The 66,390-nt window shown below is 37.2% G+C and overlaps 5 protein-coding genes across 10 annotated transcripts; 4 read left to right on the forward strand and 1 right to left on the reverse strand.

The window, feature by feature from the left end:
- Positions 1-9,143: 9,143 nt before the first annotated feature.
- Positions 9,144-11,029, forward strand: LOC130710403 (transcription factor MYB114-like). Its single transcript, XM_057559658.1, has 3 exons — positions 9,144-9,412; positions 9,552-9,681; positions 10,436-11,029. Exons 1-3 carry the CDS (start codon positions 9,274-9,276, stop codon positions 10,758-10,760), a joined length of 594 nt encoding a protein of 197 aa, XP_057415641.1. The 5' UTR covers positions 9,144-9,273; the 3' UTR covers positions 10,761-11,029.
- Positions 11,030-11,206: 177 nt separating this feature from the next.
- LOC130710402 (probable glycosyltransferase At5g03795) lies at positions 11,207-23,985 on the reverse strand. 3 transcript variants are annotated; one of them, XM_057559655.1, is made up of 5 exons: positions 23,810-23,985; positions 23,027-23,681; positions 22,812-22,942; positions 13,089-13,437; positions 11,207-12,283 (listed from the first exon to the last, which is right to left on the reverse strand). In XM_057559655.1, the coding sequence occupies exons 2-5, from the start codon at positions 23,489-23,491 to the stop codon at positions 11,582-11,584; spliced, it is 1,647 nt and encodes a 548-aa protein (XP_057415638.1). In that variant the 5' UTR covers positions 23,492-23,681; positions 23,810-23,985; the 3' UTR covers positions 11,207-11,581. The 3 variants fall into 3 exon arrangements, with proteins under 3 accessions (XP_057415638.1, XP_057415639.1, XP_057415640.1); XM_057559656.1 differs by having other exon boundaries at positions 23,035-23,681; positions 23,810-23,984; XM_057559657.1 differs by lacking the exon at positions 23,810-23,985 and having other exon boundaries at positions 23,035-23,175; positions 23,240-23,374.
- A 10,738-nt stretch (positions 23,986-34,723) lies between these two features.
- Positions 34,724-40,745, forward strand: LOC130715343 (uncharacterized). The gene is made up of 11 exons (XM_057565429.1): positions 34,724-34,872; positions 35,964-36,056; positions 36,689-36,748; positions 36,856-36,895; positions 37,676-37,854; positions 38,004-38,042; positions 38,175-38,261; positions 38,846-38,906; positions 39,097-39,221; positions 39,971-40,062; positions 40,416-40,745. The coding sequence occupies exons 1-11, from the start codon at positions 34,819-34,821 to the stop codon at positions 40,528-40,530; spliced, it is 945 nt and encodes a 314-aa protein (XP_057421412.1). The 5' UTR covers positions 34,724-34,818; the 3' UTR covers positions 40,531-40,745.
- Positions 40,746-43,297: 2,552 nt separating this feature from the next.
- Positions 43,298-44,002, forward strand: LOC130712830 (uncharacterized). The gene has a single exon (XM_057562649.1). It carries the CDS (start codon positions 43,298-43,300, stop codon positions 44,000-44,002), a length of 705 nt encoding a protein of 234 aa, XP_057418632.1.
- Positions 44,003-47,174: 3,172 nt separating this feature from the next.
- Positions 47,175-55,091, forward strand: LOC130710238 (E3 ubiquitin ligase PQT3-like). 4 transcript variants are annotated; one of them, XM_057559437.1, is made up of 15 exons: positions 47,175-48,118; positions 48,508-48,604; positions 48,816-48,897; positions 48,989-49,158; positions 49,659-49,732; positions 49,838-49,894; positions 49,997-50,153; positions 50,231-50,379; positions 50,552-50,716; positions 50,821-51,129; positions 51,305-51,346; positions 51,468-51,717; positions 51,938-52,063; positions 52,472-52,547; positions 54,272-55,091. In XM_057559437.1, the coding sequence occupies exons 1-15, from the start codon at positions 47,953-47,955 to the stop codon at positions 54,866-54,868; spliced, it is 2,517 nt and encodes an 838-aa protein (XP_057415420.1). In that variant the 5' UTR covers positions 47,175-47,952; the 3' UTR covers positions 54,869-55,091. The 4 variants fall into 4 exon arrangements, with proteins under 4 accessions (XP_057415420.1, XP_057415422.1, XP_057415423.1 ...); XM_057559439.1 differs by having other exon boundaries at positions 54,275-55,091; XM_057559440.1 differs by having other exon boundaries at positions 50,821-51,120.
- The last annotated feature ends 11,299 nt before the right edge of the window (positions 55,092-66,390 follow it).

The raw sequence follows: 66,390 nt of genomic DNA on the forward strand, positions 1-66,390 counted from the left end.
TTTTCTCTATGTCTTTCTGTGCTCAAAGTTTTGAGCTTTTGTAAAACTGTCCAAATAACTTGATTTCAGTGTCTAAACTTATTGCCTACATGCCCAAGAGCATGAATATCCGGTTGTTTTCTGCTGAATCTCGTCGAATCGTCGCAGAGATCCAATTTTCTGAAGAAAAAAAACCCATTTTTGGGTAAAAGCTTCGCTTTTTGAATCAAAAAACTCATGACTGAGCTTAGCGTCAGTATGATTAGTTGTTATAAATATCGTTAGGAACACGCTCATCAAATTTATTTCTCAAAATTCCGACTTTGAGTTTTCGGGCTAAAAACACTGACCAAAATACCCGTGTTAGTTTTCGACCCGATAATTTTTCTGAGAGTTTCCCTGGCCTGGATATCGCCTAAGAATACCTAGGAATTAAATTAGATCGAAGAAAAAGTTCGGGAAACCCTATTTTGATAGTGGCCGAAACTTATTTGGTATAGTACCGTGTCCAAAAATAATTTTTGGGTTTGTATGACCTGAGTTATAGCGTAGCTCTTTCCGTTGTCGAAATTTTGGCTTTGGTTTCGTGTCATTCTGAGTTCTGTAGCTCGAGTTATGGACGTTTTAGCGAATAAAGTGTTTTTGTACAAAACTTGAATCGAGTCAAAACTCATCCATTTGAGGAAAGCCCTTCCATTCGTGCCTAGATGTTGTACTCTGAAGCTTCTTGAGCTTTGACTAACGTTAGTTAGTATTGTTTCGATTGTACCGACTTATTTTTATTGATTTTTGCTTTGTTTGCTCTAAGGTTCGTTTGTGGAAACCTTGGACTTGACTGAGCAAGCTTGTGAGTGTGACTTACACTGTGATTCTGGAGGAACTAGAGGTGAGGGCAACTTACCTTGCTAGCTAATGTTTTAGGCGTCGACCAATTCGACTTGATTTATTGTTTATGCACTTGATTGTGATTGACTGGGAAATGTTTTTCTAGAGGCTTCGACCGAGTGAACTAATTGAGACGTGTGTCTTCGTTTTCTGAGGCTTCGGCCAACATTGGTGATTGGGATTTATTTATCGCTTTGATTTGCCAGTGATTGATTCATATGCTGTACTTGTGCACATGATTTGCTGGATTATATTGATTATACTGTGCAATTATACGAATATTTGTGGAACGTCAGAGTGTGGGGAAACAGGTAGTTATGCCATACTCAAGATGATAATTTGGGAAAAAGTTTGATGGGACGAACCGAGGATCGGACCCTTATTATTTTAGTGGATCGAGACCTTCTCTGGGAGTTACTTGGGATGATGGGATCTTTTAAACTTATAAGATTAGAGATAAACCTAAATGGAAACTATTTTACAAGGAAAATTCATAATACACTAAACAACCTCTGAACCCTTTAAATAATGATAACAATGTCAGATGAAAGCTTAGGGCTTGGATGTTAGTTTTGGAAAATGAGAAGTGTCGCCGAATCAAAGTTTTGGGGAAACTAATAAGTTTCTGAGTATGTTGGTACTTTTCGCTCGATGAGCAGTTTGTTGTTGGCTATCTACAGGATAAGTCGGGGAACTATAAATTTCCAAGTACATTGGTACTTCTTCGCTCTTTGAGCAGTTTATTTAGCCATCCAAAGGATGAGCCGGGAAGCTTCACTGAGGCGTGAGACTTCGTGAAAGCATGGAACTTCACTGAAGAGTGAGACTTCGTGAAAGTGTGCAAATTCACTGAAGCGTGAGACTTCGTGAAAGTGTGCAAATTCACTGAAGCGTGAGACTTCGTGAAAGTGTGCAAATTCACTGAAGCGTGAGACTTCGTGAAACCATAAACTTCACTGAGGCGGGAGACCTCGTGGAGACGGGAGCCTTCGCTGAAGCGGGAGACTTTGCTGAGGCGTGAAACTTCACTGAAGCATGAGACTTCGTGAAGGTGTGAAACTTCATTGAAGCGGGAGACTTTATGAAGGCGCGAAACTTCACTGAAGCGTGAGACTTCGTGGATGCGTGAAACTTCACTGAAGCGTGAGACTTCGTGAATGTGTGAGATTTCACTGAAGCGTGAGACTTCGTGAAAGCGTAAGACTCCATTGAAGCGTGAGACTTCATGGAAGCGTGAGATTTCATCGTCGTTTACCCTAGGGCAAATGACAAGGAACATTTGTTTAGTTAGACACTTGTGCGTTGGGAGGACGATACATTGTTTGACTAACCTTATCACCTAACTTCATATGTTGAGATTTTGATGATTTGATATTGGTGAACATCGTTATGTTATTTGTTGAATTGTTAAGATATTGAATATTGTGTTGTTACTAGAGATTCGATAACATGCTATGTATATACCTTAGGGTAGGCAATGCAGAACTTATATGTATATATACAACATATATATATACCCCCTTATTCTTCACATGTTGCTTGTATTATTTATCATATTCTGTGAGTTGACCCTCGCGCCTTGGCTTTGTGTTCATGTTTGTGTTTGGGCGGTCGGCCTGCTGCCAGACGTTCAACAGCTGATTCGTGATGGTTCAACGTTCGGGGAGGACCCGGAGCGAAATGACTACTACTAAGCCTTCGACGTGGACCCGGACTTCATGCAGGATCGGATGAGGGTCGATGTTAGGGGTGTAGTATATCGGGTGTCGTTGTCATAGCTCGGATTGTCATTTCTTATTTTGGGGCAGGATAGGTCCCGACTATTAGCTTGTTGTGTGGTTCTCTTCCATGAGAATCACAGGGAGTTTGTCAGACGTAGGAGGTCTTTTGGAGGCTGTTCTGGGCAAACTTACTTTCTTGGAGGACTGTATTTATAAAGGTTATGACTCTGTCTATGGGTCGCACTTATTTGCTTGCGGGCACCACTTTCAGTTACTTTCCGTCGCTTGAGGACACTTGTGACGATGTTTTTTTTTTGCAGCGAGGGCTGTACTTATATTGTATGTTAGTCGCTGTTAATCGCGATTGGGTTGAGTCTTTATTTCGACAATTCTTTTTATTTAAACAAAACGGGAAAAAAAAATATACCTGCTTTTCCGCTTTATTTGATTTTTGGTTACTAAAGTGACGCCACCGAAATCGGGGTGTTACACATCATTAGTTTTCTCCCCTCGTAATTGATGGGGTTCAGGCTTATGCTCTGAAAATCATGATACCTAGTACCTACACAATTTTCTTACCATAATCTTTAAAAGGCTCGTGGGTCAAGGAAAATTTGGAGGTAGAGAAATGGAACTAAGAAGTGGTTGTAGAGGTAGAGGAAGGGAGCAGAAGAGAAGGGGGAGGTGGGGGATGGGTGGTGGGTGGTGGTTGTGAAGGTTGGATGGGGTAGTGGAGGTAGGGCTAGTTGGAGGAAGAAGAGAAGAATGTTAGATCTAACCATGAATGATCAAGATTAAAATAATTTAATAGTCATTAATTTGATAGTCGTCACATGACCACTTAAAAAATGTCATGTAACTTTTTTAAGAATTCACATGACTTAATATTTTAATATTAATCATATTCATGATTTGATTTAAAGATCATGATTTATCTTCATATTCTCATAAGATACATCCATTTAGCTCCATAATATTATCATATTCAATCATTGTGCAGTCAACACTTCAAAGTTCAACCAGATTATATTTTATAAACAAAATGAAATTAATGGAAGCACAATGATGTCCCAACCAAGTAGTAATACTCTATAGGAAAATGATGGATGGTGCCCATCCCATCAACAACTAAAAAAGTATAAGAGCATCTACATCCATCATACTCACTAAAATATTTACACATCATTTTTTCAATTTCCCATAATGCCACATCATCTACCCCATTTTACTAACTTTTTACTCCAACCCAACAACTCTTAAAAGTTTCTATAGTGGATCCCACCATCAACATCACATTTGTATATTTTATTATTTATCTACATTTTAATTAATTGTAAGTGCTTGTAATAAATACAAGCTCACCTTTTAAGTCTAGTGTGGAGTATCTATTCTCACATACTCATATTTGTCATGTTGGAATTGAATATGTACTCCAATGGTAATAGATACTCATATGAGTATGTATTTAATATTAAATACTACCATTGGAGATGCTTTAAGAAAGGTTTTATTTCTTCAATTTATTACCACCGTGGCCCATTATGATTGTTACAAGCAATTGATTTGATTGGCTAAAACCTTATTCTTACGTTTCTAAATATTTGTGTTCCTACTATATCTACTCGCTAATTTATTATCAAGTGTGCATTAAATATTTTGATAAGATAAAATCTACCTACCCTTCATCATATCACATTTTTATTTGACTTCTACATTGAAAGTGCAGCGTCACGCATAGGAGCTGCAATTCTTGCATGAACAAATCACTTATGTATAAACACGTATAAACACAATTAATATAAAAATAACTAAGTCATTAAAATAATGAAGAAAATAGACATTTATTTCCATTCCGCTCTATTATTTGATGCTCAATTTTTTATTCAATTCAAACAAGCTATTAATATCTCATCATGACTTTTTGATCGGTTATTTTGTAGCTACGCTTCTCCAGTTTTCGTACACCGATTCCTCACATGGAATGGAACAGGTGAATTGAGTTGTCTTAGGCGTGTTTGAAAAATCTGGTAGGAAACTCAAATAGATTTGCCAATAACTCAAATCTGGACGAATATTGCAATAATGTTTTAAACATGAATCTGCAAGGAATCTGACAAGACACACATTGACACTGCAAAACAGCCTAAAAATAGATGTCAAATTGATTCCCTCAAATTTATTTAAGAAAGTAATTTTATCTTTAAATGCATATAAAATAAACAAATCAATAAATTAACAAAATAAGAAGCTTATTGGCAGCTAGAGATGGAAGTTGATAAGACAAAGTAGATATGCTTATATGGTCAGACTAATAAACTAATGAATAGACAATGTCTAGGTTTATTTGAAAGTCTATTTACTTAAAAGACTACATTTGAATCATTTAAAAAGTATTTTAAGTTTAATAGACTAACCAATTTTTTTCATATAAGTTTTTTTTTATAGACAAATGTTAGTGGTTAGTTGTTAGTAAGTTAGAAAATCCCTTCACTTTTATAATTCGAGATCAACTCTCACATAATTAAGGTTCTTTTAGTGGAATCTTTTCTGTTGTATTAAATTGTAATTTTCACTTTTCCTCTTGCAAAAAAAAATTGTTATTTTCAATTTAGTGAAAATATTCAACTTTACAATGCATTGTCACGTTAACACAAATTTTTCTTTGAAATAATTGCGATTAATGCATTTAAAATTTCATATAGTACTTGGTATATTCTATTTTATGTTCTTATTATAAAATATTCTATTTTATTTGAGAAAAAATTCTCTTAATATTGTGAAGAACAATTAAAATATATATTCAAATTTTAATAATAATATATTAAATTTATGTGTATAATGTTGCCTAGACAGCATAAAATTCCTAAATCTATCATTGCTCCCACCTATGTATACCAAATAAACGTTGAACTGCCCTCTCAACTCTAATTCTCTTCACTCTACTGTTCTCCTCATAAAATCACTTCTACCAAACAAAACATTAGCGTTAGTGTTGCAAGTATAAAAAAATATAAAAAATTCTTTCAAAAAAGTATAAAAAATAATAGGCTTAATTGCACTTTTAGTCCCCCAACTATTGCCTTCCTGCGAAAATCTTTCCCAAACTTCAAAATTAGCAAAAAAAACGTCCTCCAACTATACATGTTGTTGCACTTTTTGTCTGCCGTTTGTCTTCCGTGAGAAAACTAACGTGAGAAGCTGATGTGGCTCCCTCATGCGTGTCTCACGTGACTTTCTTTAGAGAGCTTGATGAATGGACAAGTCACATGCTTCTCACGTGACCCTTAAAAGGCTTCAACGGTCATCTCCCTCCTCCATCGTCTTCTTCACCATGGAACCCTTAAAAGAGTAACGTGAGAAACATGTGACTTGTCCAGTCATCAAGCTCTCTGAAGAAAGTCACGTGAGACACGCGTGAGGGAGCTACATCAGCTTCTCACGTTAGTTTTCTCACGGAAGGCAAACGACAGACCAAAAGTGCAACGACATGTATAGTTGGAGGATGTTTTTTACTAATTTTGAAAGTTTGGGGACGATTTTCACAGAAAAGCAATAGTTGGAGGGCCAAAAGTGCAATTAAGCCAAAATAATAATATAGTAAGTCTAAAAATAAGAGTTTTTATTTGCAAGCAAAATTGATGGAAATAAATTTAAAAAGGACATGCATGCAATAATCCAATAGATAAAACACGTAAAAGCTATTGGCTAAATAGACTTTGTAATTTGTATTACCATAGAAAAAGGATCATAAAGTCGAAAGGGGACCCCAGATGTTGCAAGGAAGGAAAGAATTAATATCAAATTTAACACATGTTAGTAGGAACAAGTTAATCACACGTACCTTCAGATTATATCGTCACGGGGAGAATTTATATACTTCTATATCGTATATCCTGGTGACTTTTTCAAATATAGGGTCCATCGCCGCCTTTTGAAAGGGCTAGTTTCGTCCCTGCTCGGAAGGATTAAATTGACATTTTAGTGATACTTAACGTGCCACATCAACATCAACGTTAACGTTAGTTAATGTTAGTTAGTATGACGGACAGTGACGGAGCTTGAAGAAAAAATTTGAGGGGCTAAATTATTGTTTTATTTTTTAAACGATTCTTGATTTATTATTTAAGTGAGAGCATTTTTAACTCTTATTTTTCTATAAAAAAAAGATATTACTAAAATTCGTTTTAAGCTTGTGGGGTGAATGTACTAATAGTTTAAAAATTACCTTCACAAATAATTCATGATAAGTAAAAAGATGTACTGCTATAAAAGTAAAAAGATGCATAAAGTGTTAAATAAATATTTAACATTATTTAACACTTTAACGAATAGTTGAAGAAAGAAGTTTTATAATAGATTTAATTTCCCATGATTTATTTTGCATTCATTTTCATCTCTATGTGTGAATATACAAAGAAACTAAATAGCATGGGATGGTCAAGAAAAATTCTGTAAATGGTCTAAGACAGATTTGAGCCCTGACTTCAAATGGGGGATGTCATTGTTCTAACCACCGTGCCAAATCCCGTTTGACAACAACATTGCATTTGCACCGTTGTATATTTCTACTTAATAAAAAAATTATCATACTTCTTAGCATAAATTTTTGTAAAGAATTTGGGTAGCCACCCTATGTTTTAAAGAAGCTCCCCCACTAACCACAGACTAACATGACAACACCAAGAATTACTAGAGATATTTTCTAAATTAAGAGACTAATTTAACCGGCATTCACTTTTTTTTACATTAAAAAGATAAATTGCACCCGTCAGGAATCGATTCCTGAACCTCCCCTATCCAACTCATATGTCTTTAGCTCCTACTACTTGAACTATCATACGAGGACGACATTCACATTTATGCATTTATAAAGTTTTACACAAACATTCAATCAAATTTCACTATCTTACCACATCATAATTAAATTAAGAGTAAAATACACTCACCCCCCTCAAGGTTTGTAAGAATGACACGCCACCCCATTGTTTTTAAAAATCTACACTCCACCCCATTTTTTATAAAGGCAAAATTTAGTGACGAAAACAAATTCGTCACTAATAAAAAATAATTACTAATTAGTTAAAATTTAAATAAATTAAATGCATATACACTATCATACATCAATTTATGAAAATAATTTTACTGAATTAAATTTAAAAAAACCATCCACTCTGCCTGTTAAGTCCACGTCTCATCTATCTCCAAATCGTATCTCTCACCACAAACGGTCACCACCAAACCTTTGCTCCCTTTAACACGACGACAACCATCCCAGAATGTGAAACCCCATGGCACCACCATGCCTCAAAGTTTTGTTGCGACCTGAACCCCAGAACGTGAATCGCACATCCCCAAAGCCACTTGTTCAACTACTTGTTGTGAACTTCACCCCTTTAAGTTGTGAGCGAACACTTTGTTGGTTTAAGATGTTGTGGATTTTGTTAAAAACGGTGCTCCACCGCATCGTTGGGTTCTAATGACCTCCGATCCACTTCATATTTCTTAATTTTGTTTCTCTATTTTCTTCACCACCCATTTGTGTTGCTTTTTGGAACGGGAGGCAGCAGTGGGGAATTTTCCGCAATGGGCGAAAGCCTGACGGAACAATGCCGCGTGGAGGTAGAGGGCCTACGGGTCGTGAACTTCTTTTCCAGGAGAAGAAGCAATGATGGTATCCGGGGAATAAGCATCGGCTAACTCTGTGCCAGCAGCCGCGGTAAGACAGAGGATGCAAGCGTTATTCGGATACAATCCAATTTTAAAAATTGGACGTATAAATAGATTATTTTGATTAAAATTGAATTATTACCAAATATGAAAAAACAAGCATGTTTCACTATGTTCGAGATATGGTTTGTCAACCGGTCATGTGTGCTATTGCAGAATTTGCATTGTGAATTTACGGAGGAAGAACGCGATTGAGAGAATGAGGAGGACTGTGATGTTTTCATTTTTATATTTATTGGATTATATTGAAAATATTTTTTGAAATTATTGATTAACAATTTAAATAATAACTAATTATTAATGAAGAATATTTTTCGTCACTAAATTTGCCTCTATATAAAATGGGGTGGGGTGTAGATTTTAGATAAGAATGGGGTGGAGTGTTATTCTAACAAAACTTGAGGGGGGTGAGTGTACTTTACTCTTAAATTAAATAAGAAAATATACTATCTCAGTTTCTATTTAATTGTCCGGAGATAGAAGAAACATACATATTAAGGATTGGAATTAATTTTGTTAACTTATAGAAAAGTATTCTTGTTTCCCTATTTTACCCTTTAGAATGTGTTTTATCTTTCATATTATTTGCTTTTACAAGAATTCTATTAGGAAAAATATCATTTAATGTTATCTTGAAATGCTAAGAGGACAAATATAAAAAAAAAAAAAAAAAATTCTTCATGGACAGTTTATATGTAACAACAAGTAAAAAATAAGTTGATAAAATATGATCAGATATCTGTGAAAATTATTTACAGTGTCTGTCAAGTAATATCACTATCAATCGAGAACTAGAACAGAAATTCGACAAGCCACTGAGTGCATAACTGGTGGTTGGCACTGCCCATTTTGTCGAACCTTCCTTATGAATGGTAGATGCGTGGACTCACCGATACTCTCATATATAATGCCACCTATCCCCAGGTAAGGGACACAGCCACACACTATAAGCCTCACTCTCATGGCACCCAAAAATGCCAGTGGACCAGCTAAGAAAGCAATGAACAGAGGAGTCTGGACCCAAGAGGAAGATCAAAAGCTAGCCCAATGCATTGAAGCTCATGGTGCAAAGAAGTGGAAAACTATTGCAGTGAAATCAGGTTAGAGACAAGTTCTTTTAACCCCAAATATTAAAGTAGTACTTATAGGTAAAAATTAAAAGGGATTAGTAAAAATTGTAACTTGAAACCAATGCAAGTATAGCCATTCTCTTAACATGTTTTGTATGTGTTGGGGCAGGTCTAAATAGGTGTGGGAAGAGTTGCAGATTGAGATGGTTGAACTACCTGAGACCCAATATCAAGAGAGGGAACATATCAGATGAAGAAGAGGATTTGATTCTTAGGCTTCACAAACTTCTGGGAAACAGGTTTGTGTGATGCATAATGTTGACAGAGGTGTCACATTATCCAAAAATATATCTAAATAAGACAATGTTTGCATTGAGGTTGGCTCAACCTAATGCCAACGGAAGTTTGGAGCTTGTTTCACCATTTGCACTATAGGAATGTGCAATCATGAGTTTCAATGCATGTGAATGTGCTTTTGAGGATAAACTCAAACTCACACTAACTCTTTATAAATGTTAGAGCAAGCCTTAATCTTGAGACACTTTGTTAGATAGATTCCTTAACCTTAACCCAATTTTTAAGGGTTTGCTTGTGAGTTAAATTTTGAAGGCGAGGCTTTTGCGAAGGTATCCTCTTATTTCCCCTCATTTTGGAGTTCTTTGAAAAGAGGGGAAGTGTTTTGGGAGTTTCTAAAACTCTTGATCATTCAGTTATTTTTATGAGTTTCCCCAAATTATGTGTTTTTGTGGGATTTTAAACTATCAATCAAGGGGAGTATTCACCCTCTGTTCCCCTTCCCCTCAAAGTTTCCCTTCCTCTAAATCTCAAACAAAGCCTAAGATGTTATCAATTAGTATTAGAGTCTGGTCTCATATTGATGATATGGTTAAATAATTTTTAATAAAAGGTAGAGCAATTGTAAATACAAGAGCAACTCTCACCCATGAACTAGTTTATTTTTTATAATTAGATCTAGCCCGAATTGATATAAGACACAGCATTAACACAATTCTTGTTGAAGCAAATTAGTGAATGGTTTTTTGTGGTGTGCAGGTGGTCTTTAATAGCTGGGAGGCTTCCAGGGCGAACAGACAATGAAATTAAGAACTATTGGAATTCTCATTTGTGCAAAAAACTCAATCAAGAAGCAGAAAAACCAGAAACTTCCACGGCGCAAGAAACCATCGTCCAGAACCAGTTTACTGAGGACAGTGCCATGTTACAGAACAAGGATGTGGTTAATGGAAGTGGTAGCTCAGATGATAGCTTTGACCTGGACGAATTCTTTAACTTTTCATCTGGAGAAACCTTCGAGTTTGACTGGATTAATAAGTACTTAGAACTTGATCAGGTTTCTGAAAGCACACAAAGGATCTGAATCAGCATTATTCTAGAGAAAAAGATCGCAATGAAGTGGAATATTTTGTAAGATAGAAAACAAACAAAGGTTGCTATAAGTTACATGATCTCAATGTCTAAGGAGTTTTTTCTCAGTTCTGTTCTAACTAGTCATTTGATTTGTGATTTGAAAATGATGGTTGTTGTTGAAATAAATATGTAATTAATTGGAGTGCCAAATTACCAAATTATATATAGTGGGCCATAAGTGTGATTATTTTGGAGAGTAATGGCACCATTTTCTTCTCACTTAGTTCCCTTTAGGTCAGGTAAAAGGAACTACTGAAAACGACTGAGTCAATTATCATTGTGTACCTTCTACCTTGATACCTTTTAGCTCACCGTCAGAGTTCAAGCTCTCTCTTTCCTACTCTAAGAAGATTGCAGATAATAATAACTGTATAAACAGATACCTCAAAAATAGGCTTTGTAATGATAGATAAGTAACAAAATTGTATTTCTCATAATACATAAGATTCTCACTTTTGTGATGATACACGTGGAAATGTTTTGGTAGGAATCCTAGTTACAAAAAAAAAACCAATTCATAAGAACTATGAATGTTTTTTAAAACACATTCATACCAAATGTATCCATTTAAATTCTCAATTTGAAGATTCTTAGGAACTTCGTAAGATTTCCCTTACCAAACCACCTCTAAATGAAATAAATTTCTGATGTATGAAGGCAACAATAAAAGACTTCTGGAGTCCTGCATTGATTCCCAACAATGGTACTTTTGACTCTTCACATTACGTCAGCGAAACAAGATCAGATTCAAATTAATATGCTCAATGTATACTAAAACGATTTTTGTATTTGCAGTGTTTGAATCTGGTTCAGCCTGTTGAACCATATTGAATGCAGAATCATGTGAAACAGATCATATCTTATTGGTCTTGAGTTCCATAGGAAATGCTTCTGTACCATCTTCACATTACTTTGCATTGTGAGATATTTTCTCATTGGGATGGACATTAGAATGTCCTTCAGCCGCGGAATATCCTTCTCAGGCACCACCACAGAAAAGGCACTCCAGTCCAGAACTTCACTAAAAGGAAGGACAAAATTGTCTGCAATGATCACAGGAACACACTCATAGTATATAGCTTCAACAATCCTAGGGCTATTAACTTCAAACCCCATTGGACATACACAATATTTACTTGATTTCATGTGTTGGATGTAAGTCATCTTTTGTGAAACTCTAAGAGGTAAACGCTTGTAGATTTTCATGTCTTCATCTTTTTCACCGCCCCAATACTTTAGAAGAGTGGGACGCACTCTACCATGCATGCTTCCAGCAAAGAAGGCCAGAATTGGACGTAGCGATACTCTATTACCACCGAGATTTCTAAGAGGTCTTCTCGGTACCCTTATGGTAGTTTCTGGCAGGGAAACATCTCTTCCTGCAATAAAGATTCTTTCAGACAAATCAGCATTACATAGAGCTTTGATGGTGTTTCTGGCTAGTTCATCATGCCCAGTCACGGTGTAAGGACCCTGAAAATGAGTTTGAACAAGGAGGCATTAAAAATGGCAATGATTTCAATTCAGTAATGCTCATAAATGCAATTGATCAGGTTCCAATGTGGATAACTGATTACACTGAATAGGCTGTATCATGAAAAGGAATCTAAGATCCTCAATTTCTCCACCAATACAGTCAGTATGAACTCAAACCACACACTATCTGCAGATTAGGCATGCTGCATTATCAGTACTTTTTTTTAAGTCACCAAAAAAATTGACATGTGTTCGAAAATTTCAAGGAAATTAAATGTTCACCTAAGTGTTGTACTTGTTCATGGTTCAATCATTATAAGGAAAAAAAGGCAATGGCTAATTAGTGCCACATGGAAACAAGTAAAAATGCAGACATTCATACTGAACATGACAGGGACATGCATTATATCATATTTCAAGGTAATAGAGGACTATAGGCCCCTTTAGGGAAAATGGAATTTACACAAGGGAAATTGACCCATTGGAGGAGCAATGTGAACCATAAAGGGATATTAGGCAGTAATATTTTTCTTCATTATTTTCAAAAGGGGAAAAAAGGGAAGAAGTGTAGATCAATTTTTTAAAATATCATGTGTGTGTGCGCCCATATATGGGCGCATCTTTATGGGTCAAAGACAATTCAAAGTTATATTTGCTAAAGAAATGCACTTTCCTCTTTTCCATGCAATCAATGTAAAGCATGCAATCATAGAAACATAAGAATTAAAGATTCTGATACTCATAACAATAATCAATCTTAGCAAAATCGAATCATTAACCAATTTTCAATGCATACACATACCCAGTCATGACAAGCAACAAGGAAATGGTCAGACCCATGTGTGCGATTCCAGAAGGGATATTTTGCAGCAATCTTATTCACATAATCCCGAAGAAAGATTGATAACGGTTTCAAATCATGTGACCCACGAACATAGAGAGACAACTCCATTTGCCGTGCACTATATGGAAGATAAAATAAGTGAGCCTTCTCAGGATCCTTTGTGACAAATTGTTTATTTTCTTCCAGTAACTTCATAAACCATCCTTCAGAAGCATAGATTCCCTTAAGGGGAGGTTTGTGAAAAATGGGCCTTGCGCCATCAGGATATATATATATTTTTAGTATCTTTTCCATCAATTCATAGCTCCTGAAATTGATGTACAAAGTTGTTTCAAGATGGTTTTGAATACAATAGATGATACTAACCGAATAATAAAGGTGCAGTACAATCTAAAGACATAATCAGCATTCAGCAACAGTTACCAGATTTCTGTCATATTCATACAGGTAAATGTTCTAAATTAGTAATCATGAACTGAAAAGTTGTTAAGAGCATATGATGGAATGCTTATTTAACTGGGTACAAGGATTTTTTTTCCTGTTTTGAAGAGAGGGAGGGGTTGAAAACTTGAAATGAGGACGGGATACTGTGCACGCTCATGATGCCATTAGAAAATTAATCAAACACAGCATACAGCCAAGTTACAGCTACAAAATTTACACCTCGAGTTACAATCTTCACTTCCTTAACAGCTAAAAGGTTAATGGAGAAGATTATAGAAAAACAATGAAGTAACTGGACCCCAACAGTTTATAGCTTCTTTAAAAGGTAATAACTTCTAGACATGTCAAACTAAAATATTTTGCTAGATAAAAAAGGTCAATAATCATTAATCTGACTGCCAAAGATTCACCTTTCAAACTTCCCGTTTGAAAGATTTATATATTACTAATAATTGTATTAAAACTTAGGCTGGGTGATTCTTTGACAAGGTAGTAGACCAAGTAGTCTAAGGGCCCGTTTGGTGATCAGGACAAGATAGGATAGGACAGGATAATAATCATATCCTGTTGTTATCTGTTGTTTGTTGCGCTAGCAGGATATGATAACACTATCCTGTATCCTATCCTATCCTGTCAATCATGTGTAAAAGTTATCCTGAGGGGGAGCTAGGATAGAGCAGGATAGGATACCAGTTATATATTTTCTTTCAGTATCCTAACTCCAAATTAATTTATTTATGTATTCAGTGGGATGAGCGATTCCGGTAAGCCGCCGGAAGATGGGCTGCCAGAGGTGGCCACTGTGACCATGCTGGACAGAAAAGTGATCTCCTACAAAGATATCTGCTTAGGTGTCAATGGTGGGGAGGAGTCAGAGGAAGATGAGGTGCCATTCGAGGGGTTCCAATCTGAATCGGAGACGAGCGATACGGATGTCGACGAGAGACCTCAGACGAACCCCCTCTGCCCAGTGATCAAATTATCAAAGGAAAAGCGCCGAGAGCTACGCAAACCATGGCAAAGCTCCATTATCGTTAAGCTCTTGGGGAAGCGCATAGGCCTCAATTTGCTCAAGGACCGCCTAAATAAGCTATGGAACCCATCGGGGGAGATGGAGGTCATCGACCTAGACTTTGAGTTCTTCGTCGTGAGGTTTGCTAATCGGAATGACTATGCGCACGTTTTCACAGGGGGACCCTGGGTGATCATGGGGCATTACCTGGTTATTCAGCAGTGGCGGCCTCTATGTTCATTCCGTCGAAAGGTGAACTCACACGGGTTGCGGTCTGGTTCAGGATCCCAGGCTTCCCGGTGGAATGCTATGATCAGGATGTCCTTCACGAGATTGGAAAAAATGTGGGCCGTTTTGTGAAGGTGGACGATTATACGTGGAAGACTATGGCGGGAAAAGGCCAACCTGGTCCTCTGACGGAACGAGCCAAGTTTGCTAGGATCTGTGTTGAGATTGATCTTCGTAAGACCTTGGTTTCCAAATTTGTCTTCGAGGGAGAGGAGTTCAAGATTGAATATGAAGGTCTGAATTTAATCTGCTTTGACTGTGGCAAATTTGGCCATCGGAAGGAGGGATGTCCTCTGAAAGTTGCAGACATGGAAGGGTCAAAACCACCCAGTGAACCAGGGAAGAAGACAACTGTTGACAAAGGCGAGGATGACTTTGGGCCTTGGATGATCGCAAAAAGGTTTTCTCGAAGTGCTCCCAAGAAGGCTCCGGTCACTAGTAGAGGCTCCGCACCCACCGGAAAACGGTCCAGCTCCGGTGCTCCGCCGAGAGGTTCGAGGTTTTCCGCTTTGGAAACAATGGACGTTGACGTAATCAATGGAGCAAATCACGAGAAACCAGCTGGAACGAGCAACGCAGTAACAGACCCAGTTTCCGCGCCCGTGACAGTGGGTGAGAATATTCTCCCAAATCATCAGGTCATTGCTAATAATGAGGTGGGCCCCAAGAAGTCCCCTATACCCAATCCGATCGCAGAAGCAGATTCCCACGGAATTGGAGGTGACGTTAGTGCACGTGCAGGAGGAAATACCAATTTCGTAATCCCAAATCAAACAAAATCCCTCCCGGGTCAACCTAGTATTCAGCTTGACGCTAATAATTCAGGAGTGGGCCAGGCAATCAATAGCCAGGGTTCTAATTCCCCAATCACTGCTGGGAATCACAGAAACCCTAATCCTCTCTCCCTGTCACCAAATACGCGCCCCCATGTGGGTAAGGTGGGTCCTACTTCTTTGAAGAAGGTAAAATCCCAAGCCCGCAAACCCTTGGGCTCGTTTGAAGGAAGCTCGTCTCATAGTATGGATGCTCCTAAACAGCAGGAACTTGGTAATAGTCCTTCTAGGGATGCCCCTTCGAAGGCTGAGGCTACTGACCAGTCGTTTGGTTTTGCAAGGGACCGGGATCGGAGTCTCTCTCCCAGGGCCCGTAGAAGTTCTTGACGTCCTCACCCCCCCCCCCCCTCTATCAGTTTATTATGTTATACAACATACTAAGTTGGAATGTCCGGGGTGCTGCTGCGAAAGGTGTTCCCTTTCTCTTGAAGGATCTTGTATCCAGGCATAATGTCTTTTGCCTAGCTTTGTTTGAGACACGTGTTAATGCCAAGAAAATTCCAGGAATCTTGAAAGCTACAGGTTTTGATGATTTTTTCGTGGTGGAGGCGGAAGGCTTCTCAGGAGGAATTTGGATTCTGTGGCAAAAACAATGGGGTAGTATTGAAATTCTCTCCTCCCATCGCCAATTCGTTCACACACGTATTACTCCTAGAGGAAATGCCCCTTGCATGCTAGTGACATTTGTGTATGGGAGTCCGAATGTGTCGACTAGGGACTCTCTGTGGCGTGAGCTGCGTCGCCTTGCTTCTAATGTGTCTCTTCCCTGGGCTGTGGTAGGAGACTTTAACACCTATCTTCATGCCTCTGACAAGGTTGGTGGGGGCCCTCCTAACATGGTGTCCATGCACAAATTCCGTGATTGTATCGATGATTGCTCTCTTTTTGATCTTGGGTTCAAGGGTCCTCCCTTTACTTGGGAAGGCAGAGGTGTGAAAGAGCGGATAGATTGGGCATTGGGGAATGATCGCTGGGTGGTATCTTTCCCTGAGGCGTCTATTGTTCACCTCCCCAAGCTCAAATCAGACCATAAGCCTGTCTTGATTAAGTTTCGTGATGACCCTTGTGATGCCTCTCAACGGCCTTTCCGCTTTTTGGCATCATGGCTTACCCATATGGATTTCCCGCGAGTAGTCAAGGAGGCCTGGGACGCTCATGTTGATTGGAGTCCCTCTTCCTCAGCTTTCCGTGACGCTGCAACCCACTGGAATTCGGAGGTGTTTGGGGAAATTGGGAAGCGAAAAAGGAAACTCATGCGGCGGCTTGAAGGGATAAATAATAAGCTCCGGATGCAGCATATTCCTTATCTTGAGAAACTGCAAAAACGTCTTTGGGAGGAGTACTATGAAGCGTTAATTCAAGAGGAATTATTATGGAAACAAAAATCCAGAATTTCTTGGCTCAACCATGGTGATAAGAACACTCGTTACTTCCATACAGCAACTTTGGTTCGTAGGAAAAGGAACAAAATTGAGGCCTTGACCGATGATGGGGGTAACTTGGTGACGGACCCGAATGCTCTTCGTGCCATGGCGGTTGATTACTTCCAACGCCTCTACACGAGCCCAGGTGATGGCCATCCTCTTCCCTCTTGCATGTCCTTCCCGAGACTCTCAAGGGAGACTATTTGCGAGATCATGAAGCCCTTGGATGCACATGAGATACGTGCTGCAGTGTTTAGCATGGGCGCCTTAAAAGCTCCAGGCCCAGATGGTTTGAACCCACTTTTCTTTCAATCTCAATGGGAGATAATTGGTAAATCAGTTGTTGAGTTCATCCAGAGTTGTGTCATGTGCCCAGAGAAGGTGAAGGAGGTGAATGATACCCTCATAGTTCTGATCCCCTAGCTTGAGAGGCCGAATCTCCTCTCGCAATTTCGGCCTATAGGCTTGTGTAATGTGATTTATAAGACTCTGACCAAGGCTATTGCAAACCGTTTGAAAGGGGTGCTTGGAGATCTTGTTGCCCCAAACCAATGCAGTTTCATACCAGGAAGACAGAGTTCCGATAACATTATTATTGCTCAAGAGGTTTTCCACTCTATGCGTTACCTAAAGCGGAAAAACGGATGGGTAGCCATGAAGATCGACCTTGAGAAAGCTTATGATAGGCTCAATTGGAATTTTTTACGGGATACTCTACTGGAAGTGGGCTTTGACCATAGCTTTTGTGACTTGATTGTTAATTGTGTATCCTTAAGCTCCTTCCAAGTGATGTTTAATGGTAGTAAAACTGACAAGTTCACCCCTTCCAGAGGCATCAGACAAGGTGATCCTATTTCCCCTTATCTCTTTGTCTTATGTATTGAGAGGTTCGCCCATATGATCCAGCATGAAGTTGACGGCGGCCGATGGAAGCCCATTTTCCTCAACAAAAATGGCCCACCAATTACTCATCTTTTCTTCGCTGACGATCTCCTCTTATTTGGAGAAGCTTCACTAGATCAAATGGCTTTAATGATGCAGTGCCTAGACTCTTTTTGTGAGGCCTCTGGCCAAAAGGTTAGTAAAGAGAAATCTCGTATTTTGGTTTCTAATAATGTTAATCGAGGTGTTGCTCACAGGTTGAGCCAGTTGGCAGGTATTGGCATTACCTCCGATCTCGGTAAATACCTTGGCGTTCCCCTTCTCCACAAAACTCCAACAAGAGCTACCTATGATTTTATCCTAGAGAGAACCCAGAAGCGTCGTAGTGCGTGGAAGGCGTCCACCCTGAGTTTGGCTGGTCGAGTTACGTTAGCCAAATCTGTGATAGCTGCTCTACCATCATATTGCATGCAGACAATGTTAATTCCTAAAGGGGTTTGTGAGAAGCTGGACAAACTTCAGCGGGACTTCGTGTGGGGATCGGAAAATGGCCAAAAGCGGGTTCACCAGGTTAATTGGGATGTGATTTGCAGTCCTAAGTCTCAGGGTGGCCTAGGTTTCCGATTGTCCTCAGATTTCAATCAAGCACTATTAATGAAATTGGGTTGGGGGCTGATCAATCAACCTTCTTCGCTCTGGGTGCGCGTTCTTCGTAGTAAGTACGGGTGTGGAGATTCTGTGTTACCCTTGGTGAGGAAGTGCAGTCGCGAATCCTTGGTGTGGCGTGGTATCCGCTCCACGTGGGATACCTTACTGACAGGGTGCAGATGGAAGGTGGGGAACGGGGCACAAGTTAATTTTTGGTCCGATTCTTGGTTGCTCTCGGGTCATAAGCTCCAGGATGTGATCGAGCAACCTATTCCCCATGACTTGCGTGAGCTTCCAATAAACCACTTCTATGAGGCAGGGAGGGGGTGGAAATTGTTTCTCTTCTCCCATATACTACCTCACAGATTTATCAGTGAAATTCTTGGAGATAATACTCCCCATCTCTCAAGCGATGCCCCTGACACAATTCAATGGGCCTATAATCCGAATGGGCAGTTCACTACGAAAACTGCATATGAGTTGGTGGCGGGCAGGCCTCTCCAGCGCACTCACGAAAAACTCTGGAAGGCAGTTTGGAAAATAAGAGGCCCGCAACGGGTGAGAGTGTTCCTCTGGAAACTTTTGAATAATGGTGTGCTCACTAATGTCGCTCGCCTCCGACGGCATATGGCCTCCTCTGATATATGCCCTCTCTGTGCTACCTCTGCAGAAACCTTGATCCACCGTTTTCGTGATTGTAGTGTTGTCCAATCCTTTTGGTCAGCAGCGTTACCTGGTGGAGGCGCTTCTAGTTTCTTCATAACCGATTGGGACGCTTGGTTGGAGGATAATATTACAGATTCTTTGGGGATGTCTTCCGGATTGGATTGGCCTCGGTTCTTTGCTTCTGCTTTATCTGCCATTTGGCGAATGAGGAACGAATTGGTCTTTCATGGCACAGCGCATAGTTCAACTCGCGTTTGGGGCTTTATACGGACTCTAGGCATGGAAGAAATCACTACAAATAGAGCTTTGTCTTCCTCCCTGAGTTTTTTACAGGGCCAGCAACGGGGTTCGTTTTCTGGAGGTGGATCCAGCACCAGGTTGGAGCATTGGACTAGACCGCCCGAGGGCTGGGTTAAGGCTAACGTTGACGGGGCTCTCGCCTCCGACCTTCGCGCGAGTTGTGGTGGTGCAATCCGTGATTCAGCAGGGGACTGGAGGATAGGTTTTAGTCTTAATATTGGTGATCTTGGCAGACCGGATGCGTTTCTGGTTGAGCTCCTCGCTGTTCAAGCAGCAGTGAACCTCATTGTTAGCTTGGATATCCCACAAGTCATCGTTGAAAGTGATTCTGACCAAGTGATTGATCTGTTAAATGGCCAGGCCATCTCTTACCACCAATTTGGTCATCTTGCTGCAGCTATTCTGGAGCTAGCCTCAGTTCATGGTTCTATTCGCTTCCAGTACTGCCCCAGGGATTCTAACTGTCTGGCAGATTACCTTGCTAAGGTGGGACTTTCTCTGCCGGTTGGTCTTCACACCTATGATTCTCCCTTCGGCGAGTGTCATTCGTGGCTGCAAAGGGATTTGATGTCCCTCTTCCCCGTTCTTTAGGGCCTGCTGCTTCCTAGTTTCTTTCTGTTTGGGTTTTCCCTCATTGTAACCAAAAAAAAAAAAAAATTATAATTTATAATTTATAATAATATTAATTAATAAATATAAAAATATTAATTTAACTAAAATAAAAAATAAATAAAATTATTATTCATAAATAGTAAAATAGACTAACTTACAAATATTGATTTATTAATAATAATAGACTAATTTAATATTTTCATCTCCTATTATTTAAAAATTATTTATCTACTTATATAATAATTTAAATATAAAGTATTTTTGAAATAATAATATTTTTAATTTAGTTAATTTTTATTGTTTATCACGTGTCACAACTAAGTGAAAAACATTAATTACAAATATTGATTTTTTAATAGTAATAGATTAATTTTTTATTTTCATCTCCTATTATTTAAAACTACTTATCTACTTATATAATAATTTATAATTCAAATATAAAATACTTTTGAAATAATAATATTCTTAATTTAGTTAACTTTTATTGTTAATCATCACGTGTCACAACTAAGTGAAAACCAATCGGTTAACTGCATAATTTTATTTAAAATATAGGGTATCTTCAAAACAATAATATAGGCTAATTAATAAAATTTAAATTAATTTTATTTATTTTAAAATATAGACTCATTCATGAAAATGTAAAGAAATTAAATTTAATAGAATGATCAATTTTAAATGTATTCTTTATTCAAATATAAATCTGATACATTTTTCCTTATCATATCATGTCCTTATCATGTGCACGTCAAACACAGGATATGATAAGAGTCTATCCTGCTCTTATCCTATCCTGTTGATATCCTGTTCACATATCATATCCTATCATATCCTATCCTGACCACCAAACGGGCCCTAAGACTCTATGTTGCCTTGTGATTTGCACCACCATCCCCCCAAGCCTTCATGAACCCACTTTCAAACCATTTTGGGAGGGCATTAATTCACCACAAAGTAAATCTCCCTTGATCCTGCAGCAATTCTTCCCTCAGAGGTAGCGTGAAGCTAACAAAACAAGCTAACAACCCATGTTAATCCCCTTCCCCTTCTCTTCTGCCAAACAAGTTCGTTCCCCAGTGTCACTGTTTTCTCTTCTTTCATTGCTTCTCAGCTAACAAAAGATGGCTCGCTGTGTCTTTAGATTCTGATGAATTTATGCCTATGGCTTTCCATGTTCAAAAGGATTTTAAATGAAAGAGAGTAGTCCTTTTTTAACTATGTGTGATATAATATCAAAGCATCTTTGTTTCTTCACCAAAGAGCTTAAATATTAAGATAATTAGCTCATAACATGGTACTAGATCCTCCATGACTAAGTGGTCTAGAATTCAATCCCTACCCTACTACCCCAATTCCTCTAGTAAAAATGATTTAATTTTAGCACAAGGTTGGTGGGTTTATGCATGTCCTCCCTTCAAGCCTAAATGACTCTTGCTTGAGGGGGAGTATTAGAGATGTAATATAAAATCATTCATGTGTTGTCACTTAACATCTTAAACTAGAGATGGTAGGTTCATGACCACTATTCTACTCAAGTGTTTCTCTAATTATTCACGGAAGAGTGCTTTATACAGAACTATGTGTTTATTTTTTTTCCTTTGCTTGAATAATTTAATGAATAGTGTTGTATAGACATCTCAGACTCAGAAAAAAAGTCATCAGCAAATTTAAGGAGTTTTAAAGGGTGTAATAAAGGTTTACCTTCCACTCTTCTAATTAGAAGAAAAAAATGTCACAAGAGGACTATATTGTCAACAAAAACATCAATGTCTAGTTTCACAGTGAAAGAAACTTAGTATTCAAACAAGGTCTGTTGAAGCCTACCTGATATAGATAGTAGTATAGTACTGCTAAGTTTTATTATTTATTTCAGGTTTTTGATTTCATAAACTGGGTTTTGATTTTCAAGCTATTACCTGTTATTTTTTATTTATGGATTTTATTCTATTTTAGAAGATCTTATTCCATCTTAGCAAGTTTTAAAATTGTGATTGAGGCCTCAGTTGCATTTAGGTCGCGACAATTGAAGTCAATGTGCAGCTATGGGTACTTCAAAACCTTGATGTTGTAGCCACAGTTGCAGTTGCAAACCACAATTTGAAACCATACAACTTAGATTAGGAATAATAACTAACTAGGGTGTTCGGCATTATTGGGTCTCTAAAGACACTTTGTTATCACAAGATATTGAGTTTTCTTCAGTTAGAGAATTCCTGATATTTGAATTGAAGGAGCACTACATCCTAGAGGTGTATTCTACGGACACCTAAAACGTGATAAATAAAATGTGAATGTGTTTTGGATAAATCTATCTAAAGCCAGATTGTATATTCAGTAATCAATTAAATATGTATCCACCCTTAGCTAATTTGATGGATTAAAATCACAATGCACACTTTAGACTAAATTCAGGGTGGATACATCTTACATACTAACTTCAGATGAGAATTTTCCCTGTTTATAATCCTCTGAAATTTTTCAGAGAAATCAAAAACCAACATCTTCAATTTATATGACAATTCAATAACAGAAAGATGAATAACTGCACAATCAAGAATAAAAATCCAAGTACCTTCTGAAAACTGAAATGTTCCTAAACACAGGAGCATAAAAATTAGGATCTTCATTAACCAAAGGGGCGTGATCAATCTCTTTCTTTGCGTATACAAGTGCATCAGCAGGCAGCAACAGCGACACATGTCTCTGAAACATACATATCCAGCAAATTACCGGTGACAACATAATTAAAAAAGAAAGAAATAAGTTCAAAATCTCAGCAACATCTACCTGCTTACCAGAAGGAACACGGCTGCGAGGGGGAGATAAAGATATTGCCAACTTTGTTGTACCAGCAAGATCTCCATCTTTCCTGTTATTCCCAGACACTGAACTCTTCCTTCTTGCTGGGGTTTCTACACTGTGTTTCTCAACTGAGACTGATTGGACAAAAGTGTTAGACGAATTAGACGGTACAACGGAATTAGAAAGACTGAGGTGAACCTGTTGAAGCCGTGCCCCTTGTATGGTGCTATTGGAGGACTTGTATAATGAAGAATCAGTTTCATTAGGAAAATGGAACAGTACAATTACATTACTATGCACAAGCATCTGAAACACGAAACCGGACACTGTGAAAATAGCTGCAAGAAGAAACAATCTTCGCCAATCGATTTTGTGACCGAAACAACGCCACGATAGCTCCCTCATCAGGATCAATGCAATTTGCTTAAAAGCCTTCTTCATAACACTCATTATACATAATACAACATATCTATCACATCACAACCAACAAATTCATTACAAATCTGACCCTATTGGCCATACCCATACCATTCTATAAATCTCCTCATTTCTCTAATTCTCTATAAATCTGCTTATCTCAGCTCAATTTCCAAACATGAAAATTGAAGCCTGAGCTAGGTAAATTAGCATAGTGATACTTCTGCACAAAGAATCAAGTATGAAACATGTTAACATCATTCATACACTACACTGCAAGGTTGAATCTGAAGAAGAATGCATGGAGTGGAGTGAAGTGATGTTATGCATGATTCGGAAATCGCGGTGTACCTGATTTTGGTTCAGACAATGGATCTGAATCTGCTGAAAAGAGGGTTCGGTTACAAACCGTTAGACTGTTACTTACGACGATGATTTGGCAAGTTAAAAAGGAATAACAACATCTTCAATTCTGCTTCATCCTCTTTCTTATTTTGTCTTTGTTCTTCCTTTTTTTTTATAATATTTAATTTAATTCGATTTTAGCACTGTTATTATTATCTTTGCAATGCAAATTTTTCAGCTTGTTAAGTTGCTATATACATATACTCACAGAAAACAATATCAGTTAATCAGCCATATCATTCTACCTAAAATGTTTTCTCATTTATACGAAACTAGTGTTTTTTACCCGCGCGTTGCACAGGGAATATGTCTATTGTATTTGATACATCGATTTATCTTTTAAATTATAAATATTTAAGATGCTAAGAATATAAGAATAATCATAATAAAGATGTAGATATTTAAAGAGCACAAATTTTAAAAAACACAGAAGTTAATAAACCAAAAGCTTTAATTTTTTCATATGTGAGGTATAACTGAATTTTGTTTGTGAAGATGTATACTCGTGTTGCATAAAGGGTAATGCTTTTGTGTTTTAGATATATAACAATACATAAATATATAATTATTTTTTAAATTATTAAAAATACACTTAAGTTATAGAAAATGAATTTTATTTTTTTTAACTCGTACAATTTTTTATTTTCATGTAAAATGTTTCTCCCCGTGAGATCTCGTAACTCTAATTTGTTAGCACTAATAAATCCAGGTCATAATTTTATAGTACATATGTATTAATATTTTGTATTCCTCGTACTTTTCTTACTATTAAATTATTATAGTTATATACTTATATAAATATACACTCTTAAAATTTTGAAAATAATACTAAAGTTAATTATATTAAATTTATTCTATTAAAATAATATCAATTAATTAGTTTAAAATATAATGATTGTATAAAAAAAGTATAATGATACTTTTTATATAAAACAAAATCTCACGTAGATAGCATTATAGTACTTTAAAATTAAAACATACAATTGAAAATTATACGCAAATACAAACAACAACTGCTTTTAGATGCAAATCTTCTTACTCAATGGATTCTCATTTATCAGAGAAACAAAATCTTATAAATTTCATAAATCAATATAGATTTAAAATTTTCAAATTAGTCAAGATAGATTTGTTTTGGAAATGAATTTTAGGTGCAGAAATTTCTCCTCGTCGTTTATATTCCCTCCGTCCCCTATTATAAGTCACTTTTTGTGAGTTTTTTTTTGTCCCAAAATATAAGTCACTTTACAATATCTATGCAACATTAATTTTTTCTCTCCATGTTTACCCTTGTAGCATTTAAAGAATTTTCCAACTTTCCAATATTTTTCTTTATTATCGAGGTCACTTTCATTTATATCTACTCAAAAAACTTCCAAAACTTATTTTTTATTGGTGGAAGGGGGATTTTCAAGATAGTGGAACATTAATATGGAAAGAGAGGTAGATGAGATTCATTGAATTGATATACTTTTAAATGTGGTCAGTTTAGGAAAAAAGATACCAATTTACTGTAACTAACTAATTCTAACCACTTTTCTTAATCCTAGAGAATTAGGTAAAAGTGACTTATAATAGGGGACGGAGGGAGTAACTGAAAGCATTCGGTTGGTATCTCATTTGACTTTATTTAAAATTTGACATAATATCAATCAATTAATTTAGAATATAATGATTGTTTAAAAAAAATTATAATTATACCTTTTATATAAAACAAAATCTCACGTAGGTAGCATTATTGTAATATAAAATTAAAACATATAAATTGAAAAGTAAACCCAAATACAAACAACAATAGCTTTTAGATTTCAGAGTAGCTTTAGATGCAAATCATCTTACTAAATGGATGCTCATTTATCAGAGAAATAAAAAAGTTAACTGTATAAAGAAATCGTTGGGGTTTTACAAAATCTCACGTTACATATACATAAAGAAATCTCTAAAGTTAAATAGAAGATTTTACAATGATAGTTTTTATATAAAACAAAATCTCACGTTACATATACATAAAAAATCTCTATAATTAAAAATAAGATTTTAAAATTAATAATGATTGCATTCACATTAATAATGGTTGATTTTCCGGAGTAATATCCTTTCACCCTCCATAAATGTACATCAAACCTTATATGCAGTAACCTATGAGCTCTAGTCCGCAGTTAATGAGAAACTCTGCCAAATTCACCTAGCAACCATCAAATATCTACGTTTGCATGGTAGCTCTGTGGTCCCTCAGCACCAGATCAGCTCCATTTTCCTGGAATTCACAATAAATAAAAATATAACAAATTAAGAAAAAATCAAGAATTAAAGTACCTAAATCCTAATCAAATCTAAAATTAAAAAAGGTACTAATTAAAGATAGGTAAAAACTCTCAAAATCTAGCAAATTACAATAAAAACTTATAAAATCATAAATTAAATAAAGACCTAAAATTCAATAAAGACACCATAAAAATTAATTAATACTCTCAAAATAAAATAAAAGATCCAAGCTAAAATCAAGAAATAAACAACTTAAATCTTAATCATATCTAAAATTTAAAAAGGTACTAATTAAAGATAGATAAAAACTACCAAAGTCTAGCAAATCACAATAAAAACTCATAAAACCCTGAATTAAATAAAAATCCGAAAATTTAATAAAAATACGATAAAAATTAATTAACACTCTTAAGGGAATATGTAACTATATGGTTTAGAACTTATGAAAGGTGCTGGTAGACTGGCGGTATGTTTTTCACGGGAATTGAAAACCTTTTACCATGTACATTATGAGAGGGAAGGTAACGTTTGGCACAAAAAAAACTTATATAAGAGCAGAGAGGGAAATACTGAATGGTAAAATATTAACCATGTAATCAATATTTTAATTATAAACATAAACGGGATGCCAATCATAAATAGATAAATATTTTTAATTTAAATTCACTTTAAATCTTTTGAAATATTAATAAAATATACAACAAAAAGAAAATTCACCATTCCAGAAGAAAAAAAATGCAACCTAGCAATAGGATTTGGCAATTCCAAATAATCACTAACCTATAGGTATCCAGTTGTAGAAGAATCCCACCAAAACTATGAAAAAATCTAAATTGCAAGGTGAAATGAATCACACTACTTTTCCACATACCTCGATTAATTAAAAAATATATATTTTCTATTGTTTTATATGCAAAATATTTTTTTATTGATCTCAGGTTAATTATATTCTCATAAAAAATACATTTTTAAATTTTAGATTTGATTAGGATTTAGATTGTTTATTTTTTGATTTTATCTTTATTTATTTATTTATTTCTAGAGTATTAATTAAATTATTTTGTATTTTTAGTGAATTTTTCTGATTTTTATTTTATATGCACAATATTTTTTTATTGATCTCACCTTGCTTATGTTAGTCACTAAGACTATGTTTGTATAAATGTTCACATACATTCAAATGCACCTATATATCAATCTTTGTTAGTAGTACATGCCTCAAATTAAAGTACGTACTTATGGCCATTAACCTTAAGATTTGGATAACACACTACAGTAAGATTTGGTTAGCCTAATTCATAAGCTTACAACATCAAAGAAACTTGTGAAGGTCCATTGAAGTGAAGGTCCATGTTGTTTTTGAAGCATATATGATATGAGGTTTGTCATGGTTGAGATGAAGAAGAGAGAAATAGAGAAAATTGTGTGAGAATTTTGGAGATAGAGAACGTATGAAGGTTTTTTTGCTCTTCTAACCCTTTTTATTTTCTAATATAGATTGATATTGATACTCTATATAAAAAACAATATTTTTTAGGAAGATTTTTTAACAGAAACTATCTAACAAAGATACATAAAAACAAACAACCTAAATCCTAATCAAATCTAAAATTTAAAAAGGTACTAAATAAATATAGATAAAAACTATCAAAATCTAGCAAATCACAATAAAAACTCATAAAATTATGAATTAATTAAGAATCCGAAAATTCAATAAAAATACCATAAAAATTAATTAATGCTCTAAAAATAAATTAAAAATAAATTAATATTAAATCAAGAAATAAACAACCTAAATCCTAATCAAATCTAAAATTTAATGTGGCAAATAGGGCCAAGGTGGAAAAGCTGATGTGTAAATTATTAAATGATAATTAATAGGTGGAAAAGCTGACGTGTAAATAATTAAGTGAGAATTAATCTCAGAGCGACACGTCACTAACTTGGCCTGTGAGAGCGACACGTCATGCTAGAAGTTGTTCTTTTCTAATATATATAGATAGATTACATTATTTTCATTTTGTCAAGTATTCCATTGAAACAATGACAAATAGTCTTTATTTATAAAAATAATTGATATTTATTAAGACTTAATTGTTAAATTTTAAAAAAATTAAACACATGTCCCTACATGATTGAAGAACTTAATGGAATGGATATAAAGAACTTGACGTAAGTTTTATCCTATTTTTTAACTACCATGAACAAGGGCGAGTTGCAAACTGAAGAAGGTTAGCTATGTTTTTGATATGCATGCCATGAAGAATATTCAATTTTGAAAAGTAAAAGTAAATGAGATTAATTTCTTTTCTTTTCTAACTTTTAGTAATAAAGTAAAAGAAATATTTAAAAAATCAAGAATTTTATTTGGTAGTGATTTGAATTTGGTATTGCAATAATATGATATAAAATATGAATTAAATTCTAAATTTTATGAGTGAGGGTCACACAAAACCAACATCATTAAGGCCACAGGTTCTGACCGAATCTCTTTTAATGCTTGTGACCCCCTTAGTATTGTGTGCTTGCTGTGGTGCCTCCTCACAGTTGGAGGTGTGGTACCTCCGTCTCGTTGGACCAGTAGAATATAATCACTTATTAAATGAGGTGACTTTTCTATTTTCGTGATAATGTTTTCCTAATATTTTTGTTTTTAAAAATAAAAGTTTTATTATTTGCTAAATGGCCCCTTACTTTATTAGTTACCTTAGTAAAAGTGAGATTTATCCTCTTTAAAAAAAAAAGATTTATCCTAATTCTTAGTAACTGTTCAAGTGTTGTTCTTCTTGAGACCTTTCCCCTCAGTTCTTCTTCTTCTTGAATCTTGAGAGAGACCCATGGAGAGGTCCGCCACCGCCAGCCCATCCATTGTGACGAACGAGATCCGCTGTTTGCCGACCACAATCTAACCATCTCGTTCTCATTCGCGCATCCCATATTCTCTCTCTTCCGCCGTCAGATTCCGTTGACGACAGAGTTGCGGCCTCATAGAGGACCTTGCGCTGGTGGTGGAGTTGGCAAAATAGAGCTCCTCGACAAGGACAGAAGAGAGAGACTGGCGAGGCTTGTCGAAGGTTGAGAAGGTATCGGCGACGAAGTGGTCGATGTTGGTGATTTGGACGACGCTGAGCTCGCGGAGTCGGAAAGATAAAGTGGTTGTTTGGCCTCTGTTGTTCGCTTGGGATTAGGATTTGTCTCGGCTGGGGTTGGTGGTTCACTGATGGTGGAGGATGCGGCGCCGCTGAGCACGCCATCACCAAACCATTGCTCTTGACCCGTGGATTTGTTTGGATTTGAATCACCTTCCAATTTCGAACAAACCTTGTTCTGTGTCAAAGTTTTCACCAGTCATTGGGTGGGTTTTTGTGGCCATATTGGTTCTGTTCATTTTGCTTTTACAGGTTTGGCAGTCTTAAAATGCAGTATTTTTCCTTCTTTTTCTGGTTTGTAGGATTCTGTTGAATTATTGTCTTGTTGCTTGGGATGAATGTGTGTTGGGTTTATACTGTCTTTGGTTAGTTGTGTTTTTCTGTTCTACTCTAGTTGACAATTAAGTTCCATTTAGCTAAAACTTACATCTTTTAGTTCAAATCTTGTTCTTATGCTTAGGATAGGAAGCATATGTTGGTACAAAAATCATAGTTATCATTTAGCTCCATTTCTGTGAAGTAGCATGTATGTAGGAGTAACCCATCACTCATTGCTCTATTTAATCTGTGCATAACTTGTTTAAATCATTCCATTGGATGGATGTACCCTAAGTATAGAATAAAATGAAGTTGTGTGGATTTTTCTCATGATTGGCAAGTGTTGTGCCAAGAGAGATAATTCTTAGTTTAATTCAGTGCTTATGTTTAGCTTGACTTGTAGAATTGAACTAAATAGTTTATTTTGCTCTCTGAATCCTCTTTGGGCCCAGGTTGTGTTAGTGGTTTAATTCATAATGTTGGTTTCTAGTCAAGATTTCTCAAAGTCTTGGTTCTTCTATATTCTTTTGGCTGCTTTGGCTGAAAATGAAGCCTGGAATTGCACACTCTCACTAATATGTTGCAGGAGGCTTTTTTTCAAGGTTTTGTTTCAAATGGCATCACTTGGATTAAATTTGCATGCACATCATATGGTATGGACAGACTAAATTTTGAGAGCATGTGCTATAGTGCTATTTTTCCAGTGACCCATGGTTTGCAATTTTGATACACATATTTAATTTCAGATAAAATTATCATGTTTAGTAACAAATTTTGAAACAAGTCTGTGTATACGAAACATGATTTGGCTTATACATGTGAGATATGGTCTCATGCTTGATGCACACAAGCTGTTCGATGATATTTCTGAGAGATGTGGTTTCATGCACACAAGTTGTTTGATGATATTCCTGAGAGATGTGGTTTCCTGGATGACTGTGATGGGTAGACTTGTGGGACTCTGGGAATTGCTTTGAAGCTTTTGGGATGTTTTCGTGTGTGGGGAGAGTTTAATGATGGTAGACAAATTCGGGTGGGAGTAAAAATTCATTCGTGTGCTTTGAAGAAAGGAGTGGGTGGATAGTTTTGTTGCTTCTGCACTGATTAAACAATTGTGGCGGTTAGTTATGTGGCACAGAATTGTAAAACTATCTCTGCGCAATTAGTGGCGGTTAAAGGCCGCTAGAAACTGACCTCTAACCGCGATCATATTTTTGCCAGAATAATTTCAAATAATTTGTTTTTCCTACAAAAGGCAAATAAATAATTTAGTTAAGTTTATTCACGTATATTATATTATATGTTGTATTAACATATTATATATCTAATATAATATTTATATATTAGAGTATTAAAAAATGATAATTAAATTTTTACTTAGATTTTATGATGAAATAATTTAAGTTTAAACATGAGCAAGCTAAATATTTTGCAATTACTAATATGGTGTTAATCTAGTGGTAAACAAGCTCTCCTTGTAAATGTGATATCATAAGATTGAACCCTGTGAAATCATTTGTCGAGAGAGACCACCACTGTATCCCTTAACCTGTGAATGACAAAAAATAATAAATAATAATTTACAAGTATTATTGAAAAGTAATGTTGAGGCTATAAACAACTTAAAAATGGTCAAAATAATTCATTTATATATTCCTTAGGTCAGAGACTCGTATTGGATCATCCTTCATTGAGTCAACCCTTCCTTATCATGTCCAGTAAAGGTAAAAGTTACTATTGGTTTTGGGAAATTTAAAGAAAGACCATATTGGGCCTCATAAGGAAGAGTGGCCCAACATGAGTCTCCGTGATGGGGAAGCCGAAGAAAGACATTATTGGACCTTATTGGGCCTCATAAGGAAGAGTGGTGGCCCAACATGAGTTCCAGTGATGTGGAAGTCGAAGAAAGACCTTATTGGACCTTATTGGGCCTCATAAGGAAGAGTGGTGGCCCAAATAGAATCCAGGTGATGGGGAAGTCCAATGAAGACCATATCGTGCCTCATAAAGAAGAGTACCCAACATGAGTCCCGGTGATGGGAAAGTCGAAGAAAGACCTTATTGGACATCATAAGAAAGAGTGATGGCCCGACATGAGTCTCAGTGATGGGGAAGTCAAAGAAATACCTTATCGGCCCTCACAAGGAAGAGTGACCCAACATTAGTTCCGATGATGGAAAAGTTGAAGAAAGACCTTATTGGATCTTATTGGGCCTCATAAGGAAGAGTAGTGGCCCAACATGAGTCCCAATGATGGAGAAGTCGAAAAAATACCTTATTGGGCCTCATAAGGAAAAGTGATGACCCAACATGAGTCCGGTGATGAGGAAGCTGAATGACAACCGTATTGGGCCTCATAAGGAAGAGTGGCTCAATATGAGTCCCGGTAATGCGAAAGTCAAAGAAAGACTTTATTGGACCTCATAAGGAAGAATGGTGGCCCTACATGAGTCCAAGTGATGGGGAAGTCGAAGAAAGGCATTATTGGACCTTATTGGGCCTCATACGGAAGAGTGGTGGCCCAACATGAGTCCAAGTGATGGGGAAGTCGAAGAAATACCTTATTGGGTCTCATGAGGAAGAATGACCCAACATTAGTCCCGGTGATGGGAAAGTCGAAGAAAGACCTTATTGGACCTTACTGGGCCTCATAAGGAAGAATGGTGGCCCAACATGACTCCTAGTTAGTCATGAACCCAATTAATATTATGTTTTGACAATTGATTATTAAAATTATTTCTAGCTTAGTGGTTGTAAGAAATGTATGTGTCTTAGGGGTCCCTGGTTCGATCCTTCGTGGCTAACTTTTTTAATATCAAGCGTTACCCTTCAATGATATTCACACAGGCAGAATGAAGGCATCTAGCCAAGTGCATCAACAAACCAATATCTTGAGCAGCTCAACTAAGTGCTTATCTAATGGGATAAAAATTTCACATTGTTCATACATGATAATATTTCTACCACAGCATGTTCAACATGTTAACAGCAGAAATAGTGATTAAACTGAAAAGGGGAAGAAAAATCTGCATTCTTGTTGGATATTTCCACTGTCCAATTGTGTTTATCATCACTTCCCCGTGTTCATCATCAAAGTTATGTTGTCTCCTTTGAGAAGGATCCTCCCTAATGTCTTTCTGCTATTTTTCTTGACGTTTACTTCTTCAGCATCATCCATAACCAAATTCATGTATTCAAAACCAATGATACTGCCTTCAATCAAATAAACAAGATCTGATATCAAATAAAGCAAAGAATACAGATTGAGTCATCAAAGAATGAAAGACATAACCTTTCCTCTTCGCACCCACACCATCCCACATAAACATGGAGTGAATTAACAGAGAAGGAGGAGCAGAAATTAAAGGAAAACAAGATAAACTGAGATTAAATCCACCACCTGCATGTTAATTAATTTCAAACATCACACAAAAGGTCGTGTTTCTTGATGGTGAAATTCATCATTTGTGATTGTGATTCTCTGCAAAATTTATTGAAAATTGCTACCTAAAAACTCTTTCCAAGGCAATTTTCTCAAAATCAAATCAAATCTTACACGCAGATTTTGAAATTTGAATCAATAATAGAAAAATTCACAAAACATAGATTTGTGTCCCATGAATTTCAATCAATGAATTACCCAACAGAAGAGAAAAATTACTCACCGAAAGCAGGGATCCCTATAATTTGTGCGCTGTTGAGAGGAGGCAGAGCCAGGGATTCTTTAGTGAACGAAAACAAACAAGAATGAAATGCTGTTAGCAAAGTAACAAATTGAGTAACTGAGTGAATCGATCGTAACTGACAAGTGAGAATCGAACCTGAGCAGACAAATTTGGGAGCGGTGGAGGGGCAAACGGAAGAGAGTGAGAGGAGCCTCGTCGTGTTGAGAGGGAAACCGAGGATGACAGGGTCGCAGAGAAGGTGGCAGAAGCAGAGGGAGTCCACGGCGATGGCGATGGCGAAGGAGAAGGCGTCGCAGCACGTGGCAGAAGCAGTGTGAGATTAGGGTTTCATGTGTTGAAGATGAACCAAGAACAACAGAAGATGAACCAGTAATGTATGTTTCAATCTTCAAACTAAATCTCACTCAAGGTAAAAACTCATATTAACCATAGGCAACTTTCTAACAATTGCTAAAAAATCCTTATCAAAATTAATATCACAAGTTATTTCGAATTTATAGAAAAAAACGGAAATTGATGGAAAATAAAAAATCTGGTATAATAATTGCCACATGTCACATTCCTATTTGACAAACCACATGGAGGCACCACACCCACATTTTCCCACCGGCACCACAGAATTCACCATTGTTAAATTGCTACTTTTGCATCATGGTTAGAAAGGCTGGGCTTCCTAATTTGGTTCCATAATTTTGAAGACATGAAAATCTACAAATAAGTTATATCCTATCAATCTAGATTAATATTTTAGCCTTAAAAATTAGCCAGCCATTTACTCTGTACACTAGGGGAAGAAGCTAAGCCAAATTTTGAGATAGCCCAAATTTTCCAGAAAAAAAAAACTACTTCTCTATATGAGTACTTTTCTGTGGGCACAAATCTAACAAATCATATTTAGGCACAATCAATTATGTAATTATATAAACCTCATTAAAATAAAAAAATTTAAAAACATGTAATATTTTCCCTAAGCGAGAATCACCTAAAATGAGATTATTTATAACTTACGAGTCTTAGACAACCACTTCCAATTTCATATTTTGTTAGTTACAAAAAGTTGATAATTTTTTTTGAAAAATCCGTTTGTGTGACTGATAAACAACTAATCAGTCTATTTAAACTGATTTAATTTTTTTCAGAAAAAAGTTAGATTATAAAATAATAACCATACATAAATATGTGTTTAATTGTATATATTTGATTTGATTGAGATGCGTATATACTCCTGCAACACTGCAAAATTTTCCAAAAAGATTTACATATTCTTTCTTTTTGTTCTTTTAAAATGCACCACTTCTGGATAATTCCAAAAAGAAAACAATTACGCCTTTTGGAAATTTTTTTGACTGGCCAATAGAAATAAGACATGTCAAGACTAATGGCTCAAGAGCCAATCATAAACAGCCACATCAGCATGAACACACGTGCACCCGACCGATAGCAACAACAACACACACATATACGAAGCGGTAAACAAAAACACACACATACATATGACTCTGAATCAGACTTGATCATCGCTCATGGCAATCGTTCGATGACCCAGATCGGAGACTGCTTTCATTTCGCTACCAAATTGTTCCGTAAGCTGGTAAGCATGATGCATCATCTCTCTTTCTCAGGGCTAGTTAGTTGAATTGAATTGAATCATCAGGTGCATTTTTCACTTTTTCACCATTTCATTTTGATTGGTTTGATTTTGATTTTCTTAATGGGTAACCACTTCTGGGTTTGTAATCTAGTTGGTTCTGCACATGAGTAATCAGAGAAGAGAATGAGATAGAAATGCACCCATGGGTAGTTGGGTTAGTGAACTAAACCACATAATCAAAATTCACATTAGCAAAGTGTTTTGGGGATTTAGGGGTTTTAGTTTTACCTGTTTGCCAAGCTTTACTGTGTTATAAAGTTCCAAACTTGCAGGCTGGTTATGTTTTTGTTTTCATTTGATTTTTTTTTTTGAGTAATCAGAGAAGAAAATGAGATGAAAATGCACACATGGGTAGTTGGGTTAGTGGACTAAACCACATGATCAAAATCTACATTAGCAGAGTGTTTTGGGGTTTAGGGGTTTTACCTGTTTGCTGAGCTGTGCTGTGTTATAAAGTTTCAAACTTGCAGGCTGGTTATGTGTTTTCATGGGGTTTTTTGTTCTCAGGGTTATTAGGTTCTGCTTCCATTTTTCCCAACTCATCAGTTGAAATTATGATATACATTTTATTTTTGCTCATTCTACTTGGGTAGCTTAATCTGCTGTCAAAATGCCAATAGCTGAAATATAACCTGTGAAGATTTCACCTTATGACGTGATTGAATAACTAAAATGCATTTTTTGTTTCATTTAGTCTGGAACTTTTTTTGTAAGTTGCTTGTTTGATTGGCAGTAGCTTCTGATGATTGGGGAGTGATAAGAGGGATAAGTTGATAGGCAAAAGATTATGAGAGCAAAAACACTGTTAGTTTGATATGGAAGCTAATACTATTTTGTAACTTTTGACTTCTGTTTGATGCTGAAACCTGAACTTGGCAATTCATTGCTCAAAAGTTTGTTAAAAGAAGATATGATGGCTAGCATTGGGATCAAACCAATGCTGAATTGATTACACGAGAATTGATTACATAGTGGAATTGATATAAATTCTTTAATAAAAGCTGAATTGATTGTTGGTGATTTTGTTCCAGATAAACAATAGATCTCCAGGAACTTCAAAGAATCCCTGTTGTTCCATGGCTGCACCGTTTTTCTCGACGCCTTTTCAGCCTTATGTTTATCAGGTACTTGCTGCAATTATTTTCCTTGAGGGTAACAAAAATGATTTTAAACTTTTATTGGCTTCAATCATTTGCTTTCTGTTAACCTAGATTCTGGAACTGCTTGGGTGAGTTTGAATACTAAATTTGGACGCATTGATGACTTATCAGCTAGGAACTATTTTGTAAAATTGAAGTGTCCCAGAAGATTGACTTTGATGTTTAGTGTAGTCTTAAGCTATGTTTAAATTGATAAACGGGTGTGTTTTATTTTCATGCATACTTTTCTAAGGGAAAAAGCTGCCCTTCTTAGTGTGAGGAGGATAAGAAGGTAAGGAGAAGCTAACCTTTTAAATAACCAGCAAACTAGATGCATGACAATGGGTAATCCTGAGTAGTAATCGTAACACACAAATTTAAGAAAAAGGAGAGCTTTTCTTGTTACTTTTACTCATATTCATATATCGATTGTGATACCCTAAATGTTATCGGTTTCTGAGCATTGTTTGTAAAGTGTGTCTTAGTGCCCCTCAACTATTTATGAGATCGCATTCATCATTGAAAGAGAAAAAGAACAAGAACAAAATACCTGATAATTATCTCAATATCCTTCATAATCTCATGATGATTTCTTTTTTCATGTAATGCTGTTTTAGAGCCCGCAAGATGCAATCATAGCTTTTCAGATTTTAGGGGGCGAAGCTCAGGTCGTTCAGGTATATATGACCATCCTTAATTTAAACTGTTAACTTCATTTTTGCTTTTCATTTTATATTATCCACAATTGTGTAACATCATACTTCATTTGGTTCTTGCAACACAGATTATGTTGAAGCCAGAAGAGAAAATCATCGCAAAGCCTGGTAAGTTGGTGGGCACTTTTATTCATGGGTCTTTGTAGTTTTCACTGACGATATTTCTAGTCAAACTTCATATGAAGTTTTGTGCTCTGTCCTTTTGAACTGTAAATACAGAACATATGTTTGAATATGATGTTGATGTAAACATGTTTCATGATGTTTATGTTTATGTTTTCCATAGGTAATGATTAATTTGCAATGGAGGGCTTGGGTCAATTATGTTTCCTGATGTTTCTATTTAACATTGCCTATACTTGTGAATAGTTATGACACTTGAGCATCAACTGTTTGCTATACCTATGTTTAATTGTCTTTTTTGATATAAATAAATTGTTCTAATTTGCTTAAAATCTTAAGTTTAAATGATTTCCTTGACGGACAATAATCACTAATAATTTATTCCCTTATAAAAATACTAATAATCCTCTTGTTTTTAAATTCCTCTTGTGACTTTTTGGTTCACAAGCTTGCCAGTAAGCACGTTTGTGATTCTTTTATTTCCTCCCTCATTCTTGAATGGGAAGTGTCATCAAGTATGAGATAATCAGAATCTGAAGTAACTTTTATGGCGTGTCGATATTTGCTGATAATTTCTTTTGGTGTTTTAATAATTATAACCCTAATTTTGATGAATCATGAATGCACTATGTATCTATGCATGCATGCAGATACATCCACAAAATACACACATTTGTTTCTACATGCATACATAACTCACAGTTTGAATTTGCGGATAACACCTATTAATATTTTAATTGAATATCTATGCTATTGCAACTGTAGGTTCAATGTGCTTTATGTCTGGATCCATTGAAATGGTAAATGCCTACCTTCCACAGAATGAAGTAGGCATTTGGCAGTGGTTATTTGGCAAATCTATAACTAGCATCCTTCTTCGCAATTCCGGACCAAGTGATGGATTTGTTGGAATTGCTGCACCTTATTTTGCACGAATCCTCCCGGTTTGTACTTCTGTCCAAATCAGTTAAATGATGGGCTGTTACTTATCATTTTTTTTTAAATCGAGAAATTCATCATCTTAATTCTAAAATGTATAGTTATATCTATCTGACTAAATTTCTTTTTATGTGACTGTGTTGATCAAATACAGATTGATTTAGCAATGTTTAATGGAGAGATTTTGTGCCAGGTATAATTAATTTGTTTGTAGCTGTTGTTTGGTTTATTTTAGATACTAAAATTTGATTTTTGTGGGCTACTGTTTTCTTTTCTAATCTGAGAGCCAGAATACAAATATAACTTTGCTTTGAATTTTCTGTAGCCAGATGCATTTCTTTGCTCTGTCGGTGATGTGAATATCAGCAACACAGTTGATCAGAGGGGGCGGAATGTTGTTGTTGGTGCTGAGGTGAGATATTTTAGATACTTGGGATGTTTCCTTTTCTTTTGTCTTTGTTTCTAAGTATGTATCACGTGCATGGTAAGAAACCTTAAACTTTTTATAATATTCTTTTCTTTTGATAAATTTGATCAAATGGACAATGTACTTACACTCCAAGATGTTGCAAACTGCATAAGCTGCACTGATTATATTGAATTGTTGCTTATACCAAAAGGCATTATGTTCCTACTTGTCCATGTTTTGGGGACTGATGCACAATTTCCTGTTCATATATCAAACAAATTTTTAACTTTTTGCATTAGTTATTGTGTGGTTTGACCATATAATGGACCACGATATACAGCACATGATTTCTGTGTTTCTAATTTTTTTTATGAGTTTACTCAAAATCACTGTAAAATTTGTTATAACCACTTCCCTTTCAATATTGAGGTTTTCTATTGGTAAGTAAATGTGGGAATGAGTTGAAGTTTCTTTGTCATTTTCAATATTGAGGTTTTCTATTGGTAAGTAAATGTGGGAATGAGTTGAAGTTTCTTTGTCATGCATATCTCCATATCATTTGTCTAAGACCATGTATATATTATTAGGGATTCTTGCGGCAGAAGCTAACTGGTCAAGGGCTTGCATTCATACTAGCTGGTGGATCTGGTATACTTTGTAATTGCTTTGTGTTTTTTTAGGCTTCCCATTTAACGCTTTTGTCCATCTCAATCATCTTCCTACTTTTAAATATTATTCTGATTTAGGTCTATGTTTGGAGTATTTTTAGTTTTTCTTTATCATTATAGTCTTTATTATTTCTAATTGGAATGCTCTGTTGGATTCTGTTTGTTGTTAGTTGTACAGAAAAATCTTGAGATTGGTGAAGTTCTAGCTGTTGATGTTTCTTGCATTGTTGCTGTTACGAGTACAGTCAATGTCCAAATAAAATATAATGGCCCTGCAAGAAGGACAATGTTTGGAGTAAGTAGCTTGCATATCTGAACTCCTGTTTAAGTTCCCTAGTAAACACTGTTATTATTAAGTACTCTTTTAATGTGGGCTCAAGAACGGTGCATGTTTAATGTAGTAGAAACTATGAATTGTTAGGTAAAAGATAGTAATTCATATTTTAAATTTTTGTTCTCATTGTGGCTTGTGACCAATGGAGTTTGCACTTTATAAATTGAGTGGGTTACTCACAAGGGAAGTAATTCCTTAATGATAGGATTCGATTCCAAGTCTTTACGCTCATTGCTAAAGAATTTAAAAGCTGAACTTCTATAGTTACCTTGATTTTTTTAGCAGATATGTTGGTGGGAGTTTACATTACTTAGCGGATGTACTTAGTTTTAGTTTATGAATTATGCTGATTTTGCTGGGGTTTCTCTGCCTTGTTAGTGCAGCTTGTTAGTTTTCTTTCCTTTTTGGATCTCAACCCTCTTGTCTACCATAAAATTGTGCAAGTGGTAGCCTTGATGAGAAAATAAAAAGTACAAAATTTGTTAAGGTCTTCACTTAGGTGATTCAGGCATGTTTGGTGAAGACTTGTAGAAGCTCCAATGATGAGGGTAAACTAAGGAAAACTGTTAATCAAAAGAATAATTTAGATTTAAATAGTCTGACATTAAATGATTTGTGAACATTATGACACATCATTTAAATAGTTTTCATGCCATATCTTTAACATGCGTCTTAATGTGGTGTATATGGTCGTGATCTTGAAATTGCAGGGTGACAATGTGGTGACCGCTCTTCTAACTGGACCAGGCATGGTGTTCATACAAAGCTTACCTTTTCAGCGACTCTCTCAGCGAATTGCTAGGTAACACTGTCTTAGACCATGAAAAAACATCAATTAGTTAGTTAGTTAGTTACTGTCTATAACTGTTAATTGGGTAGTTTTAGATTCAGTTATACTAGTTTGTGTGGAGTTTATTATTTAGTTAGTAGTTTTGTTATTATGTATATAAATACGTACCTGATCAATGAAATAGCTAAGCTTTCAATTTATTTCACCAACACTGTGATCCAGTAACAAAGTGAAATTACATTATCAGTTGAATAAATGATACACTCTTCATGCTACATCTTCTGCTTGCATGTTCATTTTTCTGTTTCTCTCCCTATGGATTTTCAAGTGATTTTATAATATAATTATTTTTCCTGCTTTTTCAGGGCGGTGACATCTCCAAACATGAGGGAAAATCCCAAGTTTTTTATACAGATTGCTGTCTTCCTTTTTCTGGCGTATGTTGTCATTGTATCTTCATTACTATTGACAGATGTATGAATATTCACTTTATCTTTTTTTTTGTACTTTTTACTTTTCTCCTGTTTTACCATTATAGAGGGGAGAGGTAGGGGAATTTTTTTTTAGTGTCTTGGATTCGTTGGCTAGTACAGATTTCTTTCGGCAGATTTTCTACCAATTAGAACAAAAATGCGGATTATATTATTGTCTAATATATCACCAAAATATAATATATCTGAACTCTACAACTACAAGTGTGCTCATTTATGTTTGCCAATAATATCCTTGTTTGACAACGTAGTAACTTCATAAATTGTCTAGACCAATCTAATTTTTTCCTTGCAACTTATTGCAGTAATCCGATAATTGTGCATATTGCTTTATGCCCTCCATGATGTCCTTTGCAATTTGCCATGCTCTATATGCTTTAGGTTGAGTCACATCACTCAATAGTATTAGTGAAACCATTGCTTAGTTAAGAAAATGTTTTTACAAGTTAAGAAAATGTTAAGTGATGATGTAGATGACTCATACTATTACACCGTCAATGATAAATAGATAGAGACAAAAAAAAAATAGAAATTTTCTCTTTTAAGGTTTTAATTGATAAAACTTGTTTTCTAGGGACTAAATTGATAAAATGTATATTTTTAGATGACTAAAATAGGGCTTTATCAAATTTATAAGGATTTAATTGATAAAACTTGTTTTATAGGGGCTAAATTGATAAAATATATATTTTTAGATGACTTAAATAGAGTTTTATTAAAAAAAATTAAGGCTTAAAATTGACTTATTATCTATGAAAGGCTTTTTTAAGGCTTCACATGACATTTTTGAAGGTATGGACAAACTTGTGAAGATAAGAAAAAGGGGATAAAATGTTGAAGAGGAAGGAGGTGGAGAGGTAGGAATAATTAGGATTAAGATCGACTGAAAAAAGGTGAATTATATAGAGGTTTAACCTTAGGTAGTGTTTGGCCCAGCTTATTTCTAACTTATAAGTTACTTTTAAGTAAAAGTTGGGCCAAACAGATTTTACAATAAGTTCTAAAAATTTAAGTAACTTATTTTTTTTACAAAGAAAATATTGAAAAGGAGCTTTTAAGTCAAAGAAAAAAAAGGGAGCTTTTTTGAAAAAGACGCAGCTTATTGTTCTCTCGTTCGACCCTATGCTGATATGATAGAAAACAGATTGACCTTATTCTTGCTTCTCCCAATTTTCTTTTTCTTTCTGTCTCCTCCTTCCTGCTTCCAAGATAGTTTACCCTCTTCTTCTCCTTCCTGCTTCTATGCCCCATGTTACTCCATCTATATTTCTTTGTGACTTCAAGTTAGTTTTTTTGAGAACTATATGAGTTTCATCAAAACGTTGAAAGCAGAGACCAAATGAACTGAATCGATGACCAAAATTGTATAGAACGGATTCATAAAATCATTGCTTCATCGTTCACCATGGTCGTCTGTTATGTTTAAGGGGAAAAAAGGAAAATTTCACCTAAATTGAAAGGGTACCTGAGTTGAAATTTTCACCTAAAATTCCCTAATTTTATTTATTTATTCAAGCTTCCTTACTTTACTTGCGTGTCGGCACCTTCAGTCTTGATTTCTCCTATCTTGAATTTGGTCATAATCGTGCTCTAGGTTTCATACTTTCATAGTTTCATTCATTTCATAGCTTGTACAGGTTTTGACCTAAAAAAAACTCATTGTACAGGTTGAAAGGTAAAAATAATTTTTGAAAAATTCAAATTTTTAATTTTTAATTTTTTTACAACCCTTAAGTCAATTAGATTATTTTCATATTAATTTTCAATAACTACTTTTAAATAAAATCAATGCTTAAAATATCATTTACCAAACAACTTTTAACTTAAAAGTAACTTTCAAACTATAAAAAAATAAAAACAGACAAACAACTTCTATCTTTTTTTAAAAACTCTTATTTTAAACTTTAACTTAAAAGTAACTTTTAAGCTCAAAAAAAGCTGGGTCAAACGCTACCTTAGTATGTCTATATAATCGTAAAAGACTATCTAATGAACCTTTTCAAATTTTATTTTAATAAGTAACTAGGAAGTTGCACGTGCAATGCACGGGTTTCTTGAAAAATATTTACAGTATGAAATTATTTCTTAACATTACATATATTAAAAATTATTTTGAAAACAATAGTAAAGAACTTAACAAATTGTGGATACATTATATACAATATACTAATATTTAGGTATTTTAAAGTAAAAATATTGTTCTACTTGTAATTTCAGATCAACTTACTTATATTAAAAATTGCTATAAAAATATAAATATCAGGTTGTTTTAATTTGAGAGATTTTCTTTAACATTTTTCTTTAAGGAATGAAAGAGATGCAGAAATATAAAATTGTAAAATTGAAATAATTAAAAAGTGGTGATGTGCCTGAATTTGAGACTGAGTTTTTAGCTATAATTCTTCTCTAATCAGAATGAGGTATATCTACTTTATTATATAACAGGTTAATTTCATATCAATTGACTAATATTCAAAATTGCTATAAAAATATAAATGAAAATTGAGTTTATGATGGAGAAAATAAAGGTAACTTGAATTTAAAAATATCAGGTTGTTTAAATTTGAGAGATAAGAAATCTGGTCAAGAGAGGGGTGGTACTACATGATTGTTGTGTGCTTTGTGATACAAGTCCCTCTGAAACAATAGATCATGTTCTCCTACACTGTGAATGGACTCAAAGGTGTTGGTTTTCGTCGCATTTGAGTTTTAGATCAGCAGAGATACCAGACATACGGTGTTGGTTTGCAGATTTAATGTTGCAGCATGATGATGCCCTCGCTGCCTCGTTTGCCATGTTGCTTTGGGCTATATGGAAGCAACGTAACAAGGTAATGTTCAATAACGCAGAAGCTGACTTGTTTGGCACACATAGAATGGCAGTCGAGCTCTTGAGTGAGTGGCAACAAGCGGGACACAAAGGGTCAGAACAAAGGTATGCACAGGATGATAACTCAACAGCTTCAATTGTGGGATGGAAAACGCCACCTGTTGGTGCTATGAAGATCAATATTGACGCTGGATGGACAGGAAACGACGGGTTGGGCATGGCAATGGTGATACGGGATCATGAGGGAACTTGTATGTATGCTGAGACAGCCTTTCTTGAGAACCGATTAGAACCGACAATGGCGGAAGCAACAGCTCTTAGGTGGGCACTTAATCGTGCTCAGGCTTTGGAGTTGGATAATATAATCTTTGAATCTGATGCTTTGACGGTGGTTAACAACTTTAATAGTGGCCGGGGAAGGGCAGAGCTGGAACCAATTCTACAAGACTGTCGGATGCTTGCAACACAGTTTTCTGTTTTTAGACTTCAACATGTTAAAAGGGATGCCAATAAAGTAGCTCATATCCTAGCTTCAATAGCGGCAGAGTATCCTAGCCATTGTTGGTGGGATAATTTCCCTTCTCAAATTCAAGCTGCGCTTTTAGCAGATGTATTTTCAGTTATCATTTAATGAAGTTACATTTCCCATCAAAAAAAAAAATTTGAGAGATTTTCTTTAACATTTTTCTTTAAGGGATGAGAGAGAATGCGGAAATATATAATTGTAAAATTGATATAATTAAAAAGTCATGACGTGACTGATTCTGAGAGTGAGTTTTTAGCTAGAATTCCTCTCTAATCAGAATGAGGTCTCTAATTTATTTATATAACAGGGTTGATTTTTAAAAAAGTTATTGTAAACCTTGAAAATTAATGAGTACCCCAACCACTATCAAGCACCACTCACTACTGCCACCACTACATGACATCCTTCGTTGTCGCTTAACCCCTTCCACCATCATCATTGCCATCCTTCGTTGTAGCAGTGGTTTGGTTTCAGATGTCTACATCATTTGTGTAGTCGATCGAATTTGACCACTAACGAGAAAAGTCTTTCACTTTCACATTTATGTTTGAAACATATTTGAACCCACACTTTTGGCTTTTACGTCGTGCTTTACCAATTCTTTTGATAACTAAGAGTGCTAATTTTTATTTGGAGAGACAAATCGCTATCATTCTTCTTTTTTCTTTATTATATGGTGTTACCTTTCTACTACTTTTAAAGATGATGTTTTCTAGTTTCTACTACTTCTTAAGATGATGCTATTGCTTTTTCTAATTTATTATGACATTTTATTGTCATTCTAGTGGCGGTGAGGTATCATCATATCATACACTTTATATTATTTCTGAAACCAAAAAGTGGCAACTCCGACAAGTGTCACCCCCTCACTTTATGCATTTTTTCATAAGTTTTCTCTCTCATACTATAATTAGTAGATAGATGATGTCATATTTATATTTTCTGATTTTTTAGAAAATTAAATAATAATTCCATATTTTCAAAAATAATCAATTTATTAATATTTCATTTAATGGTTATTAATAACATTAGAATAATTAACAAAAGTCAATTGTGATTTTTTTAAAAATATATACTGTATTGATTTTTGTTGACATTTAATGATTTTTAATGACATTAGAATAATTAATAAAAATCAATTGTGATTTTTCTACCATTAAGATATATATGCTGATAAAGTCTTTTTTAATGACATTTAATAGTTTTTAATGACATTAGAATAATTAATAAAAGTCAATGGTTATTGTATTTTATGTTTTTGTACATACATATGCAAGATTAAAATGATTTTTATATAATCATCACCAATAATGCTTGCCCTTTTCTCTCCCTATAAAACCTAACACTTTACCTCCTTTCTTGTTTCACTTCTGACCTAGTTCTCTTGGGTGGTCGTCGCGCCGCCCCTGTGCGCGGTGGCAACCCCTTTACTCATTGCCTCGTCCTTTTTCTCTTCTTCTTCTCCACATGTCTGAGATCTCCAGTGACCATGTCCGTGGTGCTTGGCGTCTTGGGGTGGTTCTCTTGCTTTCAATACGGTGGCAGCGGTCGCCCTTGCTGCTCCCCTTCTCGCCACAGCGACAAAGCTCTAGATCGGCCGATATGGGTTGTGCTTGGCTCATCTTTTTCTGTTTCTCCCTTGGGTTGCAGTGACAACGTCATTTTCTTGTGTTTGCACCCCTCCGATGCTCGCCGATCGTCCCTTCCACTCACCACTTCTTATTTGTCGTCGGTAGTGTTGGCTCTAGCTCGGATCTGACTCGTTTGAGTGCGATGATGTTTAGATGGAGGTTGGTGCATGCCATGGGTTTTGGGTCCGGATCTGAACCAGAGTCTGTTGGCGGTGTTGGTGTTGATGGAGATCCGATATAGCGTGGTCGTTCTCTCCTTTCTCGCTTTGTTTTCCCCTTATGGTTTTGCCACCTCGTTGTTGGTGTCCTTGGAACCTAGTTTTGGCTACGTTTGGGTTTGCAAGCGTGTTTTTGATTAAGGAGTTTTCTTGCTAATGGATCTTTGGTGGCGAATCTGGAGCGGTGGTGTTGTGGTCGGCGATGTCGTTCTGGGTTGTCAGTTTTTCGAGGTTGTGACTTTGCTTTGTTTTCATTGTCTGGTATGCTCGTCCGACCGAGTCAACAACGCGCCTGATCTCTTAGGTAGGTTTTTATGATTTCACTTTCTGGTCGGTATCTCGTCCTGATTTGAGTCCCCTCTAACGGTGAGAGGGCTTTGTTTATGTTGGGTTATAAGGCTTATCGCTGCTTCTCGGTACCCATCATTTGCCCTTTCTCGTTTTGTATGTTTAGTGCTTGATCCAAGGTTGAATCCTGGTTGATAATGTTGCTTGGGGTTTATCCTGCAATTTGTGCGCAAGTGTTTATTAGGTGTTGTTTTAAAAGTTTTTTTTTGAGTGTACCAAAAAAAAAGGTTTTTATTTGAGGGTGCACAAAAGCAATTTGGTTTTAGACTTTATTATGTATTTTTAGAGGGGAGTTTGCTCACGCAAGAGCACCTCACACATAACGAATAGCAAGTCGCAGTCCATAACTCAGTCCTTAAAAATTGCGTTGTTTTTTTTTTTTCGAAATCAAATTACGTTGTTTGTTTTTTTGACGTATTTTAGGATTTCGTTTTTGTTTTCAAATGTTTGTATTTTAGGAAAGTATTATTGTTCCATTTAAGGATATTTATTTATAGATTTAGATATATTCATTGATATCTTGAGATTTACTTTTTGTTTACAAGGAAAATATTTATATCTTCAGATCTTCAGATACATACTAATTTATCTTCGGACAAATTTCTTAATTAATTAGTTTAAGGATTTTATCTTATTTTAATTATTTTTCCATATTTTAATATGATATTTGCTAGTGAATTTGTTTCAACTAAAATTAAATTTAGTTTAACATTTATGAAAGTGTGCTTAAAAAAAACATTTATGAAAGTGTTTTAACTTTTAACTCACATCACAATAATGGACTGATAGAATCATTTATAAAAAATAAAGAAAAAAAGTTGTGAAAATTATAAAATTACTAAATCCGAAGGCAATCTTGTTAACGGTAAAAAAAAAAGTGAATTATTCAATTTAGAGGGAGACAGAAAAGAAAGGGCGGTAAAAACCCTTGAAAAATCCGAAACAAAAAAAATCCGCGCAAGTTTTTCACTGCAGAAAAGATATTTTCACGCGCAAAGAAAAGCGCGTAGATATCACGTCCATTCGTGTAAGCCAAGTAAGCCCATTAAGATTTTTTTCCGTTATAAAAATCCACGCGTTCTCTCATCTTCATCATTTGTTTCACAATCCTCAAACCTAACCCTAATTTCCCTCTTTCTCAACGCGATTCCAATCGCTCTTACAATCTCTTCGATTATCAATCACCGATCTTCGATTATCAATTTTCACTGTTCTCCAATGCTCTGTTTCGTGAAAGAGGAAGAGATGTTCGCGATTCTCCGTTGAAGAAGAAGAAGATCCATCCTTCCATCGCCGCCGCCGCCGATCAGAGAAATCGCTTCGGATCCGGATGCACAGTCACCTTCGGATCGGGTTTTATTGCTGAAGGAACAAAACCCCTTTGTTCCCCGTTCGATTTGCGTTTACTGTTGCTGTTGCTGATTTCAGAGGGCTTTGCTTCGCTGGATTGGGATTCGTCTGATTTGAGGATCCACTCAATCTGATTTGTGATCTGTATTCTCTGGGTCCTGTGCATGTGCGTGCTGTGGTTTTGCTTCGAAGACGAAGATTCGGTTGAAGAAGGATTCGAGAAGTGATCTACTCATCGTTGCTGTGGTGGTGGTTCGATTTGTTTGATCTAAACCCTAGTAATCTGTCTGCAAGTGGAGGGAAAAAAAGAAGAAAAGAAAAAAGATTAGATCTTGGATTTGTTGTACTGTTTGATTTGTTTTTTGAGTTTTTCAATCAATATAGGGCCTTTTGATTGGTTCCTAGTTTTGAATTTCAAAGGCCCTTTTTGATTTTGATTATTATCATCTTGTTCTTGTGTTATACTACTGCTTTGGTGTTAATCTTTTTTCATAGAGAGAAATATACCATGGCGGTGTATTATAAATTTAAGAGTGCAAGAGATTATGATTCAATTCCCATGGACGGTCCTTTCATCTCTGTTGGTACTTTGAAAGAAAAAATATTTGAATCCAAGCATTTAGGAAGAGGAACTGATTTCGACCTTGTGGTCACCAACGCCCAGACCAATGAAGGTTGGTTCTGATTTTTGATTAAACTCTTGTTGTTCAAGTCTTAGAGTTTTAGTTTGGTTCTTAATTAGTAATTTAAAATAGCTTTGAGAGGGTTTTCCTGGATAAAACTTACAGTGTTTGTCTTGTACCTCTTCTCGAAGTACAAACTTTTACTAGTCGTATCGAGCATTATAACAGGTTTAACTCGAAGGTTTGTCCGCCACTAGATATAATAAAAGGATCAGACTTAAAAATGAAAAGGAATAGAATATTGTAATACATGTAGTTGGGCTGCAGACTAATTGTGGGAATTGCAGGCGCGAAATTCGTAGTATGGTAATTTTTATGTTAGGCTTCCTGAATAGCATAGTTACAGAGTTTTATAGTTGCTTTGTCTCTTGCAATTTCAGAGTATCTTGATGAAGAAATGTTGATTCCTAAAAATACCTCAGTCTTAATTCGTCGAGTTCCAGGACGGCCACGTTTACCGATTGTTACTGAGCAAGAGTACTATCTCCAACCTTTAATCTCATTACTCTTGTTGGATTTTTCACTATTGATCATGCATTGTATTTTAGTTTGTTAAAATGGGCTGTCATCGGTTTGTCATTTCTCTTGTCTATATAAGACGTACTGCGAGAAACTACACTGTTCATTTTGTGGAATAGATTCTGTGTTCTTGAGTGGCTGAGCGGCAACTGTATTTTGCTTTTTGCAGACCAAAGGTGGAAAACATGGTGGTGGAAACTGAACCTGAAAACAGTAGCTTACCAGCTTATAATCCAACTGGGATGAATTATGTAAGGCCCTTCTTTCTTTTCATTTTGTTTTTTTATAAACAATACAGATGCATTCCCTTGAAATTGACCACTTTATACCACACTTTGACAGCCTGAAGATTCAGAATGGGATGAATTTGGCAATGATTTGTATACTATACCTGATCAACTGCCTGTTCAAACAAGCAACTTAACTCCAGAGGCTCCTCCTCCTACTAACCAAGCTGATGAAGAAAGTAAGATTAAGGCCTTGATTGATACTCCAGCGTTGGATTGGCAACGGTGAGTAGAATGTCTTCCCTGTATTTTTTGGTTTAGGGATTAGCATAGAACTGAATGATAAGAATAATTAGTAGAGAAGAAAACCGATCAAATGCGAATATCCCTCCTGCAAGAATAATGTGTATTACCATCTCTTCTGAGGAAATGCGGATTCCTCATCTGTGGTAGACTTGTATTGGAATTGTTGTTACATGCATTTTCCTACCAAACTAATGCTAAGTTTGGATCTTTAATGGGGGATGTAAAGGAGGGAGATTGGATGGATTGGAATAAGTTGCCATATTTTTGTTTGGATATTTTATAGGGGATTGGAGAAAGGGTCCATTTTATTGTTTATGGAGTGAATGAACTGTTGAGAAACAATGATGACTGATAATGACATTCCATTATGTTTCCCTCCATTCCATCATAAGGAATCAAATGTGCTTGTCTTTTGGTGTAAAACACTTCCCTTTATGTTTCTCTGATGTTTTATGTTAATTTTTCTTTTGTGGATGCAGTCAAGGTTCTGACTTTGGCTCTGGTAGAGGTTTTGGAAGGGGAGGTGGACGGATGGGGGGTGGACGTGGTTTTGGTAATTCTCTTTGTCTAATCTATTCATTTGAGCGATTTGCTTCTTTGGATGCAAATATTAATATGTTGATGAATTAATGAATATTTACTTGCTGTGATCTGGCAGGCTTGGAGCGGAAAACACCTCCACAAGGCTATATATGTCACAGATGCAAGGTGGCTGGTACGTTGATGCTTTTGAATGTTTTAATTACCCTCTGCTCGCAATTTTCTGGATAGCGTTGAGTTTTACTTACCTTACTTTTTTCTTTTCATTTTTGTTTAGGACATTTTATTCAGCACTGCCCTACAAATGGTGATCCAAATTTTGACATCAAACGAGTCAAACAACCTACTGGTATTCCAAGGTCGATGCTGATGGCAAATCCACATGGCTCCTATGTTTTACCAAATGGTTCAGCAGCTGTCTTGAACCCAAATGAGTGAGTACATGTTGGTTCTGCTTGTCCATTCTGTCATGTAGACATGAAATTGAGTTTCATTTTTTTCTTGCAAACAGAGCTGCTTTTGAGAAAGAAATAGAAGGGATGCCATCAACACGTTCGGTTGGGGATCTACCACCTGAGCTCCACTGCCCCTTGTGTAATAATGTCATGAAAGATGCTGTACTGACAAGCAAGTGCTGTTTTAAAAGCTTCTGTGACAAATGTATATTTCATCTATCTAAACCTTCGCTAGTTTATTGTTGATTTTCCTTGTTAAGCAAGCTCAGAACATTTTAGATGTTTTAGTGTCTTCTCTACTATATCTTGTCCTTAAACTATTGTATACAGGACTTATATTGAAGTTAATGTAATATCATTGTTGAAATTCTTTTCAGGTATTAGGGACTATATTATCTCCAAATCTGTGTGCGTATGTGGCGCGACAAATGTTCTTGCAGATGATCTTTTACCTAATAAGACGCTAAGAGATGCCATCAATCGCATATTGGAGTCAGGCAATAGCAGTACTGAGAATGCTGGTAGCACGTTTCAAGCTCAAGGTTATTGAAATTATTATGATGTGTCTTACCTGGACTGTTATTGTTATCAAATTGTCAGTATATATAGTTAAGAACATTTTTAATTCCTTAGTTTGATTTTTCAGATATGGAGTCTGCTCGCTGTCCACAGCCTAGGCTTCCATCTCCAACCTCATCAGCTGCGTCTAAGGGAGAACTAAAGATTACACCTGTTAATGAAGAAACGTCAAATATACAGGATATTGCAGATGAGACAAAGGCTGTTTCTGCTCCACAGCAGACATCCGAGCAAGTAAGGATCCCCAGAGTTGCTGATGTATCTGAAGCTACTCATGAGTCAATAAGTGTGAAGGAACCAGCCTCACAAGGGAGTGCTCAGCAAGTTGAGGAAGAAGTGCAGCAAAAGTTGGTTCCTACTGAGGCAGGTAATGTAGGTTGGTGCCATGTAATTCTACTCTTTTTTGTGGGGTGGTTGTGATTACATGTGTGCTTCTTGAATGTGATTTGGTGAATCTGGAAGATTGCACGGCACCATTGCTTGAACCAGTAAAAATTTATTGTTTGTTTGTTTTCTGTCGAGGACAATCTCATTGGAATTTAATTTTGCAGGGAAGAAAAAGAAAAAGAAGAAAGTCCGTATGCCTACAAATGGTAAATATATCTGTTTCTTTTGTTCTGGTTTGTGTTGTCCTCTGCTGGAACATTTAGTGGACAAGGGCAACAAAAATGTTTTGCCTGTTATAGTTTCAATTAATTTTTATTTGTTTTGCAGATTTGCAGTGGAAAAACCCACATGAGCTTGGAGCGGAGAACTATATGATGCAAATGGGTCCACCCCCTGGCTATAATCCGTACTGGAATGGCATGCAACCTTGTATGGATGGATTTATGGCACCGTATGCTGGTCCAATGCAAATGTTGGGTTACGGTCAAGACCCATTTGGCATGCCATTTGCAAATGGTTTCCCTCAAGACCCATTTGGCATGCAAGGTTACATGATGCCTGGTTTTCCACCTCATAGGTATGTTATAGTATGATTCTCAATCAAACTTCAGCACTTCTCCTTAAACCTTCTCTCTGTTTCTGTATCTCTCTCTCACACGCGCGTATGTCTTGTCGGTGCTGAGGGACAGATTTTTAGGTTTGCAGAGTGAACACTAGTGTTGCATGTTTGTCTAGTTTGATAGTACATTGTTCTTTTTAATGCTAAATTGTAATATAATAATTATGATTGTGTTCAGGGATCTTGCTGACTTCAGCATGGGGATGAATGTTCCACCCCCACCCCCAGTTATGAGTAGAGAGGAGTTTGAAGCTAGAAAAGCTGATCTGAGGAGGAAGCGTGAAAATGAGAGACGGGGTGAAAGGTACAGTTGGAATGTCTATTGGATGGCTATCACATTAAAGTTTGACTTGTGTTTGATAGGCAGTTTTTATACCACTGTGAAGTAACAATATTTTATCTTGCTTTCATATGCATGATACTTTTTGTATGAAGATTCAACCTCTTGTTTATGTTGAGTATCTTTTGGGTGCTATATAAATGTTTTAGGATATCTTTGCAGAACACTGCTCATGTAGCATTTACCCTTCCTTGCCTGGTGAATTTAGTTGCCATGTTTTTAATTGTCAGAGTTATCATGTTGTGAAATGTGAATGGATGACCAATCAATGTTATCTTGGTTCTTGTTGAGTGTAATTATATGTAGTTTTATGGACTTATCTGTGTTTTACTCTTCATAGTTGTTAATTAGTTCACTTCTTTCATGTTACAGGGATTTCTCCAAAGAACGTGAATTTGGTCGGGAAGCAAGCAGTGTTGGGGATGTTTCTTCGATGAAACCAAAAACTGTATGTGCTTTTTATTATTGTCTTCATTTTCCTCCCTCTATAAGTGGACATTTATGTGCCATCATCTACTTTTTTGGGTTTTTCTACCAGAAGTTTTACCAGAAACCTCAAGCTCAAGCTTGCCAGAGAACACTGATTGCACTAGATAAACCCACTTATTATTTTTGTTTCTTTAATTATAGTAGGCTTCGGCATTTAATTTTTTTGGCTTTGTTTATTAATAAAAACAATTGTTTATCGAGTGATACTCTGGTTGATCATGAAGTGGTCTATAGGGAGCAATGCCCACTTGTCTTACCATCATTTTGTGGTCAAGAGTATCAAATTTTGTTTAATGTGGGTGAAAATAAAATGATAGCGAAATAGTGCTGGACATGATTATGGTGCAGTGCTGTTATTGAATTTTCATGCTCCCGGTTTCACAGCCTCCCTCGTGATCAACTATTCCGACTGGTTTTGGACATGGTTTGAATCATAAAACAGATTCAAATCATATATTCACCTTAGCTTATTTGAAGTGTTTTGGATTTGTACTTTAATTGAGTGAACTTTCAAGTTCATATTGATATCCATTATCATGGTAGGTTTTCTGCATATCTAGCTTTCCTGTTGGTAATTGATGCACTGATGAGGGTGGGATGTATTGGGGCATCAAGTTTAAGATTCCTAAATTTTGGACGTTTTGATTTTGAATTTAGAAGTTATCTAGTATGTGGGTATACTACTAATAACTATATCTGGAATGTGGGTCTCCAAAATCTTTTCATATTCAAAGGGCAGCTAAAAGGATCTTGTGCCATCTTTATATTCTGGCAACTTCTCTCTGTAATAGCAGCTAGTGCAGGGTACCTTATTGCCCTTGGCTTGGACTCTGCTAGTCCCTCCAATTTTTATTTTTTTTAGTGTGTAGAAATGTGCGTCATTCTTGTTACATATTATGAATTCACCTTTTGATGGGTGAAGATTGTTATCCACTATTATATGGTAGAATGTTGCCTTTTTGAAGAAAAAATAAACTATTAAGTAAAAAATCTTAGCTATAATATTCTGAAAACTTTTTTTTTTGTCAAGAACTGTTTGATTCTTCAGCTTGACAAATTTGACTATAGGCTGGCTGCCCGTGGTCTTGGGCTTTGGGCTGTTCGCCCAAAAAAGTCCAAACGAGTACTAGTTAAATTTTTTGAATAAAAAATATTTTAAAGACAAAAAAAAAAGGAATTACAAATACTCAGCAATCTAACTCACAAGGCAAATCAAATCTAATCTTTAGTATTTTGTTTGGTTGCGTCTATGATTTTTGTCAAGTTATTTTAAATATTTTGTAGTGAATTACTCGATCTTTTGGAACCTAAAAAGGAAAAAACCTGAAAAAATGTTAAGAAACAAACTGATTTGTAACAAAGAAAAACGTTAGTACTACTATCAACTATTATTTTTGTAATAATTTATACATTTGAACTAGCATTTTGTTAAAAAACATTCACCATTACGAATCCTCTAGTAAATTTAAAGTAGCCTTATTGATTAGATTGCACTTTACAATATAGATATAGATAGCTGATACAGTAGCTGTACCTAATGTAGATGTAGAAATTTGCCACGTGTTTTGGATTTGATGTATTCTTTTTATTTCTTTTGTTTAATGTTTTAAATTTTAAATTTATTTATTTTAATGAGTCAAATATATTTAACCCGTGGCCCTAACCGTTTCTATTTTGGTGCAGCAGAAGCCATTTCCACCGCCGCCAAGCAGCGATTACCACCACCACCGCCACCGTTCGGAACGGCCGTCGCCAGATCGCGAGGTGGAACCTCCACGCCCAGCCAAAAGAAAATCTGAGCACATCTCCGATCGTCAACGCGATGACAAGGATCGGGATCGCGACCATGAGCGGCACCACCACCGCCATCCCCGACCTGAGTCCTCCTCATCCAGAAGGTCATCCGAGCCAGTGACCAAATCCTCATCGAACTCGGCGGCAGCAGCGGCGGCCGCCGCAGATCAGAAGCACAAGGCTAGCGTGTTCTCCCGCATAAGCTTCCCTGCTGAGGAAGAAGCCGCGAAGAAGAGAAAGGTTACCGCTCCTTCCCCAACGGAATCTTCAGCTGTTGGCTCCACCGCTGCCAGTGCATCGGCGAACGGTTATTATCAAGGGAGGAAGAGCAGTAAGGTGGTTCCGGATTATGAATCTAGCGACGATGAGCGGCATTTCAAACGGCGGCCGTCGAGGTACGAGCCGTCTCCTCCGCCGCCGGCCGCCGATTGGGAGGAGGAAGGAGGAAGACATTCGAGAGGATCGAGGGAACGCAAGCATAGATAATCGTGCTGTGCTGAGATCAAAGGTGATTGGATTGCTCTGTGTGATCATCACCGACAATGGTTGAGTCAACTCAACTCTGCTACAATGCTTGGAAATTGAAATAATCTTTGGAAGAATTTTTCAGTGTAACTTGTTCTGATTGATTTTTCAATAATTTTCGCACTTGTAAAATTATGACTCTTTTTATTCAGATCCAATGAATCTGTTTATGTTTTGCTTCGAATTTACTCGTTGCAATTTTCGAATTATCCAATTTTCTTGGCTCTTGTTTCAACTATAGTATTGGTTTGTTGATTAAGGCCCAGTTTGGAAGAGCTTATTTAAGCTTATCTGACAGCATAAGCTCTTATGCCAGTGTTTGGGAGGGCTTATGCAAACAGCTTATGGCCCTGCCATAAGCTATTTTCAGCTTATTTTCATAAGCTACTCAGGATAGCTTATGAAAAACAGCTTATGCTTATATACAGCTTATTTTTAATTTATTTCAATAAATTTTTAAAAATAGCTTATGGATAAGCGCTTATGTCATAAGCGCTTATGATCCCATAAGCGCTTAATTAAGCTGTTTTTCCAAACGGGGCCTAAGTAATAGTATGACATTAATCAAATCCTTGCTTCTTGGCTACATTTTATTTTTATGATTCCTTCCTTAATCTTTAGGGGAATAAAAAGTCATGTTGTATTTCACCTCTTACCTTGACCATGTGTTTCAATCAACTTAATCACTGTTAACTAATGGAAAAGTTTAATAAGAAAGGGCTACTGTTTAGTCTTATTTTTCCTAAACAAAAAGGAATCCATCAACAATTTAGGGATTGGATTCAAATCCTTTTAGATTCTTTTTATTGAAAATATCTGAGTGTCAAATTCAATTTTATGATGAACAATGTCCCTTAAAAGGTAAATTTTGAAAGAAATTGCTGACAAATTATAACTTACATGGTAATATGAATGAGTTTAACAATGATCATACTCAAATAGAAAATGATACTAGCTAAAAGAAAATGAAACACAATTTGTCGATTAAACCATTTAACTCTAATTTCTCTGTCAAAGCGCAAAAACATATTTGCCACGTAGTCTTTGCGTTTGTTCATGATATGTTTGTAAGATATAATTGTTCTCTACTAAAATGCTCCTAGGTGTTGTTTGTCGCTTCAGTGGAGTGGATGTCTAAGCTTTTTAGAATTTTTTCGAGCAAATATTGTGAAATCGTTCTATGTATAGACAAGTCTAGAATTATAGGCTAAGTATCTTAACGGCCTTACGACAGCTAACTAATGTAGTGCAATACTACGGTCTTTGGCACACTTTCAATGTTTTCTATGGTCTTCACACGTCTTATGACATGATATTCTTGCCTCCATGTGTGAAGCATTCGATCTTGTACCCCGTCTTCATAACAATTCAAATTTAAATCATCAACTCCTTCTTGGAGGAAATGATTACCTCTTTTATCATCGAGATTTTAGGCATTTTAATTAAGTTATACATGTAATCTTCGGCGTCCTTTTAGAACTTTCAAAGTTCTATTTGACAAATCTTCAAAGTCAAAGATATAACTTTGGTTGATACTTGATTTATATGATAGTTTTAGGTCGGGAATGTGTATTTTGAATACTTTCAACGTAAATTTGGACCTTTTTATATGGTCTTCTACATATTTCGCCAAATTATTGATATGTTGGCCTCCACCTTCTCTCAATTTATGATTGAAATAGTTATTGTTTTCGTTTTCTCATTTTCATTTTTTGAAAATAGTTTTTAGTTTAAAAATATTATTTATAAAATTAAAAAATAAATTATATTTAGCCACCACTGCCACCCCCACCATCCACCATTGTCAATGTTACCACCATCGCCACCACCACCATTGCAAGTTCATCTCATAGTTGTCAATTGTTTTCATTATCAAAAATTTCATCAAAAATGAAAATGTGTTTTACCGTTTTCTATTTTGATCATATTTTAGAAATATTTGTAGAGAAAATATTTTCTAAACATCAAGCAAACATGTTTTTAACATTCTTTTTGTCTAATTTGGAAATGAAAATAGAAAATGTGAAAACAAAACAACCCTAAAAAGAGAATATTTTGAAAAATCTATGTTTGAAACCTCAAAAGCTACAACTAAATTAAGGATGACAATATAATCTGAACCCGTGAGTACCCGCCTGAACCCGACCCAATTTGACGGGGAAAACCCGATATGATTAGGTTTGAGCTTGGTATTGGTAAAACCTGCACCCGACCCGAACAATATATATGAAATTACAAAACTACTCTTATATATATCATGTTAACAACTTAATACGTCAACAATTCAACCATATTTGAACAACAAGACGCCATGTTTTTTGGCAAGAAGTTATAAAACGGTTTTTTCAAAACAAAATAACATAAGTTCCGTTTTGTTTTAATAAAAAGTTTATGTGTCAAGTTAGGTTAGGACGTGGGTCTAACACTACAATGACTTTGATTAAACCCAAAACCCGGTGAGTTTAGATTTAAGTTGGATATGAGGGTTCGAGTTTGGGTTTGTGATAGGCAAAACTCAAGCACAACCCGTTACCATCCCTAAACTAAATTTTCAGATAGATAACTAGTATAAGTAGTACAAATTTTTGTAACACAAAAATTGGATTCAATTCTAAAAACCCACAATAATCCTCAATTTGATATTTCACTAGTAAAATATAATGAATAACAACATCTAGCTGAAATATAAAAGGGTTGTTGTACTTTGTTTTAGGGCTCATTCTATCTCCACCAAAACTAATTCCTTCCATTTTTTCAAGGCAAATATAGCCTTATGTCAATCAAATTTAGCGTACTGACTAAATCTATTCGTGTAAGAAATAATCACGCCCGTGTTAATGAAGAGTGTTAGATTAGGGCACTTGTTACATGCCAATACATTTTCATGGCTAGATTAGAGCAAATGAATATAGAACAAGAATATTCTTACCTAACCTACATTTACAAGCTTGTGGATAAATGAGATAACTCATGATCTCATTTTTCTAATTTGATTTCTTAATCACATCAATAATATATTTTTTACACTAATTATCAAATAATCAATTATCCCAAAAGTTTAAATATATTGAATCGATTCATTTAAAAGAATTGATTTGATCGCAACTTTAAATATCAAATTCAAAGGTATCAAAACCATAGTTACTCGGTTCTTCTATTTTTCCTGCAACTGTGTTCTGGATCGTGAGTACCGCGAACTGGTTTTCTCCAATACACGCACTGATTCTTCTACATATAGGTTCTAGATGTTTTTTAAGTTTTTGAATACTAGAATGCAAATTTAAAAAAGCCAAATAATTTAATTGTTGCACAAATCTCTTGCAATCAATTAAGTGAATCAATTTCAATTTTTTTTTAGACAACAATGAATAAATCAAAGAATATGGACCAATACTCCTCATATTGTGCCATGACTTCTGATTTTCATTTATAAAAAAAATCATTTATTTTTATCTATTGTATATTGCTGGAAACATTAGAAAATGTTGGACTCATCAACAATTGTGCAAATTAAAGTCATTGACAGCTTACAGCCGTAAATATCGAATTCAAAGGTATCAAAACCATAGTTACCAGGTTCTTCTATTTTTCCTACAACTGTGTTATGGATCGTGAGTACAATTCGTGGTACGTTTGTGAACTGGTTTTCTCCAATACACGCTCTGGTTCTTCTACATATAGGTTCGAGATTTTTTTTTTCCTTTTTTTTTTTGAATACCAAAATGCAAATTTGAAAAGCCAAATAATTTAATTGTTGCACAAAACTCGTGCAATCAATTAATTGAATCAATTTCAATTCTTTTTATTATTCAACAATGAATAATCAAAGAATAACCAACCAATACTCAATTAATTGAATCAATTTCAATTCTTTTTACTTGAAAACTAGACTGGAAACATTAGAAAATGTTGGACTCATCAACAATTGTGCAAATTAAAGTCATTAACAGCTTACAATAGTAACCTAAGTTTTTTGTGCAATACTCCCTTTATATATTATGATGCTTATGCTTTTATCTCTTGTGCTTCTAATAACCGCAAAACTCCAAGTTTTCTTATGAAACTCACAAAAAATTTCACTGTTATTTTTTTAGTGTATCGTCTTCTTTTCTTTTTCTTGATCGCATGTGTTCTTGCAATGAACATTGATGAAAGGTATAGTACCTAGAGAGTGGAGAATTGCGCTAGAGAGAGAATGCTGAATTTCATGTATGATTTCATCAAATGAGCAAAAGTCCCTTACAATTGGTAACTACCTCCTATTTATAGAGCTTGGGTACTACCTATTGGGCCAATTGAGCCTCCGAGATCAAGGCCCAATTTTAAGGCCAGGGCTGGCGTTCCCCAGCATTGAAGGCGAGCTTATGGCATGTGTGGACAGAGGGGCGACATGGATGGGGCCTATATTGTCTATCTTGACGGGGGACCCGGCGGAAGTAGAGCAATGCACAAAGGAGCAGCGGCGAGAGGCGAGCCACTACACTCTCATCGACGGACACTTGTATCGCCGTGGTTTTTCGGCGCCATTGTTAAAATGCGTGCCGCCAGAAAAATACGAGGCGATCATGTCTGAGGTGCACGAGGGAGTGTGCACAAGCCACATTGGGGGGAGATCTTTGGCTTGCAAGGTGTTGAGGGCGGGATTCTACTGGCCCACCCTCAGGAAAGATTGCATGGACTTTGTGAAAAAATGCAAAAAATGTCAAGTGTTTGCTGATTTATCTAAGGCACCGCCAAAGGAGCTGGTAACGATGAGCGCCCCGTGGCCTTTCGCCATGTGGGGCGTGGACTTGGTCGGACCTTTTCCGATCGCCAAGTCGCAAATGAAGTTTATATTGGTGGCGGTGGATTATTTCACCAAGTGGATTGAGGCCGAGCCCTTGGCCAAAATAACCTCTGCAAAAATAGTCAACTTCTACTGGAGGCGAATTGTTTGCAGGTTCGGGATCCCAAGGGCGATCGTATCCGACAACGGGACCCAGTTTTCAAGCAATCAAACTAGAGAATTTTGCAAGGAAATGGACATACAGATGAGGTTTGCCTCTGTGGAGCATCCGCAAGCAAACGGGCAAGTGGAATCTGCAAACAGGGTAATCCTGCGTGGATTAAGGCGACGGCTCAAGGAGGCTAAGGGAGCATGGCTGGAGGAACTCCCGGTGGTGCTATGGTCATACAACACCACTGTGCAATCCACTACAAGGGAAACCCCCTTTAGAATGACTTATGGGGTTGATGCTATGTTGCCAGTGGAGATTGACAACTTCACATGGCGAACCCAGCCAGATTTTGAAGGGGAGAATCAGGCCAATATGGCGGCGGAGTTGGACCTTTTGTCGGAAACGCGTGACGAGGCGCACATTCGGGAAACAGCGATGAAGCAGCGCGTGGCGTCAAAGTTCAACAGCAGGGTTCGCGTCCGAGATATGCAGGTCGGCGACCTGGTCCTCAAGTGGCGATCGGGAGCCCCGGGAAACAAGCTTACTCCTAACTGGGAGGGGCCCTACCGCATTATTAAAGTTCTTGGTAATGGGGCCTATCATTTAGAAGAGCTTGATGGAAGGCGGCTACCTCGGTCGTTCAATGGTTTGAGTTTGCGCTACTATTATAGTTGATCGCAGGCGAGAAAGCGAGCAAGGCGGAGTCGCCGGAGCCAGAGCAAGGCGAGAAAGCGAGCAAGGCGGAGTCGCCGGAGCCAGAGCAAGGCGGAGTCGCCGGAGCCAGATATCTTTAAAATTTTCTGAAAAGTGTATTGCAAGGCGGAGTCGCCGGAGCCAGAGCAATGTATTGCAATAACAAAGCGTGCTCTTTTTCTCCGAAAGAAGTTTTTTAATGAGGCGCTCCATCAATAAAATAAAACGAAAATTCACGAAATTCGTGTCCAAAAATTCCAGGGATTCCCTGACGATCGGAATTGCCGATCGACTTAAAGAATTACGACGATTATTAAGTGGGGCAAGCTTGATCCCCAAAGGGGCCTGCTAGAACCCTGATGGTGGCGGCGATTCCACAAATGGCCTTTGATGCCTGGGAATCGCCCCCCAGAAAGTCTAATGTGATCGCCGGTCCCGTAAACGATGTGCTGGGTAAGTCTTGCCAGAATACGACGAGCACCGTTAACTAGGCAAAAGTCTTGGGACCCCCAAATGACCATTGGTACCCAAGCATTGTAAGCCCCGAGCGAAGCCCTCGAGAATGGAGGTCATTTATCCCTTTGTGGAAAATGTTAAAGTCTTGGTGGGGAAATACCAAGCAACAAGTCCTAGTTAAAATTAGCGCACAGAATCGTTAGGCGTAATTCAATCATATGACGCGTGAAAAAGTGGCGCAAGATATAAGGTCGGCGGATGGATATTTGGCGAAAGCATTCCAACATGATTTATAAAATATCTAACGGCGATATAAAAGCTATGGCGAAAAGTTGCTTATATATATGAATGGCAGAAAAGTGCATGACAAGAAGGAAGTAAAAGCTAAGTGATGTTAAAATTACATTATTCATTGTTTTCTTTCTCTTTCTCTTGTTCTTCTTCTTCTTCCTCTTCTTCTTCAGTCGCTGTCCAGAGGTGTTGGTCGATCAGGGGAGGATCGTCGGGACCAACCAGTCCTTCAGCGGTTATCTCCTTCATTACTCCCATGGCGCTAAAGTCAAAGTTCGGGTACAAATGTTGGGCCTGATCTTTGGCGGGGTAGAAACCGCGCTCGCGGTTGTCAAGGGCGATGTCAGCGGCTTGTTCCCTCGCCTCAGTGGCTTTGGCTTTCTCCGTCGCCAGCTCGTCCTCGAGCACTTTGATTCTGGCCAGTTGGGAAGCAATCTCGGCATCTTTCGTGGCGAGGGCCTCAGCGTGAGCGCCGGTCGTTTTCTTGATTTCCTCAGATGTGGCTTGCATCACCGCCTCCATGTCAGACCTCGCCAGGGCCAGGGACTCGGCAGACTTTTTCTCTTGCTCCGTCAGCGCCTTCTTCGCTAACTCTAGCTCAGCGCGCAATGTTGCGAGCTCCGACTCCTTAGCAACCAGCATCTCACCTCTGGCGATCAGGTCCTTCTCAGCTTGCTCTTTTTCCTTCTTGCAAGCTTGAAGACTTGCGTCAAGATCATCCGCTTCTTCCTTCATCAGCACCAGCTGATCCTCCAGTTCGCCGATTTTAATCCCCGCCGTGCCAATCATCTTGTCGGCATAGACTTTGTCTTTTCCTGCCTGTGTCGCCAGTTTGTCGAAACGTTTTTCCCAAGCAGCGGCGGCTTCTTGATGCTTAGCACTTTCGGCCTTCAACCGCTCAGCTTCAACGGCGGCGGCGTTGAACTTCTCAAACGCGTGGGCAAAGATGCACCCAGCACGTAAAAGACTGGCAAGGGTTTCCTCCTTAGTCTCGTTGATGCCTCGGCTCAGCACTTCTTTTTCTATGGCGTCGCGGTTGAGGCCAGTGAGCAGGAATTCTGAGGGTTCGATGGCGTTGGGGAGCATATTGTAATAGCTTGAAGAGCCGCCCTCGGGAGCAGGAGCTTGCTCAATCCGGGCTGCTTCAGAGGTAATGGTGGCGCCAGGGCAGGATCTTTCCTCTTGATGAGGCGGGGAGGGCATGGAGCCCCCATCATTTGTTGGGGGTGGGCTAGGTGGTGCGTCCTGGCGGGTGGGAGATTTCGGGGTTTCATTTTCTTTTTCTTTCTCCCCAGCAGGAGTATCGGAAGACGCAGCAGCATTGGTGGCAGCGGGTTTCTCAGCAGCCGGAGATTGGGAAATGTTGGTGTTTGTGTCAGCGGAGGAGGCTATGGCACCGGAGGAGGCATTTGTGGCGCCAGCAGTGGACTCGGCGCCAGCAGTGGACTCGGCGGCGGCAGCGGCAGAAGTAGGAGCCGGGACGGTGGTTGTCTCGGTGACCGCGGCGACGGAGGCTTCAGCGACATTTTTGCCTTTAGGCGCAGCAGCAATGGAGGTCTGAGCGCCAGGGTTGGAGGTGCCGGCGCCAAGGAGGCTTTGACCAATTTTCTCCTCTTGGGAGCTTTGGCGCCCTCAGCTTGGTTCTCGGCACTGCCCCGCTTTTTCACGTCGCCCTCAGTGTTGAACTTTGGGGAAAAGCGAGCCATTCTCCTCTCGCGGGCCTTCAGGAGCTCGGCGTTCGTGAAATTCATATCTTCTGCAACAATAAAAAACATCAGTGGCAACTCAGAAGACGAGAAAAGAAGGTGTCGATAAGAAAACCAAGCTATGGACAACCTAGGTATTTGGGAGTCCTTGAGTGGTCAGCGCCCTCAAGGACTGTTGAGCAGTCAAGGATGGGGAGCGGGGCAAGGAGATTCAGAAAAGCTTTGTCGTTGGGGGACAAGGATTCCTCTGAAGGATCAGTAATCCCATTAGGCTTCTCCGTCCAGTAAAGAGGGAAAAGGGCGGTCCCATCCCTAAGGGTAAAGGCCTCTGGATAGGCAGGGTGAACCGCCACGCGAAAGTACTTCCGCGCGAAGGAGGACTTCGCGTTACTTTTGTGGGGATTCAAGCACTTCCGGCCGGCTCGGGCCTTTAAGGAAATCCATCCTCTGTTTTTGATGGACTTGGGGTCAACATCGTAGAGGTAGAAGAAACTGGTGGGAGAGGGGGCGATGCCAACCGCGGCGCATAAGATTTCAAAACACCGAATGAAGGCCCAGGCGTTGGGGTGGAGTTGGCAGGGAGCCGCGTTGATGTCGCGGAGGACGGTTTGGACGAAGGGCGAGAAAGGAAGCCTGATGCCAAGCTCGTTAAACATGTATTCATACGCAAAGAAAAAGTGGGATCTCTTTACGTCGCCGTTTGGCTTATGAAGCCAGGGGCGATCCCCGGGACTGCAAATCCAGATCCTGAGTTTGGCGTTAAACTCATCGTCATTGGACAAGCCACCCAGGGAGTTCACGAATTGCACAATGAGATCGCTATCTTGGAAGATGGAAGGTTGGTCTATAGCCTCGTGTTTGGGGGCTACTTGGACTGGAAGGGGCAGAGTGGCGTAGGTTTTTAGTTGGTAAGCAGGGATCTCCGGAACCTCTAAACGGAGGCCGCCGGCGGCGGTGGAATCAGGGTCGCTTTCGGAGGAGGAAGAGGAGTGATTAGGGGAGGTAGGGTTTGAAGACATTTTTAGAAGGCAGCAAAGTGAAAGAAAGGAAAAGATGAGTATGTGTATGATGCAGAGATAAGGACAGTGGGACTCACCGGAGTAAGATGTGAAGAGTGGGTAGCGGAAGGGGTGATAAGCGATGGCTCCGGAACGAAAGTTGGCAGAAGGAGTCTGGTAAGCGATTAGGGAGGTGAAGAGGGGTTTCGGAAAGGGGTGATTGTAGGGAAGAAGGGTTTTTATAAGGAAAGGAGGGAGTCTGGAAGGGTGACGCGTGTTGGACGCGTGTGGAAGATTGGAAGTCATGATGGTTTTGGGAAGGTGGGTCGCGTGTAATGGGGAGTTACTGCGCACGATGGGACGGTTATGAAAAGTGAAGTGACGATTCCGGAGAAAGAGGGAAATTGATGTAACTGACACAACACGTGGGGCAGTCACGTGGGGCAGTTAGGGATTTGAAAGAGTTTTGAAATAAGGGAAAGCGCGAAAGGCCTCGCCACTGAAGAAACCAAACGCCATCGCCTGACAGGTGATACCAGCAACAAAGTTTAGTCGCTCCAGAATGATGCCCGCCGGCGAACGATCATGTACCTGCTCCAGCTAATCGCCAGCACGGAGCAATCGCTCTCGCCGCTTGTGGACTTGCCGGCTCGGGTTGCTCGCCAAGTCAGTGGACTGGGTGGCTAAAGATGTTAGTTCCCTTTTGCTCACGCCATGTTGGCGATATAGTTTACCCCACTTTTCTCAAGTCATGTTGACAGCTTAGATCCCAGTGTACAATAGGACGCATGTAAAGGCATTTAAAAGACACACTTAGCTCTCATACTTCGAGCTCGGTGTCTTGTGGACTAGTGGACTGGACGAGCCCCTAGGGGGGCAACGCCCAGCATGTAGCCCGCCCTGTGGCGGGGCCCTGGCCTTAAAATTGGGCCTTGATCTCGGAGGCCCAATTGGCCCAATAGGTAGTACCCAAGCTCTATAAATAGGAGGTAGTTACCAATTGTAAGGGACTTTTGCTCATTTGATGAAATCATACATGAAATTCAGCATTCTCTCTCTAGCGCAATTCTCCACTCTCTAGGTACTATACCTTTCATCAATGTTCATTGCAAGAACAGCATGAAATTTGAAAAAAACAAACTTTCAAACACCTACCTCCTCCTCTGATGGTTCTTCTACTCAGAGTCATGAAGAAGTTCAAGTATTGAAACAGGCTGAAACTTTATTTGGGGTGTCTTCCATGAAGATTGAGCATAAATAAGAAACAAAGCCTCTAGCTAAAGAGGTCATTTACATTGGAGTTGCTCCTGGAAAAAATCTTAGAGGTTAAAAACGTGGTCATGCAAGCACTGCAAAAACTCATACACCAATTCATATACAATGATACATTATCATTTCTTTGGCGCTCTAGCAGGGAAAAGAAGCGGCATTCAACGTTGTCCAACATTATTGAGTAACGTAGAAGAATTTCGAAAACTTAGAAAGTTGAAGATGCAGAAGATTTTGGTGGTTTGTCTTTATCTTTGAAGAGTTCTACAATTAGCAAGAAAGAATATTGATTATCAAACCTATTGAAGCATCTTTCCACCTTATGGAAAAGGCAAATATTGATATAAAGGTGATGAGAGACCTTTGTGCTAATGAGATTTCGTTCAATATCTTTAAAATCCACAATTTGTTCAGATGTTAGAAGCTATTAATAAGGGGCCTAAAGGTTAGAAACCACCTTCTTTTGAAAAGGCAAGAACTGTTTTGTTGGATGAATGCAAGAGAAGTGTTGAGAAAGATTTGGGTCCTATCAAAGACACTTGGTATCATCAAGGAGTCTCTATTGTTTCATATAGGTGGAGCAACGTAAAGTAGATGTCGTTGATTAATGTTCTTGTTGTGAATAGTAGAGCAACAATGTTTATGTATGTAGAGGACTTTTGTAGAGTCAAAAATACTAGGGTTGCTATTGCTGAACATCTAATCAAAGCAATTGATGAAGTTGGGCCATCTAATGTCCTACAAGTAGTGACTGATAACACCGCAAATTGCAAGGCTGGTGGGAAAAATACAAAAGGTACACAAACACATTTTTTGGTCTCCTTGAGTTGTTCACACTTTGAATTTAATATTCAAAGATTTTGCTCATCTTTTGATTGGCTGAGAAACACTTACAAACAGGGAAAGAACATAGTAAAATACATAATTAATCATAATCAGGGTGTAGCACTTTTCAGGGCAAATTCAGATCTTGAATTGTTAAGAGTTGCAAAGACTAGATTTGCATCACACTATATTTTACTGAGGAGGCTTTATGAATGTAGATAAGATCTTTCTACCACTGTTGCTTTGAATTCTTGGAGAGAATGAGTGAAAAATGGAGATGATAATACTAGAAAAATGGTTGTTTTAGT

Source organism: Lotus japonicus, chromosome 4 (genome assembly GCF_012489685.1).
Source record: "Lotus japonicus ecotype B-129 chromosome 4, LjGifu_v1.2".
In the NCBI taxonomy this organism is placed as follows: Eukaryota; Viridiplantae; Streptophyta; class Magnoliopsida; order Fabales; family Fabaceae; genus Lotus; species Lotus japonicus.

Bases quoted from the DNA above. Each gene is read 5' to 3' on its own strand.
- LOC130710403 (XM_057559658.1), top strand. From the start codon at position 9,274: ATGGCACCCAAAAATGCCAGTGGACCAGCTAAGAAAGCAATGAACAGA. The intron at 9,413-9,551 runs GTTAGAGACAAG...GTGTTGGGGCAG, and splicing joins AACTATTGCAGTGAAATCAG to GTCTAAATAGGTGTGGGAAG. The intron at 9,682-10,435 runs GTTTGTGTGATG...TGTGGTGTGCAG, and splicing joins CACAAACTTCTGGGAAACAG to GTGGTCTTTAATAGCTGGGA.
- LOC130710402 (XM_057559655.1), bottom strand. From the start codon at position 23,491: ATGAGTGTTATGAAGAAGGCTTTTAAGCAAATTGCATTGATCCTGATG. The intron at 22,943-23,026 runs GTAGATGTTGCT...TGTATGTTTCAG, and splicing joins GTGTTCCTTCTGGTAAGCAG to AGACATGTGTCGCTGTTGCT. The intron at 12,284-13,088 runs GTATGTGTATGC...ACTCATTTTCAG, and splicing joins TTGTTGCTTGTCATGACTGG to GGTCCTTACACCGTGACTGG.
- LOC130715343 (XM_057565429.1), top strand. From the start codon at position 34,819: ATGACCCAGATCGGAGACTGCTTTCATTTCGCTACCAAATTGTTCCGT. The intron at 36,057-36,688 runs GTACTTGCTGCA...ATGCTGTTTTAG, and splicing joins TTCAGCCTTATGTTTATCAG to AGCCCGCAAGATGCAATCAT. The intron at 39,222-39,970 runs GTAAGTAGCTTG...TTGAAATTGCAG, and splicing joins CAAGAAGGACAATGTTTGGA to GGTGACAATGTGGTGACCGC.
- LOC130712830 (XM_057562649.1), top strand. From the start codon at position 43,298: ATGTTGCAGCATGATGATGCCCTCGCTGCCTCGTTTGCCATGTTGCTT.
- LOC130710238 (XM_057559437.1), top strand. From the start codon at position 47,953: ATGGCGGTGTATTATAAATTTAAGAGTGCAAGAGATTATGATTCAATT. The intron at 51,718-51,937 runs GTATGTTATAGT...GATTGTGTTCAG, and splicing joins CCTGGTTTTCCACCTCATAG to GGATCTTGCTGACTTCAGCA. The intron at 52,064-52,471 runs GTACAGTTGGAA...TTCATGTTACAG, and splicing joins AATGAGAGACGGGGTGAAAG to GGATTTCTCCAAAGAACGTG.